Source organism: Panthera pardus, unplaced genomic scaffold, assembly GCF_024362965.1.
Source record: "Panthera pardus isolate Hobbes unplaced genomic scaffold, ASM2436296v1 HiC_scaffold_25, whole genome shotgun sequence".
Taxonomy (NCBI): domain Eukaryota; kingdom Metazoa; phylum Chordata; class Mammalia; order Carnivora; family Felidae; genus Panthera; species Panthera pardus.
In genome coordinates this window covers 27,266,906-27,333,835 of record NW_026526821.1, presented here as the reverse complement: position 1 = coordinate 27,333,835, position 66,930 = coordinate 27,266,906, and the positions used below count along the sequence as shown (strand labels likewise).

The 66,930-nt window shown below is 39.6% G+C and overlaps 1 protein-coding gene and 1 pseudogene across 1 annotated transcript; one reads left to right on the top strand and one right to left on the bottom strand.

Annotated features, from left to right (window-relative positions):
* Positions 1–22,155: 22,155 nt before the first annotated feature.
* DEFB116 (defensin beta 116) lies at positions 22,156–27,273 on the bottom strand. Its single transcript, XM_019458890.2, is given in 3 exon segments — positions 22,156–22,389; positions 22,391–22,479; positions 27,207–27,273. Coding segments are annotated over 3 exon segments (306 nt in total). The 3' UTR covers positions 22,156–22,239.
* A 15,121-nt stretch (positions 27,274–42,394) lies between these two features.
* LOC109272604 (E3 ubiquitin-protein ligase RNF14-like) lies at positions 42,395–43,877 on the top strand (annotated as a pseudogene).
* Positions 43,878–66,930: the final 23,053 nt, after the last annotated feature.

Below are 66,930 nucleotides of genomic sequence, written 5' to 3'. Positions count from 1 at the left end.
GTTGGCTTTTCCTTGATAGCTAATGCGTGTGGACACCCTGTCTTATGTCTAGTGACCATTTAGATACCCAATTTTGTGAAGTGCCTGCTTATTCTTTTTCACGCTACGTGGTAAGCAAGCAAGGTAAACTATAATCTCAGTTCCTCTGTACCCTCTACATCTACTGAGCACAATCCCAGAATTTTATTTGCTTTCTTGGCTGGAGCCTTTTTATCAAGGTCCACGGCTCCCACCTAACTTCCCTCCTCCGATCATGAATCTTCATAGAATGAAAGACAGACACGGGAGGCTGGAATGCAATTTTATCGTGAAAATATTTGACAGGAAGTTTTCCAGAAGGGGAAATCGTTGAGGGTCTTCAGTAAAAAGGCATACTTGTGGTGATTAATCTTGGCCACTCAATTTCCTTCGCTATAACGTTAGTAAGGATGGTCGAATCTGAGTTAATGCAGCACCTTCTGTTGTTACGACAGAAGTGAACTTCCGTTTCATCTTTTCCGCATCGATCTCTGCATACTCCATAGCCTTGGTGACATTTAGAGGTTTCTTCTATCTTCGATCTTTTGAATGCTTTTTTCATGCTTCCTGGGAAAGATACGGCTATGGTCAGTCTCTATGCAGCCATGATGACAGAAGACATAGAATGCGAAGTGCACGGGAGCTGGGATCAAAGCCATCTAGATTCAAACCTGGGCTCTGTTATTTAACAAGATCTTGGTCTTTGGACAAGTGACTTCGGCTCTCTGTCCCTTCATTCCCATCTGAACAATGGAAATAATAATAATAAAGACTACTTCTTGAGGTTGCTGTGGTCATTAAATGAGTTAAGGCATGTCAAGTCCCTAGAATAGAGTCTGGCACTCGCTAAGAGTTACCTAAACGTCAGCCTTTGTTATAGTTATTGTTGTTGTTGTTGCTGCTATTGCTGTTATTATTAAAGGTATTTCCCTGAGAGTTTAAGACTACAGACTTTGCCTACGGGAGTACTTGTGGGGCAAGTTCCCATTTGCCTGAACAGAAATGTGCTTCTGATGCTTAGTTCCTTGGGCATAGCCAGATTCTGCTCTAAGGCAGGACACATGCATATTAGTGCACATGCTTATCAGTGCCTCATTGCTTTGAAATAATAAATATGTATTACAGCTGAAACCCCCTTTGCAGTGCCCACCTTCCCAGAAACAGGTACTGTGTATCCATGTGCACGTTGGCATGGATACATGTATACAACTCAATTTATTCACAGATCCACTATCACATACAAACTGAACACGGACACACCCATAGGCGTGTGTTCACAACCACGCATCAATGCACAGGCCAACAAACTAGTTACTCAGATATATACACATGGGTATACGAGCCTTCCGTCTGAAAATACTTTAATGGTACAGTTCCCTTCATATAGCTCGTATTCTGTAAGCATTACTCATTAGAAGCAGTTGGGTTTCTTAAAAAAAAAAAGTCCCTTGGAAAGAAAATAATGACTATCAAACACTTAAAACTACTTGTGCTGAGAATTTTTGTATGTTACTTCAATGAAAACTTACAACAAACTGTCATTATTTCCATTGTTCACATAAGAAATCTGAAGCACCAAGAGAGACTGTTCCTGCTAAGGCCCCCCAGATTGAAAAACGAGAGAGCCAAGGTTTAATTTCTGGTCTACGTGACTCAGGACTCTGGAGTGACATCAGGAAGACAATAGGCTAGGAAACTCCAGGCCCTCATTTCCCCCACAGAAACACCAACTAAGCGTCATGTGGACCAAAGTAGCTTTGTGGGAATTCTAGAAACCAGTTAAAAAGTTGCATCGACTGGGGGGCACCTGAGTGGCTCAGTCAGTTAAGCATCTGACTCTTGGTTTCAGCTCAGGTTATGATCTCATGGTTCATGGGTTCGAGTCTGGCTTCGGGCTCTGCACTGGTAGCTTGGATCCTACTTGGGATTCTCTTTCTCTCTCTCTTTCTCTGCCCCTTCCCTGTTCGCACTCTCTCTCTCAAAATAAAATAAATAAGTAAGCATTAAAAAAAGAAGAAGAAGAGGCTGCATTAACCAAGGGAACACCTGAGCAAGAAAAAGCCACATTCAGAATGGTAGGAACACTTGTGGCATTTTGCTCAGTCTTGCTCCACCCACTCCTCGGTGCAAGGTGGCATGGTCAGGAGGAAGCCACCCGATTCCCAGCTCCTCCCTCAGCATGGAAGGAAGGAAAAGAGTGGCATCTTCTTAGAATATTCCGGCTTGTGTGTGGGCTGCCTGAGGAACTCATATCTGCCTTGCTTGACTCAGAGCATTGATGGGAATGGTGGCACAGTTTGGGTATCAGGTTGGCGAGGGCTGAAAGCAGCGGAGAGCACCTTGACTTGTGAGAGTTTCGGGGGACTATAGTCCCATAGGAGCCTCATGACAAGAGATTATGGAAAGAGGAATGTAAGGCCTTGACAATAAACAGGTGTAAGTTTCTAAGAGAAATTAAGGCATTTAAAGCAACGTGTATATGGAAGAATCAGGGTTGGGGGAAGCACACCATAGGCCCAGGGAGGACATATGCCTGGAAGATGCCAGAGAGGACCTTAAGCTTTCACGAGATTAGTGACGTCTACCCCTGAATGGAGCCAGTGTGTAAAGACTGGGAGTGGGAGCTGTTTTTCCAAATGACCGGTTTTCAAAAAGAGATCACAAGGCATACAAAGAACAGGGAAACAAGACTAACTCAAAGAAACAAAATAAATCTCCAGAAACTTACCTCAAAGGAGCACAGGCCTGAGACTTGCCGATAGACTTTAAAACAGCTGTCTCAAATATACTGAAGGAGCTAAAGGAGAGCGCGGACAACCAAACAAGAGCAGGAAAATGATACATGAACAAAAGTAAAATATCAACCAGAGAAATTGTAAAGATGGAATTAAACAGAAAATCTGGAGCTGAAAAATACAACAACTGAAACGAAAGTTACTGTAGGGATTTAACAGCAGACACAGGAATTTCTACCACTCCCCCCCTTCAAGAAAAAAAAAGAAAGACACACATCAGTTTGAACAACTACTTGTGCACGAAAATACCTTCCCAAGAGCCAGTGGATTTCAGGTGAATGATTACAGAACCTCGGTGAAGCCCAGAAATAAGAAAAGGTACACTGAGTCACGCTGTCACCCCTCCCCCACGCTCAGGCAGCCCAGTTCGGAAAGAGACACTTTCCCTGTAGGAGAGGGAGTGTAACATGAGTGGCCAGTTAGCACAGGTTAAGGAAATAACAGACATCAGACTGGAATAAATGGAATAGAGACCACGAAAGACAGAAAAGATCAACAAAACCAAGCTGGCTTTTTGAAAAGATAAGCAAAAGGGACAACCCTTAGCTAGATTAACTAAGAAAAAAAAAAAGAGAGAAGAATCAAATAAATAAAATGTTAAAGAGAGAAATTATAACTCACACAACTGAAATACAAAGAATCGTAAGAGACCACTATCAACAATTATATGCCAACAAATTAGATAACCTACAAAAAGTTGTATAAATACCTATAAACATCCAACTTACTAAGACTGAATCACGAAGAAATAAAAAATTTGAACACACTAATAATAAGTAAGGAGATTGAATCTGTAATCAAAACCTCCCAACAAAGGAAAGCTCAGGATGATTTCACTGGCTAATTCTACCAGACATTTAAAGAAAATTTAACACCAATACTTCTCAAACTCTTCCAAAAAATCAAAGAGGAGAGAGAATGCTCCCAAATCCATTTTATGAGGCCAGCATTGTTCTGATACCAAAGATAGTTAAGGACATTGCAAATAAAGAAAACTACAGATCAATATCCCTGATGAATACAGATGCAAACATTCTGAACAAAATACTTACAAACCAAATTTAACAGCACAGTGAAAGGATCATACACCATGATCAAATGGGATCTATCCTTGGAATGCAAGGAAGCTTCAACATATGCAAATCAATAAATGAAATCCATCACATTAATAAAATGTAGGATAAAAATCATATGGTTATCTAAATAGATGCAGAATGAGTATTTGACAAAATTCAAAATACTTTCCTGATAAAATCTCTTGGGACATTGGGTATAGAAAGAATATAATATATGTCACCATAATAAAGTCCATATATGACAACCCCACAGCTAACATCATACTCAATAGTGAAAATTTGAAAGCTTTCCTGCTAAGATTTGAACAAGAAAAGGCTGTACACTACTCCTATTTATTATAGTACTAGATGTCCTAACCACAGTGGTTAGACAAGAAAAAGAAATAAAAGTCATCCGAATCAGAAAGGAAGAAGTAAAATCATCGTAATTTTGCTTCCCTTCCCTTACGTTCATGATATGATCTTACATATAGAAAACCTTAAAGATTCCACCCCAAAACTGTTACAACTGATAAAGGAATTCAGTAAAGTTGCAGAATACAAAATCAACATACAAAAATCAGTTGTATTTCTGTACACTGTTAACAAACCATCTGAGAAAGAGGGAACACTTCCAATCACAATAGCATCAAAAACAATAAAATACTTGGGAATAAATTTAACCAGTGACGTGAAAGATCTGAACACTGAAAATTATAAGACATTGGTTAAAGAAATTGAAGAAAACACAAATAAATGGAAAGATGTCCCATGTGCAAATTGAAAGAATTATTATTGTTAAAACGGCCATACCATCCAAAGCCATCAATGCGATCATTCCAATGACATTTTTCACAGAAATAGAAAAAGCAACCCTAAAATTTGCCTAGAATCGCAAAAGACCTGAATAACCAGAGCAGTCATGAGAAAGAAGAACCAAATGGGAGGCATCACAATTCCTGATTTCAAATTTTATTATAAAAGTACAGTAATCAAACAGGATGGGGCTGTCATCAAAATAGACACATCGACCAGTGGAATAGAACCCAGATCCCAGAGATAAGCCATGCATATAGGGTCAACTAATATTTGACAAGGGGGCCAAGAAGATTAAACGGAGAAAGGAGAGTCTCTTCAGTAAATGGTGCAGGCAAAACCGGATAAGTGCATGTGCACTGGGTCCCTGTATTATACCCATCACACGAATTAACCTGAAATGGATTAAAGACCTGAATGTAAGACCTGAAACGCTAAAACTCCTTGAAGAAAACATAGGGAAAAAGTGCCCTGACACTGGTTTTGGCAACAATTTTTTGGATGTGGCAACAACGGCGCAGGCCACAAAAGCAAAAATAAACGGGAGGGACTATATCAAACTACAAAACTCTCGCACTTAAAAAGAAACGATCAGCAAGGTAAAAAGGCAACCTACAGAATAGGAGGAAACATTTGCAAACTATTGACCTGATCACACATTAATACCTAAATATATAAAGAACTCATAATATAGAGAACAAACTGAGGGCTGCTGGAGGGGCTGTGGGTGAATGCGGATGAATGTAAAACAAGGGCTGAAATCATTATTGCCCTATATGCTAACTAACTTGGATGTAAATTAAAAAATAAATTTTAAAAAATCATAATAAAAAAATAAAGATTAATAAAAATTAATTAATTAACTAAATAAATAAACTCATACAAGTCACTAGCAAAACAACAAACAATCCAATTAGAAAATGGCAGGGGACCTGAACAGATATGTTTCCAGATAATACATATAAATGACCAACGGGTACATGAAAAGATGCTCAACGTCATTAATCATCCAGGGAAATTCAAATCAAAATCACCTCACCCCTGATAGAATGGTTATCACCAGAAGACAAGAGATAGAAATTGTTGGCAATGTGCGGAGAGAAGGGAACACTTGGGCGCTGTTGGTGGGAATGTAAACTTGTATAGCCACTGTAGAAAATGGAATCATTTCCTCAAAAAATTTAAAATGGAATTACCATGTTATCTGGCCATCCCACTTCCAAGTACATACCCAAAGGAAACGAAATCACTGTCTTGAAAACATATTGGCACCCATATATTTATTGCAGCATTATTCACAATAGCCGAAACATGGAAACAACCTAACTGTCCCATCAGTGAAGTAATGGATAAAGAGAATGGGACAAATGTATGTATAGACACAGACACAGACACACAAACACACACAATGGAATGCTATTCAGCCATAAAAAAGAAGGAGATCTTACCTTTTATGACAATATGGATGGACATAGAGGGCATTATGCTAAGGGAAATAATTCAGACAGAGAAAGACGAATACTGCCTATTCTCACTTATAAGTGGAATCTAAAAAAGCTGAACTGAAAGAAACAAAGGGTAGAATGGTGTCTTTCAGAGGCTGGGGGTGGAAGAAATGGGCAGTTGTTGGTGAAAGTGCACAAACTTCTAGTTGTACGATGGCATTCTGGGGACCTAGTGTCTAGCATGATGACTATAATTAACAATAATGTGGTGTATAATTAAAAGTTGTTAGTAGAATAGATCTTAAATGTTGTCATCCCATAAGAGGGAATTATGTGAGGAGATAGAGGTGCTAACTAACCTTTTTGTGGTGATCATTTTGCAGTATACGCATGTATCAAATCATCACATTGTACACTTATCCCTACACATGTCATACCTCAATAAAGCCGGGGGAAGAAAAGAATGAATGGGAAATTCCTTTTAAAAAAATGGATGAGTGTCTCAGTCAGTTAAGCGACTGACTCTTGATGTCCACTCAGGTCGTGATCTCACAGTTCGTGGGATTGAGCCCCGCGTTGGGCTTTGTGTTGACAGCACGGAGCCTGCTTGGGATTCTCTCTCTCCCTCTCTTTCTCTCTCTGCCCCTCCCCCACTTGCTCTTGTACTCTCTCTCTCTCTCTCTCAAAATAAATAAATAAACATTGAAAAAAAAAAAAGAAGGGATGAGATTGTGATACAGAAAAGGAAATAAAGATAAGAAGTATTCACTTCTATTCAGCATTGGGATGCTGGGTATATACAAACTAGCACAGAAATCTAGCGAAGGCACTCAGTTGCTACATTAGCCAACCTGTTGATCAAACAGAGGAAGGAGGTGAAAATTGCACCCTTCATCCATACTCCAGCATCAGGATACCCACCATGTGTTCTCCACCATAATCCTCACTCCCCTCATATGACAAGCTCTCTCTCCTGCCACCATCCCACTTACAGGAGGAGATCTGCAAGGGGCTTCCTGAGAGTGACACTTACATTTTCCTGGCTAACAACTCACCTGGAGTGTTTCCCTTCCCAACCACCTTATATGGAAGTTGCAACAGCCTATCCTCCCTTATCTGCAGTCACCAGAAAAATGGGTGGGAACATATATGCCATAAATGAGTATCAGGAAGGATACATTTTCCTCATTCTCCAATGCAGAGTGACTGAAGGCAGCCCAGGAGAATTCTGCCGACAGTGGCACCTCAAGAAATCTCCAAAAGTTTTGTTAAAGGGCCTTTGCTCCTCTTTGCTCCAAACCAGCTTCTCTCACTTCATATTGCCCTGAATGATCATGCATTTTTGATACACAAATAAAATTAATGTCACCTCTGAGTACTTTTTAAAATTTTTATTTATTTTGAGAGAGAGAAAGATAGTGTGCTTGAGTAGGGGAGGAGCAGAGTCAGAGGAAGAGAGAGAGAATCCCAAGCAGGCTCCGTGCTGCCAGTGCAGAGCCCAACTGGTGGCTCAATCTCACAAACTGTGAGATCATCACTTGAGCTGAAATCAAGAGTTGGACACTTAACCGACTGAGCCACCCAGGCGCCCCTTAATATCACCTTTGAATGCCTTTCCTCTTCTGATCAGGAGATAGAAATCTGCTTTCAAATCCCAGCATGGCTTCTAACAATGGTTTAATGCCTAAACTCTCTAAAACTAGTCTCTGTCTCAGAAATTGGGTTGGAAGTGTTTGTTTGCATCAGATATCAAGTGGGTATAAGAAAAGGAAGTTATAGGGGCATGAATACAGTATAATTGTCTTGGGGAAATTATTAAAATCCTCACTCTTAATCACCTCCTCCAGACATTCATTCAGTAAGGGCAGGGACCAGAGGAAGGATGCCTTGCAAGAGTGGCCCCCCAATTGTGATAAACCCCTACTTGATGTTAATTGTTCAACTTTTCCTAGTCTTGACCTTTTTACACTCACATTTAGATGTTGCCCAGACCGTTTACTCTCTATATACAATCTGTGTTTTAAGATCAGTTTAACAAGTCATAAATCAAGTAGCAACTACATCAACAACCAAAAACCTGCAATGTGCCCTTTCTAACAAGAGCTCCATCCAGAGCATACATATGCATATATGCACTTTGATTTTCTTATGGGAAGAGATTGTTCGAAAATAGTTCCTGGCAACCGTTGTGCACTATTGGTGGGATGCAAATTGGTGCAGCCACTGTGAAAAACAGTATGGAGCCTCCTTGGAAAGTTAAAAATAGAAATATCATATGATCCAGTAATTCCACTACTGGATATTTACCCAAAGAAAATGAAAATACTAAGTCAAAAAGATATGTGCACCCCTATGTTTATTGCAGCATTATTTACAATGGCCAAGATATGGAAGCAATGAAAGTGTCCATCAATAGATGAATGGATAAAGCAGATGTGATATATATGTATATACAGCCATAATGTATATATGTATATACAGCCATATATATATATATATATATATATATATATATATATATATATATATGGCTGTATATACTTGCCATTTGCAACAAATGGATGGACCTAGAGGGTATAATGCTAAGTGCAATAAGTCAGTCAGAGAAAGACAAATACCATACGATTTCACTCTTATGGGGAATTTAAGAAATAATCAAATGAACAAACAAGGGAAAAAAGGAGACTCTCAAGCAAAGAAAACCAGACTCTTAAATACTGAAAACAAACCGGTGGTTGCCAGAGGGGAGGTGGGGGTGGGTAAAATAGATAAAGGGGATTAAGAGTACACTTAATGTACTTGATGAGCACTAAGAAATGTGTAGGATTGTCGAATCATATTGTACACCTGAAACTGATATAACACTGTATGTTAATTATACTTAAATTTTAAAAAAAGATACTTCCTGGGAACGCATTCTTCAAGATGGATGTGTTCAATAACCATTAAGTTCATTAAGGAAGCAGAACTATTTATAATTCTTGAAGCATAAAATTTTACCTTCATTTTATTTGTAAACCCACTTGCAGTGACCATAACTACTCCAATGTTTTACTGAGCATGGGAACAAGTATCCCTCAAGGAAAAAGGTAAAATAGGTCAAGGAAGAGGGGGATAGGAAGAGGAAAGTAAGAAGAAAGGGGTGGTAAAAAGGAAAGAGTGATAGAACAGGAAAGGTAGAAGAGGGAGGAAAAGGGGAAAAGGCTAAAAACATGGTAATGGAGCTCAAACCCAAGAAAGAAGCAACAACTTTTGTTGTCTAAAGGGATAGTTAAAGATTCTGTTTTTGTTGTCTTTTGTTGTATTCTGGTGTATGTGTTTACTGTAAATGCCAAGATTTGAAGAGATCTGGAAACATTTGAGCCTTCTGATTTCATTTACCTTTGCTACCTTCTCTTACATTAGGGTTATTATGGTCAATGAGAATCACATTCAAGGAAGTCTTTGAAAAATTGGAAAAGGACATTGGATATTTAATCCAGAACCAACTGATTGCCATTTTAATAACAGCTTTGCTGTTATCAAATCAGATGTCTGATTCAAGTCCAGCCAGCCTCTACTCCAGCCCAGTACAAACTCTATCCATTTCAACCTCATTCAGTCTCCTTGAAACAAACACCTGACAAAATCTAGTTCCAAATCCCAGGCCTACCTCCATCTTATGCCAACCCAATCCCCAGTCTCAAGACAAACACAACACTAATCAAGTCACCCAACACCAATACCTAGTTCCAAATCCCAGGCCTACCTCCATCTTATGCCAACCCAATCCCCAGTCTTAAGACAAACACAACACTAATCAAGTCACCCAAGACCAATACCTAGCTTCAAACCACAACCAGCCCACATGGAGACTCCATCTACTTCAATTCTCAACTTCACTGCAAGATCCATTTAACTACAAATATACCCAGCCCAGCCTATCCTAAACCATCAGCCCAGCCTAATTTCATAAATACAAACACTCACTTCCAGCTAATTACTATTTATTTTTCTACCATTACCCCCAAACAAAAGGTCCCATCCTCTGTGTACAATTCACTTCCCAGTCTCCCAAGTAACCCCTTGATTGACCCTACATAACCTCAACTTGTACTCAATTTATCACACATAAGCCATGTCCCAAGCTGTCATCCCAGTGACATTGCTACCCTAACACTGCTGTATATCCAATACTCTCCCCCACTGCTCTACCCGGGAGCACCAGACCTTCAAATGAATTGTTGCAGTACAAAGCCAGTAAGATCCTGGCATGATAAAAACTTGAGGCTAACATCTCTGAGCTGCCTTATGCCAAGTCACCAAAATTGCAAAGCCGCATGCAGAACCCCAGAGCCTTTGAAAATAGCTTGAGTTACCTGAAGTCTTAAGAGCCAGGATCAGAAGGATGACAATGATCATTAAATAGGTCTTCATAACTGACAGATTCAGAGAGAATGAAGAGCCCACACAGGGGACAGAATAAATATCTTTCCAGCAGGGCAATGTCCCGCTTTATTAGTTTCAGAAGTAGGTCAGGGTTGTGGGCAGTGAACTAAGAAGGATGGGATATGCCTGAGGTCAGCCAGGCAGAAAAATAACATGTATTATATATCTCATCTGGGCACACTATGTGAGTGTAGGAGCTTGCCAGCTCCCACAGAAAGGTGGGCCTTCCTTCCCAGTAAGAAACAAACAGTTTGTATTTTGCATAAAACAAATTAGAATGAGTCCATCAGCTAAACAATGAAAAATTCTAGTAATTATAAGGAAAAAAAGAAACTTAAAAAATACATTTCTTTATACTCTTATCAGAAGCATTTCACATTTATCAGTAGTACTTAATGCGTATCCAGCACTATAGTAGCCATCAAAATAAAAGAAGGGGAAAAAAGATGGGAGTGGGAAATTGGTGGTAAGAAAAGTAGGAAAAGATGGAAGGTAAAAAACAAAAGTTAGGGAGCAATGTCAGTAAGATGTCAAACTAGGAGATCCTAGTGCTCATCCCTCAACAACAACAACAACAACATATAATAACTTTCCATTGATGCAGATAGCTCAGAGGGAGTGTCAGAGTACAATTAAGAAGCTACCAGTGGAGGGCGCCTGGGTGGCTCGGTCGGTTAAGTGTCCGACTTCGGCTCAGGTCATGATCTCACGGTCCGTGAGTTCGAGCCCCACATCGGGCTTTGTGCTGACCGCTCAGAGCCTGGAGCCTGTTTCAGATTCTGTGTCTCCCTCTCTCTCTGCCCCTCCCCTGTTCATGCTCTGTCTCTCTCTGTCTCAAAAATAAATAAATGTTAAAAAAAAAAAAAAAAAAAAAAAAAAAAAAGAAGCTACCAGTGGAGCACAAAACCCAAGGATACCTGCATAGAAGTGTAGGAAGCATTTTACCTGCATCACCCCATCCCCCAGCCTAGCAAATCTCAGCCTCAAAAGGACTCTCCTCAGCAATGACCTCCATATGCAGGGGAAAAGGAGAGAAGACCTCAGAACTCTTTGCCACCAAGGAATTAAGCAGCCCTCACTGCCACTGGAAACACCTGAAGCCACCGAAGCTTTTGCCGCTGAAGATTTTGCCCTTTAGTTTTCACCAGTGCTAACCCTAGCCAATAGAACTGCCTAGATCCCACATTGATATAAGAATACTATACCCAGCAAAACTATCCTCTAAAAGAGGTAGTCTTTCCCAGACAAAGAAGAACTGAGGAAGTTTGTCACCACTAGACCTACCGTATAAGAAATGCGTAAGGGAGTTCTTCAATTTGAAATAAAACACACTAAGCAGCATAAATATGAAAAGCATAAAATTTATTGGTAAAGTTAAATATATAGACAGATAAAAAATAATGTAGAACTTTAGAGGTGCATAAATTAATATAAACTGTAATATAAAAGTAAGAAGACAAACATCTGTTAATGGATACACAATATAAAAAGAAGCAAACTCTACAAGAACACAAAGTGTGCATAGAGGGGGATAAAATTACAGAGTTTTTATGAGACTAAAGTTGTTACTAACTTAAATGATCATGACTATAAGATATTTTATGCAGGTCTCAAACTAACCTCAAAAAAAAAAACCCTATAATAGATATAGAAAAGATAAAAAGAAAAGAATCAAAGCAAATAACTCTCAAAAAAAATCAGCAAATAACAAAGGAAGACAGCATGAGAGGAAGAGAAAGACAAACTGCAAAACAGAAAACAACACAATGGCATAGTAATTCCTTACCTATCAAGAATTACTTTAGGGGCGCCTGGGTGGCTTAGTCGGTTGAGCGTCCGACTTCAGCTCAGGTCACGATCTCACGGTTCGTGAGTTCGAGCCCCGCGTCAGGCTCTGGGCTGATGGCTCAGAGCCTGGAGCCTGCTTCCGATTCTGTGTCTCCCTCTCTCTCTGCCCCTCCCCCATTCATGCTCTGTCTCTCTCTGTCTCAAAAATAAATAAACATTAAAAAAAAAAAAGAATTACTTTAAACATAAATGGATTAACTTCTCAGCTCAAAGGCAAAGAGGCTAAATAGATAAAAATAAATAAATAAAAACAAAATTCAAGAGACATTAAATTTAAAGACACACCTATGTGAAAGTGAGGGCAAAAGGGTGAGGGAGGGGCTTATGCTGCAAGAGCAGCCATCAGGGAAGTAACTTTCTTCCTAGGACAGCCAGGCAAGTGGGTGCTAGAGTCTCAGAGTCTCAGTCTCTCTCCTGCTGTAAGCCTCTCAACTGGTGCTCTTAACCTACCGTGTTCATGGACACGGATACAGACCCTACTGTGCTTCAGACCCTGTATGCACCTTGGAAGGTACCTAAAGGATTCCCTTTCATGTTGGTGCATCTGCTCCATAGTCCTGAGATGTCACAGTCTCCTTTTTTTTTTTTTTTTTTTTTTTTTTTTTGCATCTTGCATTGCCAAGCAATTCGATTAGAGTGGCATGCCCCAGGACCCTTATTTGTGTCAAGAAAAACTTTTCTTGCTTTTCCCTTTGATCCCACGTCTCTCCTAGCCAGGGAGCACAGTGGGCAGTCAGCACTTGGCATCATGTTTGTGAGTGTTCTTCTTCTTCCTTTCTCCTCATTATTATGACTTTGCTTCCTCAGACCCCTTATTGTCATGCAAAGGGAATTTTTGAAATTAAATTAAAAGTGTACAATTTGCAAAAAGAGAGAAGAGTGGAGGGAGAGAAAGAGGAAAGAAGTAAAGCCACAGGGAAAAAGAGAATCTGTGCAATTGTTAAGCAAGAGAGAAAAGTGGCTACATCTAACAAAAAGATGTTAAGTCAAAAACTGTCACAAGAGACAAAGAAATCATTATATAATGATAAAGAAGTTGATTCATCAAGAGGACATAACAATTGTAAATGTATTTGCACCCAATATTAGAGCACCTAAATATATAAGGCAAATACTAACAGATCTGAAGGAAGAAATCGATGGCAATAAAATAATAGTTGGGGCTCCAAAACCGCATTTACGATAATGGATACAACATCCAGACAGAAAATCAATGGAGATATGGCTGAGTTGAACACTAACAAACATACACAGGTCTTTCTACCCGACAGTGGAAGAACAGACATCCCTAAGTGAACACCAAACAGTCACCAGGCAGATCACATATGTCACACGTGTCTTAATTTAAGAAAATCAGAATAATTCTGAGCACCTTTTCCAAACATAATCGATAAAATAAAAAATCAATAATAACATCAAGAAAAAAGAAAAATTCACTAGTAAGTGGAAACTAAGCAATACACTCTCAAACAAATGTTGGATCAAAGCGAAAATCAAAAGGGAATTTTAAAAGCATCTTGATATAAACAGGGGCCCCTGGGTGGCTCTGCTGGTTAAGTGTCCAACTCTTGGTTTTGGCTCAGGTCATGATCTCAGGGTCATGGGATCGAGCTCAGTGTCAGACTTGGCACTGAGTGTGGAACCTGCTTATGATTCTCTCTCTGTCCCTCTCTCTCTCTCTGCCCTTCTCCCTTGCTTGTGTTCTGTCTCTCTCTAAAAAAAAAAATAATAAAAATAAAATAAATCTTGATATAAACAAAACAAAATACAGCATATCAAAATTATAGGATTCAGCTAAGCAGTACTAAATGAGAAGTTTATAGTGATAAATGACTACATTAAAAAGGAAGAAAAATCTCAATAAACTATTTAACAATACAACTCCAATAACCAGGAAAAAAAAAAACTAAGCCCAAAGTTAGCAGAAGGGAAGAAATAATAAAGATTGGAGTAGGAATAATTCAAATAAGAATGGAAAAAAATGCAATCACAAATAATCAGCAAAACTAAGATTTGTTGTTTTTGAAAAAATAAACAAATCAAACCGTTAGCCAGTTTGTGGTGATCACCACAAACAAAATCACCAGTTGTGGTGATGTCAGTGGTGGTCAGGGCTCTCCTGTGAGCAAATAGCCAAAGATCTGTGAAGCAGATGGGGTCAAGGAAATCTGGAGAGGCATGTAAAAATGGGTCCTTTTAAATTGGTTCAGCTAAATGCTGAAAATAATGCAACCGAATCTAATATAGTAAGGAGTATGACTTAACACCTTGATTTTTACTCAGTTATCCGCTGGCTGAACTATGACACATCCTATTTTCCGTGTGCCTGCAACAATTTTATCTTTTGGAACAATCTCATTCTTGGATATCCTTTTATCATTTACAAAGTATATAAGATATCAATAACATATTCATGAAAGTTTAGCCCCTGGCAATTATGCATAGGATCGTATTCCCAAACTACTGTTTAGAATCTCTGTGAATGACCTTGACCTCTTTAATAATGCTTAAAGTGACAATACAATTTCAAGGCATATTAAAACACCATAGCGTTTAATGGTTTTTCTCAATGTGATTAAGCACGTAGCTTACAACTTATTCCGATGTTGTGGTGGTTAACAAGGTGCTCTTAACATCGATGGTACAATGCATCCAAAGTTCACAAGTGTTGGAATATGCAAGAAAATGTATCTGAGATTCAAGGAAATAGGTATATATGAGGCCTGAGCTAGATGTGTTACACACGTAATCATGTTTATTGACCACAGTTGTTAAGTTTGCGGGTCCTTCTTCACATATGTTATTACATTTATTATTATGAATGGTTCATTGATACCTTTGAGTCATTGTGGTTTTCCTTCTGCTTTGCAGGCGGTAGAGGCCAAAAACTAATTGGAATACTTATGAAGAAGACTACAGAAAATACTGAAAATTTGGCTAAGTAAACATGTGACAAAGGGAAAATTTCTAGCCAGAAGAGCCATAGGCTGCCCCAAACAACTCCATTATCTCCCAGGAAAATCGACCAGCCAGTCCCTGTGCATCCTCCCATCCAACAGGTAACTCCTTCATGAAATTGCAAATTAAGGTGATCTAACACATTCAGCAAAACACACTTACAAAGAGAAATGGGATGTCAGAAATCTGGAGTGAACCAGATAATGGGGGAAGATTTCTTTATCCTTGACTGGGATACCTAGAATCCCTTTCTTGGGTCATTGAAAATACATGGTTTGGGATGATTATTAATACCAGTTGCTACAACAGACAACCCCGAAAAACTCGTTGGTTGAAGAAAATAGACGTTAGTTTTTTGCTCACATCGTCCTCCATTCCTGGTCACCTGACTCTCCTGGACGACTCAGGATGGTGATTCCAAGTGGTGACTCCAGCATCTTGATTTTTCCCATTTTGTGGCTGTGCCAGCTTTAAGTACTTGGCTTCCAGTTGCACAATATGGAGGATGAGGAAAGCTGACTCACCAGAGATTTTAGGAGCAAGGCCTTAAAGTGGCATATTATATTTTTGTCCATATTCCATTAGCAGAGCCAGTTACGTGGCCCCCAGCTGACTAACTGTAAAGGAGGCTGGAATGTGTAGGAAAAAGAAATAGAATTTAAGATTACCTAGCCGCTCTTTGCCAGTCTACCAAATTCGTATTTCTGTCTTCCTCCCGTGTACAGAACATTCTCCTCCCCTGAGAGGACAAGCCAGCGCCTTCTCCAGTCACTGTCTCCAGCTCAAAACTCCAGGATCTCCAGGTAATCAATTTTCACGATTACTTCCTCCTAATCATGACCTATAAACCAAGAACAAGTTTTCTGCTCCTTCCCCTGATACACACACTAGATATAAAATAAAATAATGAAGCAGAGACAAGACACCTGCAACAAAGACTCCAATTCAAAAAAGAGAAGAAGACACACAGCAGTCACTGGTCCATGGCAATGCCATCAATGTAAAAATAGGGACATTTTATTTGTGAGGCATAAGTTTTCTGGGAAAAAAAAAATCTTTGTTGTCATTGTTCTCTATGGATTCTGGTTTCACTTTAGAAGGTTTCACCTTGTCCGTTGTTCTTCCTGGCCAAATCTGAAGTCAGGGAGCATACCCCCCTTTGTGGGGATGCAGCCTTTAAAATCTGCCTTCTGCTCAAAGATGGGGACCATAAGTTATTCTAAATCTGGGAAAGTCAAAGAATTTTCAGTAAAGTCTTATGGTTTTCTTGGCAATGCAGTTCTAAACAGGAGTATGAAGAGAGAAATTATGTAAGTTACTTCCAGGATGTGACCATTAAAGCCCTACATGTTCTTGTCTTAATTTACCTCTCAGCAAACCTACAAGCCGTGTCTTCAGATATGATTCCACTAGAAATCATTAAAAGATCCTAAGTAGGGGCGCCTGGGTGGCTCAGTCAGTTGAGTTTCTGAGTTCGGCTCAGGTCATGATCTCGCAGTTTGTGAGTTCAAGCCCCGCGTGAGACTCACTGCTGTCAGTGCAGAGTCCACTTTGGATCTTCTGTCTCCCTCTCTCTCTGCCCCTCCCTCACCCACACTCTCTCCTCAAAAACAAATAAACATTAAAAAAAAGTCCTAAGTGAGTGGAAAAATGATCCATGATCGTGAATATTAAGACATAGTTTTGTAAAGATGTAACTTCTTCCCAAATTGGTTTGTTAATTTGATGCAAGGTCAGTCAAAATCCCAACAGATTCAGTGCAAGGCCAACCAAAATCCCAACATAGTTTTATGAAATTGAAAAAAAAAATTAATAGAAAACTATGTAGAGGTAAAAGGTCAAGATTGCCAAGAAACTTCTGAAGGAAAATAAATAGGATGGCGACTTAATTTACCGTATATTAGAACTATTTGTATGACTATAGTTGTTAACATAGAGAAATATCGATGCAGGCATAAACATAATGACCAATGGTACACAATAGGGAGCCCAGAAACAGACCATGCATACAGGGAATTTTGATATATGATGGACATAAGTGGAAAATCAGGGGGAAAATAGGACTAGCCAGTTAGTGCAGCTTTAAATTTGGTTGTACCTCTCAGGAAAGTGTAATTATACTCCTCCCTCTCACAAACATAAGAGAAATGTACTCCATATTAAAAATTGAATATCAAAAGTAAATTTTTAAAGACTTCATAGGCAGTGAAAGCAAGGCTCAAAATTGTTCATTTCTTTCACTTACCCACGTATATGTACTGAATGCCAACTGTATTCCAGACCCTCTGGGAATGGCTGGAGCTTCAAAGATAAACAAGGCAAGCTAAAATATTCAGGAGATATAGGTTAATATCTTTCTGGCCTTGTTTTAAGAAAGAATTTCTTTTAGAAAAACACAGGAAATGCTACTGTTAAATAAAAGACTGACAAAGTGACACAGAGTGGTCCTATCCATTGAGGGGACCCTGATCGGATGCCCAACTACTTTGTCAGTTACTGATCTATAGCTTGGCTGTATCAGGCCAAAACTAAAATTGTCCATCTGATTTTATAACTCTACTAGAAAAAAAAATGTATCATTAGTATAAAAACCATTTAATTTATGTAATTTTGTTTCATAGTCAGTATCACTCTGCTTTTCTTGCAAAAAAATTACAAAACCACAAATACAAATTCCACACGTTTCGTACGTCTATCGTGTATCTTTACTGTGATGAAACAGAGCATAGTATAAAGTTCTAAAGTTAAAAACATGTCACAGGTAGACATAAAATGAAAAGATTTCCGTGATTTCATTTAACTCATAAAGAATAAAGAAATCAGTAAGATGTTAAGACCGGTTCAGAGAAACAGTGATGAATATAATCCATCAAATGAACTCTGAAATAAATTTGCAAATGTACAGAAATTGTAAACCTATTTAATATACTGAAGAGCAATAAACTCTAACATTCAGGGCTGTTTCCCACCAGAAAGAAGTCAGGGGCATCCAACTGCATCTGTCCCTTTGCATTGCTATGGATAGGAATAGTTTGTAATGACTCTCAAAAGAATTTTGGCAATGATACAGTTCTCTGTTAATTAACCACTACCCATACAAAGTTTCTAAATAGCTTAGTCAGTGGAAAATTAATTTAATTGTGGACACCCCTAATAGAATTATAATCCCAAGGGATCTACTAGATTATGTCCAGCATTCCACTGAAAGAACACCCAGTAATCTCTTTTACTTATTTCCAAATTTTGGATCATTTTCCTTCACAATTTTTTGATAGAATGGTGACTTTCTAAACATGATTTTATTTCAAAATAATTTACAATGCATATGTAATACTCCAAAATGCTTTTGCTTGGGGGGTGGTGTTTTCAGTGTGTGTGTGTGTGTGTGTGTGTGTGTGTGTGTGTTTGAAAGAAATAAAGCCTTAGTTCCGTTGTGTTATGGTTAACATTCTGGACTCTGAAAGAAATAAAGCCTTTGATCTATAAAATAGGGATTACCTTACATGTTAAAACAGAGTTGTTTGTTACATGTATTCAATATTAGCATGTATTCAATGCCTCCTTCTACACTCACTTTTGTTGTTTAAAATATAATAATTCCTCAACCCCTTTGCCCTTCGTAATCCTAAACATACTCTGAGGAGAAGTTCTCGTTTTTGATCTATTATGTTCTGGACAGCAGGAGAGTTAATTTCCATAACACAGAGTGAATCTGCTCAAAAGTCTTTGGAGTATTTAATCTAAATGGAATAACATCTATTTACCATCATTTCTAGGTGGTATTCATTTAAACATTAAAAAATTACATGGCAAGATTGTTTTGAAGGCTTAATTTTATATTGAGGCAGTTTCATAGAGTATCTGGAGTTGTTGTGTAGAAAATCTGAGGCATATAGAGGCTGGCAATAGGATGGTTTTGAGTACAAATTATTATTAGTATTTATTATTATTATTATTTTGTCAAAGGCATTTGTTCTATGTGTATCTGAAAAAGCTTACAGGGTTTTTTTCCCTTTGAAGTTCATCAGTGATGTTTTCAAACTCTTGTAGATATATCTGTAAAGGAGAGAATTTAGAATTTTTATTTCCTTTTGTAAACTTCTTCTCACCATAAATATCATGACTACTTTCTGGCCAAAATGGGAGATTTCCAGATTTTTCTCTTAGATATTTTGGAACATCCTAGCATAAGAATGAAGCAGGAAAACAATACTAGTTTGGAGATAATCTCCGGTCACCAATTCCACATTATACTAAGTTATGCTATAGTCATGCTATATTTAAAGTTATGCTTATTTAAAATAAGCTAAACAGAGATTAGAGATGAGGCTTTCTTTTTAACCATTTGACTGAGAACCCCACTGAATAGAGTCTCACCTAAAAAACAGTAGACCCGAGTTTTCTCAGTTATTGGTGGTAAGGGTTAACAGACCAGCAAAGCTACGTGGTTGAACTCAGATTATAGTCCCTACCTGAAATACAAAGCATTTCTGAACTCAGGCATGGAGCCATGGAATCTCCAGGCCACAGAGGGGAGATACAGAGGAGGATCTGAGAGTTAAGACTGTGTGTAAATTCAGTCCTCATCCTACACTCCACCTCCACCCTTCCTCAGATCTTACAAACGACACCAACTTGTTGGGCAAGAATGACCATACTCAAAAGTTTAAAATAAATGTCTGCCATTTATTAGATTTGTTTTTTTAGGAAGGAAGAAGAATATCCATCAGGCAGAGTCTGGGAATCACTCTCTACCCTCTTTAACCCATCAAAATCACAGGCTTTCTTTTATAACTTAATATACCTAAAAAATCCTTGTAAGACTTGTGTCGATGAGCAGTGGAGAAAGTGAAACCGGAGAAGGAACAATGAGAGAAGCTGATGGTGGACCTTATGAAATAGCAAACATCAAAGACACTATTTGATAAGGGTGCTAATAACGATCAAAATACAGACAAATACACATTTGAACAAAGGAAATTACTTGTTGAGAAAAGCAAAGGTGGATGGCATTGAAGATCCCTAAAAGAGTAAAAAAAAAAAAAAAATGTACATTCAAGGGACTAAAACATGAAGGATTTCTTGATTAGTTAAGATTTTTCACTTTAAGGAAATAGTGAACCCTCTCCTTTTGGTTATGCAAAAGCTGACTTCATCATTAAATGGAGATCAGTTTGAGTTGGAACCAAAAGCACATGTTAATGGTTTGGACATGGTGACTTGAGATGAATTGGTGGATCTAGAACGATTCCCAAGTTTCTGAGTTGAGCAATGGGATGACTGGTAGGTGTCGATTACTCAAAAGGGAAGACCAGAGAAAAGCCAGGCAAACAGGGTGGAAATTCAGTTTAGGACACTTGAATCTGAGAGAGCTGAGAAATCCATGATAACCTAGCAAATACATAATTCAATATGGGGGTCTGGGCCTCAGAGATGTCGTCTGGGTTGAACATGTAAATATAGAACTTGCCCAAGATCACACAGCTTCTGAGCAGTGATGGGGAACAGAGAACAAACCCTTCTGACTCCATATGCATGTTTCTTTCTTGAAGACATGGAGAAACCAAGGAAATGGGAATCTGCTTTAAGCCTAGAATTCCACAACCATTTTCCCTTTACAAAAACTTCTGAAGTAGAAAGTCTGAAATATTACTCCTGTGCTGAACCTGGGACCAATATATTCTTTTAAATATTAAAAGTTGTGTCCAATCATGCTACTTATTCCAGAAAATTTCTGCCTCCCTTCTTGAAACCTGGCTTCTGTCAAGCCCCTATCCCCTGTCTGACAAACACGTCTGAATGTCAGTGGATCTCAAAGACATAAACATCATTAAGATTTCCCACCAGACTTCTAAGTTCCATGAAAATTAAAATCCGGCTGTATAAATTGGTCATTTAGTGAGTGCATGGCCTTTGGTCCATCTGGGCTGAAATTGTCATTTGTCTAATAATGGGAAACATTATGAAGATTATTAAATTATTATTAAAATAATCCAGACTCAAACTTCTAGAAGTTTCGATCCAAAGAGGGGAGAGATGAAGCATTAGCCATGGAAAAGGAGTCTACATAACACAATGATAATTCCATAGTATGTCCAACTATTAGTTGTGACTAAGTTTGGAGTGGAAAGTTAATATCCCTACATTCTCAGGAATGAAAGGAATCTTAAAGGTTATCAAGTACAGTATCCAGCTTCTGTTTCAATTCCCTTTCTCTCACCATGACCACAACCACCTCTGTCTCACACCCAGAAATGGTCCTCCAGACTCGAAACCAGAAGAATGCTCAGGATCAACCCTGCTTGGTCCACTTTCCAACGCCTCTACCTCTCAGGAAATGTTGCCCGACTTTGTCCAACGGATTCCTATACTCAGTCCTCGTCATCCATCTGTCTGGTTCTGGTTCTTCCTGAGGACACCACATCATACCAAACAGGCCAGGATGGTCGTCTGAATATCAAAAACAACCATCTTGCCCTCGTCGTAATCTTACGACGTTTTGCTCAGAGGACTCAGTGATCTCCCCTACATATTCACTGGATAATCCAGACTCAATACAGTCGTCACCTTCCCCCTGCTGCCTAAGAATGAATCACAGCCCTCTTGGTGGTACCAAAGCAGAGCCGAAATGTGATTTCCTCCCATCCTTGGCAGCCTCAACATTTACCGAGCTACTCCAGGATCCTATTTGCTTTCTTGGCCAGTGTCCTTTCCAGTACTCTGTTGCTCCCCAGCTTCTGCCTAACCTTCCCCTGTCCAATGATGACGGCTCACAGACGAAAGACACACACGTGAGAAGGAATGCGTTTTTATGGAGAGGGTGTTCCAGAATGAGGGAAGAATTACTCCGGGGGGTGGTGGTATGGTTGGTGATGTTCAAATTTTAGAGTAGCTTGAAATGTTTGTAACTGACAGGTTGGAGTCGGAGTCATAATCCTTCACATTGTTAGAACGGGCTACCTTCACAGATAGTTTCAGGCAGCACTTTTGATCACTTGGGCAGGTTAAGTATTGAATTTCATTTTTTTCTGCAGGTGTTTCTGCACATGCCGTGGTACAGCTGGCATGGAATCCAAGGCTCTTGGCTGTTGCCATAGTAGGATCTGAACAGGTCACCTGGGGAAAACATAGTCATGTTTAGTGTCCTTGCAGCAGTGATAACAGGAGTGGGGAAGCATGATTTCGAGAGAACAAGCCCTGAGAGTATTAACAGGATCCGGAATCAAAACCACCTTGGTTCAAATGCAGGTTCCGTCATTATAACTCGTCATCCTTTAGCCAGATACTTTGGTTGGCTAGCCCACCGTTGCATTGTTTTCACAATGGGTGTAACAACGTTTGTGATGTTAGATTAGCATATGTAGCGTGCTCAGAAAAGTAGCTGGCACCTAGTAAGAAGTAATTAAATATTAGACACTGTTGCTGATATGAAAGGCTTTTCCTGAGGGTCCAGGGTTTCAGGGGCACCCACTGGACGTGTTCTCAAGTGTCCGTACAGAGGTACGCTTCTCACACAGAGCTCCGTCAGGGGCAGCCGGGCTCCACGCTGAGGCAGGGCATGCACATTCCAGCCCCTGCGTGCCTTTGTCCTTTGAAGCATTTGAGCAAACACGTACCACACACGTTTCTCTTTGTACCTTGGCCCCACAGAAACAGATGCTGCGTGTACCTGGGGAGCACACGCTGGAGCACACGCACAGGCACAAGTGCACACGTCGGCATTCACACATATATTGAGCATATACACATGTGCTCACTGTACAAACCTCTGCCACGCGCTTTCCACAAATGGCTAAAGCCCCTCACTGACCACTGATAGCTATATATCAGTCATCCAAATACGTGCACGTGTACATGGGCTCCTTGGCTGGAAATACCCCAGTGACAAAGTTCCTGACACTCAGCTTTCTATAAATGCTAGTCATCAATAGATTTAGTTACTTATTGCAACTTTCAAAGGCAAAGGAGCCATTAGAAAGAAAACAGCCACCTGGGTGGCTCAGTCAGTTGAGCGGCCGATTTCGGCTCAGGTCCTGATCTCACGGTCCGTGGGTTCAAGCCTCACGTCGGGCTCTGTGCTGTCAGCTCGGAGCCTGGAGCCTGCTCCGGATTCTGTGTCTCCGTCTCTCTCTGACCCTCCCCCGTTCATGCTCTGTCTCTCTCTGTCTCAAAAATAAATAAACGTTAGAAAGAAAACAGTACTAACAGTCATATCATACGTCCAGCTTCAACCATGTGTCAGGCATTTGACAAATGATATCTCATTGAACCTTCATAAAAGCTTATTGTTACTGCTATTCTTTAGATGAAGACATGGAAGCTCAAAGAGAAATCTTGTTCTGTCCACATTTCTACAGCGTTGCACTTGACCCGGCCTGGAATTCAATTCTTCTCTATTTGATACTAAGCCCATGCTCTTTCCTCTCTGTGTGACATTGCCTCCCTACATGAGAGGTTTTCTAGGGCAGGGTGGCGTCTTCCTGCGTGATGTCTTTAGGCATAAGGACTTCTTCAGCTATCAATAGATAGTCCAGACTCCATAGCTTCACATTCAAGAACCTTTTCAACCACCCACCCATCCCCTCATTTCACATCCATTTATCAGCACTCACTCTGTGCCAGGCCACGTACTCCGTGCTAAGCACACAGAGGTCTCCAGTGCCCACCCACATTAATAAAAATGGGACAAGCAAATTTGACATTGTTTTCTGTCTGGCAAAAAGAACATTCTGTTAATTTTGTATCAACAGAAAGCAAGATGTCCCAAGTCTAGGTGAAGTCAGATAATGTGAGAGGAAAGAAAGTATAAAGTACTCTGTCTTAATGGCAGACATCCCATAGCATCTGGGCACTGATATACATATGGACTTCCCCAGAAATTGGCACTCCAGCCCATGGAAGGCACGCAATTGCTGCGGCATCAGCCAGCCTGCTGGTTAACCAGAACAAGGAGGTAAAAAATGGCGTCCCGTCATCCATGTTCCAACATCAGGGTACCGCTGCATTTCCTACTTTAATCCTTGCCTTCATCACGGAACCCCTCCCTCTCTTGGCATCATCCTACTTACAAAAGGAGGAGGTCTGCAGGGCCCCGCTAGAGTGATACTCACACTCTTCTGGCTAATATTTGAACTGGTGGACTTTTATTTTCTCCCAAATCCAGTGGATGGGAGCCAGGGCACCCAAGGTCACCTCCATCACCAGAAGATGGATAGGAACACAGATAGCAGGAATGAGGATCAGGCAAGCTGCCTTTCCCTCACTCTCCACATGGGAAGCAGGTCAAGGCAGACCCAGGAGGATTCTGCTTACAGTGGCTAAACAAAGAAACAAAGGTTTTGTTATAGATATTTCTAGTTTCTCAATCCTGCAGCTATGCTAACCCTATATAGTTCCCTGCCATTTCAAATTGTAATATCCACGTTCATTGAATGTCACCTTTGATCATCCTTCCATCTCCAAATTGAAGTTAAAGATCTGCTTTTAAATATCAGCTTTGCCTCTGACCCTCTGTACTCTGTACCCAGTCTCCCCATGTCAGAAATGGGAATGAGAGAGTTTGCACCAGATCAGGAAATCTCAACTGTGTTTCTGAAGGAGGAGGTTAATAAGATGGGTCATACTTTATAATAACTTGGGGAGTTGTTAAGTATACTCACATCAAGTCTCTAGAGATTCTGACTTGACAGGTCTGAGAAGAGGCCAGAGGAGGGGTGCTGTGCATGAGTTTCCCAGAAAATACCGGCTCCTGCCTGAGAGCCACAACCCTGCCTGACCTTCTCACATCCACCCATAGACATGGCCCGGCTCATTCACCGACTTTGGACATATGCCCAGCTTGAATCAAAAAACAAAACATATGCTCTAGACTCTAACAGTTCCATACACAGCCAAAAGCAATGTTATACATGATTTCTTTGCCACCTGTGCACCCCAAACATGATCCTTCCCCACCCAACTTGTAAGGTTCTTTATATATATATATATATATATATATATATATATATAATATATAATATATAAATGTATATAAAATATATAAATATTTAAATATATATAAATATATAAATTTTTAATATATAAAATTTTAGTTTTATAGATTAATTTTAATTATAAAATTTAATTATAAAATTATATATTAAATTTAATTATAAAATTTTAATCTATAAAAATTTATATATATTTATAAATTTATATATTTTATATATTTAATAAATATATAATATATAAAATATAGAATATATATTTATATATTAGGCATAAGTCATTTATATGTATTCATTAATTCATTCAATAAACCTACTCTGTGCAAAGCACTCACCTCAATACTAGGAATACATAAGTTGCAAAGACAGAGTCTCGGCTTTCAAACACATTAATTTCCTAAGTATATGTTTTGGGGTGACGAAAGGAAAAAAATGACTTTGGTTACCCCAGAAAAGTTTGTCCGGAACAGTTCCTGCCCATGAACTGCCAAGTGAGAGTATCAAATAGTTATTAGGGAGGCAACACTATGTACAACTTGTGAAGCATGGAGTACTTGTCTTCCTTTGTTGTTATCTGCAAACTTACCTGTGGTTTTTACCACTGTTCTAACATGGGAACTGAACTTTACGGAACATGAGGACAAGTGTCTCTCAGGTGAAGAGGATGAAACAGAGTGAGAAATAAGGGGTAGGAGAAAGTGAAGTAGGGAGAGGGTGGGAAGGGGAAAGAGAAATAAGAGAGGGAGGAGAAAACAGTAATTCTGAATTGAGTCCCAAGAAAAGAGACAACCTTGGCTCTCTGTGGGACTGGGATGAGATTATTGCCATGTCTTTCTGTACATGTCAAAGTTTAAGGAGAGCCACTTAAGGACATTCCAGCCTCCCAGTTTCATTTTTCCTCACTACCTACAGTTATATTTATTGCTTTGCAGTGCTCCCCCCACCCCCAATCACACCCAAGAAACTTTTTTAAGAATTTGAAAATAGTTACCAGATATTTTTCACGCAGCATTCACTCTCCCCATTTCAACAGCCACGGCTCTGCTCTGATGAATGCAACTGTCTTACTCAAGCTTAATCACCCCCCCAAACTCAGGCTAAGCCAACCCCTGCCCGGACACACCCCACATATGCCCAGCTTGAATAACACACCTACTTGAACCAACAGCTAATTCCAACTTGTAGCTCTGTCTCTTCTCTAACCACCTAAGGCTCAGTTGTAAAATTCAACACAAACAGGATACTAACCAAGCCACCCAACCCAATTCACAGCATTAATCCAAAACACAACCCCACCACCAGCTTCACCCTAACTTTCAGTCCTACCCAACTCCGCCCTTAGCTCCATTCGGCAAAAATAGCCTTCCCTCTCCAGACTACACCAGAGCATCAATCCAGACCAATCCTATAAACAGAATTGCTTACCCCCTCCTCATGCCCACTCATTTTTCTAATATTACTCTCTCTCTAAGGTCATATACCATCCCCAGCACAACTCATTCTCCCAAACTACCATTGATTCATCTGATAGCTCCCCAACTTGGATCCAATCTCGCACACCAAACACATGAATCAATCTATCCTCCCAGTAACAGCACTACCTAAAATGCCTCATGCTTCGATACTCCACTAGCCCAGGAGAGAAGAAGCAACAACCTCTTAAATTTGTCTTGGCAGAGCGGAACCCGGGGAGATCTTGACATGAGATGGACCTTGGGAGTAACGTTCCCAACGTGTCTGAGACCAGAAAGGCTTTACGTAGTGCCTGTGATATGTGAGTGGGAGTCATCTCAGAGGTCATCAAGATAACAATACCACACGCAAGACCCCAGAACCTTTGAGAGAGGCCTGAGTTACCTGGAGTCTTAGGAACCAGGATCAGGAGGATGGAAATGGTCATTAAATAGGGCTTCATGACTGACATGTCCTGAGAGAATGGAGGGCTCAGGTGCAGAGGACGGAACAGAGATTACTGCAGCAGAGCGATGCCCTGCCTTTATTAGTTTTGGAAATGGGCCAGGGTTGTGTGCAGCGAACTAAGAAGGATGAGACATACCTGGGGTCAGCCAGGCAGAAGGATCACATGCATCACATGTCTCAGCTGGGCACTCTGTGAAAGTGTGGGAGATGTGTCAGCGGCACCCATGTTGAGGTGGGCCTTCCTTCCCAGAAAGAAACAAAGCCAAATTAGAGGCAGTTGGCATTTTGTGTGAGACAAATTTGAATGAATGAATGAATGAATGAATGGCTCAAGCAAGCAAGCAGTGAGAAAGTAATACATAATTATAAGAAATAAGGAATCCTTCCTTAAACATTTGTCTTTATCCTCCTGAGAGTAGAGTGTCTCCCTCTCTCCGAAATACTTACTGTATGTCCGGCATCATGGACTAAAAAAAGAGAAGGAGAAGGGGAAGGGGGCTGGGGGGAAGGCACCGATGAAAGAAAAGATGGGGAAGAAAAACTGAAGGGGAAAGTATAACTGGGGGAAGGGAGGAAAAGACATCAGGCAAAAATAATGGCAATTCATATTTACCATGAACCTACCATGTGTCAGTTTCTGTACTGAATACCGTGGTCTAGATATGAACACTTATGACTACACTGTGAGGTTAGGTAATATTTTCTACATCACGGATGAGGACAAGAAAGTTTGAAGAGGCGATGTAACATGTCTAAGCCACCCATCTTATGAGACATAGAGCCTAGATTAGAAATGATAGCTGTCTGAAAGTAATGTGCCTTTGGGGTGTTTCATTCTTCCAGTGAGTGGAAAGACAGAAATGAGAGATAAGGCAAAAACATAATCAACTGCTAAAAATCAGAGAGTAATTCACTATTCAAGACAATAAGTTTAGTCTGAGGAATTCAGTGCTCATCTCCTGAGAAATGAGAATGAAAGAATTTTTTAGAAGAAGCCACACTGACTCCAGTGAATCATGTGGAAGATGGATGGGTGGGATCCAGTCTTTTGAATGGAAATCTGGAAATGAGTGAAAAGGCTCTTTTCAAAAGTCTAGAATAGTATTGCCACATCTTGCCACAACAAGGCAAATGGAACAGGACTAGTCCTCCCAAAGGTAAATGGAGTTATACTAGCCCTCCCACTAAAGCAACTGTAATACTTGAAAAAACAGGGAAAGAGTAACTATTTCAGTTACTGAATTCAAGACAGAGCAGAAATGAAAAGGCAACCTACCATGGGAGAAAATGTTGCAAGCCACATATCTGATAAAGGGTTAATATCCAAAATATATAAGGAACTCATACAAGTCAATAAAAAAATAATAATAATAATCCAGTTAAAAAGTGGGTAAATAACCTGAGTAGACATTTTTCCAAAGAAGATGTTCAAATGGCCAACCGTCACATGAACAGGTGCTCAACATCACTAATCATCAGGGAAATGCAAATCAAAGCCATGAGATATCACCTCACACCTGCTAGAATCACTATTATCAAAAAGACAAGAGGTAACAAGTGCTAGTGACGACGTGGGGAAAAGAGAACCTTTGTGCACCGTTGGTGGGAATGTAAATCGGTACAGCCATTACGGAAAACAAACGATTCAGCAATTCCACCTCTAGATATACACCTGAAAGAAATGAAATCACTACGTCAAAGAGCTAACTGCACTTCCTTCCATGTTCATTGCAGCATTATTTACAGTATCCATGAAACAACCTAAGTGTTCATCAACAGATAAATGAAAAAAGGAACACTCAAAGAAAAGCCTATGCCTGGCCAAAGGATTGGGGAAAGGGCAGCCTAACAACAGAAACCGTCTTGGCAATACTCCGCCTACTCCAGCCTAACACCAATGGGAAAATCTCACTCTTCCTTTCCCCATGGTTTCACAAGGCTTTCACCCCCTACCCATGGTGTTCACCCCCTCTCTATAGAAGCAGTGTTCAGACTTCCTCACCAGGTGATGTTGGTGGGGACGTATGGGGAGGTAATCTTTCATCTCCTGAATGGCAGAAGCAGGAGTGGCTGTGATTCCCTTGTGGAGTAGCGTCCACTAAGCTCAGGGGGCAGCTGAGCTTCTATCTCCATCCACCATCAACAGAGACTGAGTAACGTAGTGTAAGTCAGGACTAGTGTAAGTACTTTCACATTTGCCCCACCCTGCTTTGCCAGGATAGTAGCAGCAGGATCCAAAGGGGAGGGTAAATATATACGAGTGCCCAGCCTTCAAGCTAGATCTCAGCAGAGGATTTCCTGCTAAGAAGAAGAAAGAGGAGAAGGCGGAGGAGGAAGAGGAGGAGGAGGAGGAGGAGGAGGAGAATAACTCAGAGTCTCAGAATATTATATCCAAAACTTTCAGAACATAGTTTTTTAAAACTCATTCTTGCCAAGAAACAGGAAGATAACAACATGAATGGCAGAATAAAACAGTCAGTAGACACCAATACCAAGATGAATCAGATGTTGGGATTTTCTGATAAGAATTTTAAAGCATCCATCATACAATATTTCAAGAAGCAATTAATAATCGTTTTGAAACAAATAAAAAGTAGGAAATTTGGCACACACACAAAAATAGAAACTATAAGAAAACATCTGGATAGGGCGCCTGGTGGCTCAGTCCATGAAGCGTCCGACTTCGGCTCAGGTCATGATCTCGTAGTTCGTGAGTTCGAGCCCCAAGTTGAGCTCTGTGCTGACAGCTCAGAGCCTGGACCCTGCTTTGGATTCTGTGTCTCCCTCTCTCTCTGCCCCTCCCCTGCTCATGCTCTCTCTCTCTCTCTCAAAAATAAATTTTAAAACATTAAAAAAGAAAAGAAAAAACCTGGATATTAGACAAGAAAAATATAATTACTGAAGTTTTAAGAATTTACTGGAAGCATTCAATGGTAGAGTGGAGATGACAAATGACATAATTGGTGAACTTAGGGAAAGGTCAATAGAATTTACCCAATCTGAGCAACAGAGGGAAATAGATTGAAAAAAAAAAATGAACAAAGTCTCGAGCACCTGTGGGACAATAACTAAAATCCATATCATCTAAGTCCCAGATGAGAGGAGAGAGAGAATGAGACTGAGAAATGTATGTGAAGAAATAATGGCTGAAATACTCCCAAATTTGGGAAAAAGTATAAACCTACAGATTTAAGAAGCCAAGAAAATCCCCAATAGGATAAACCTAACGGAATCAATGCCTAGTCACATTACAATCAAACTTCTGAAAACTGAATACTAAAAAAAAATTTCTTTTAAACAGCTAAAGATTAACTTCCTTTGGTAGACCATAGATTTGAATAATAAATGATTTTTCATCTGAAACTGTGGAGGCCAGAAGCAGGTGATATAACATTTCTCATGTACTGAAAGAAACGCAATGTCAACCATGTATTCTGTATCGGACAAAAATATTCTTCAGGAGTGGAGAGGAAATAAAGGCATTCTCAGACACAGGGAAACTAAGAGAACTTGTAGACAGCAAGCCAACCCTGAAAGAGTAGCTAAACAGAAGGGAAATGATAAGAGAAGAAGGCTTGAAAGTTGAGAAAGGAAAAAAAGAACACTAAAATGGGTAAACATAGAGGTAAATATAATAGACCACTCTAATTCTCATTAGTTTCTTATCATATTTGATGGTTGTAACAAAAATTATGATGTCATTTGACATAGTGCTCAATGCATATAGAGAAAATAATTAAGACAATTATATTTTTTTAAGGTGAGAAGACTAAAGAAACTTAAATGGAAGTAAGATTACTGCACTTCACTTGAAATGGTAAGATGTTTATGCCAGCAGTTTGTGATAAGTTATATATGTATATATACATATGAAATATGAAATACATTCATGAAATTCATATACATATGAACATGAAATATACATGTGAAATATGTATATTTCTATCACTGTGAAAACTGTATGAAGCAATATGCTAAAAAAAGAAAAAAACACTAGGGGCGCCTGGGTGGCTCAGTTGGTTGAGCGTCCAACTTCGGCTCGGGTCATATCTCGCGGTCTGTGAGTTCGAGCCCCGCATCGGGCTCTGTGCTGACAGCCTGGAGCCTGCTTTGGATTCTGTGTCTCCCTCTCTCTCTGCCCCTCATGCTTATGCTCTGTCTCTCTCTCTCTCTCTCTCTCTGTCAAAAATAAATAAACATTAAAAATTTTTTTAAAGAAAAAACACTATAAGCAAAACTAGATCAATCCTAAACATCGTTGAAATAACACACAGGTAGTTTAGAAAAGAGAAAGCGTGGAAACAAACAGAAAACAAATAACAAAAACTGGAACACTTAAGCCCCAATATATCAATAATTACCATAAATGTAAAAGGTCTAGACTGACACTAGTAAAAAGGGTGGAGTCAAGAATGCTGAAATTTCACCTCTCCATAAAAGCAATGAGAACACAGGCAAAATGGTCAGAATCAACTTTGTTAGAACTCTGAAAATTAACTGAAGGCTTGTTAACTGCCTCAGAGCACTTATTTAAGAAAAAAGGCGGACACAGTGAGGCAGTGAGTTTTCTAGCATTTTCCTTTACCCCAGTATCATCTCCCACTCCCAAACTCAGAGTCTTGAAAGTGATAGCCTGCATTCTTAGTTCTGGAAAGAACAGAACCGACCTTATTCACAAAGAACTGTCATTATTTGATGTGTCTGGTGGCTCCCTGGAAAACTGGTTTGAAAGACTTGACTTTATTTCACTTGACTCAGAACTGACTGCTAAAGACCCTACTAGGGGCCATTTGTCAAAAAAAAAAAAATTACAGGCATATATTTTAGTCAGAGCTGCCTGAGGAGATAAATAACAGTTGAGGGAAAAAATAGATTAATCAAACAGCTTCGGAGGAAAGGCTGGAGAGTGAGATGTCCATATGGGCTTTGAAAAACTCTGACGCATTCACGCATGCAAAGTAACAAGGAAGTATGACTCATACATGGGAAAAAACAATCAATAACAAGTGTTCTAGGGGAAGCCCATACATTGAATCTTGTAGACAAAGGCTTTAAATAAGCTATTTTATCTAAATAAGTCCAAACAAGGAAAGACACCATGTCTAAAGAACTAAAGAAGACAAAAATAAATAAAGAAGACAGAAGACACCCATGTCTATGTACTACCCAAAGTGATCTACAGATACAATGCAATCTTTATCCAAGTTCCAGCAATTAAAAAAAAAAAAAAAAGAAATATGCATTCTAAATTTCATATGGAATCTTAAGAAACCCTGAACCACCAAAAATAATCTCAAAAAAGAGCAAAGTTGGAAGCCTCATACTTTCTGATTTTAGAACTTGCTACAGAGCTACAGAGCTACAAAGCAGTGCATTACTAACATCACAGACTTATAGACCAATTGAACAGAATAGAAAGCCCAGAAAGGTATCCTCATGTGTATGCTTGGGTAATTTTTGACAAGGGTGTCAAGACTGTTCAATGGCGGAAAGAATCGTTTTCTCAATAAATGGTGTGGGGAAAACTGGATATCGATATGCAAAACAGAAAAATTAAGTTAGCCCTACCTTTTACATATGCAAAAATTCAAAACTGATGAAATACCTAAGTATAGGAACTAGAACTACGAAATTCTTGGAAGAAAACAGGGAGAAAGCTTCGTGACATTGGAATGTGCGATGATTGTTTTTGGATATGACAGCAAAAGCACAGATAACAATAGAAAAGTAGGTATGTTGGACTTGATCAAAATGCAAAACTTTTGTGCATCGAATTATTATTAAAAATTGAAAAGCTAACCCATGAGGTGAGAGAAAATATTTGCAAATCATGTTATCTGGTAAAGATATTAAAAAGGCATAGAGTAGTAATATCCGGATTATCTATAGAACTCCTACAACTCAACAGATCCCTGATTTAAAAATGGGCAAAGAGTGGGGCACCTGGCTGGCTTAGTTGGTTGAGCATCCGACTTCGGCTCAGGCCATGATCTCTCGGTTTGTGAGTTCGAGCCCTCTGTTGGGCTCTGTGCTGACAGCTCAGAGCCTGGAGCCTGCTTCAGATTCTGTGTCTCCCCGTCTCTCGGCCCCTCCCATGCTCATGCTCTGTCTCTCTTTGTCTCTCAATAATAAATAATCGTTAAAAAAAGTTTTAAATAAAAAAATAAAAATAAAAATGCACAGAGAACTTGAATGGACATTTTTCCAAAGAAGATATACAAATGACCAAGAGCACATGAAAAGAGGCTCAAAATCACAAATCAGTAGGGAGATACAAATCAAACCCACAGTAAGCTATCACTTCATACTCATTAGGGTGGTTTTATTTTTATTACTTTTTTTTTTCAACTTTTGAAACAAAAGCGTTTACTCTCAAATGGTGGCCCTGTCTGTGTAGAGACACGCCTGTCCACATAACAGAAGTTGGATGGTGTGCGACTACATTCACTCTGAAAGCTCTGTGATGACACGTGGCGATGGTGATGACCTCATTGTGATGAAACGATGAAATGATGCCTTTTTTTCCCAGCGGCCCGTCTCTGAGCTGAGTAGTTCAAATCTGATAGCGAGCGAGTTCTCAGATCTGTACTTAGTGTCTTCAAAGATGGGCAATCTGAATTGTTGCCCTGGTGATATGTTCATGAAGATCTTCTTAATGCTGTCTGCTGTGAACTGGATAGTTAACTCTCCCTCAAACAATTTTTTCTCATCGTTTAAGATTTCCTCTCTTCAACTGGCCATACAGAGTTAGAAATATGTTTTCTAGTTTTGTTTCATTCCTCAATTTCTATTTTTGGTTGTTCTACCAAGCTAGCTGCCTTGATTTTTTTTTCCCTCTCCATTTAGAAAAATGGACTACATCCTATTGTATCTTGCAGCCCTTACTTGCCACCACTAGGTATTCCTAGGGGAAAACATACAACCATGTCTATTTTTTTAAACGTAATTTATCGTCACGTTGGCTAACATACAGGGTATACAGTGTGCTCTTGGTTTTGGGGGTAGATTCCGTGATTCGTTGCTTATATACAACACCCAGTGCTCATCGCAACAAGTGCCCTCCTCAATGCCCATCACCCATTTTCCCCTCTCCCCCACCCCCTCAGGATTTCATTTTTAAAAAATGAAAATAACAAATATTGGCAACGATAAGACTGGAACTTTATACACTGCTGACGGGAATGTAAAATGGTGCAGTCCTATGGAAAACAATATGGTGACTCCTCAGAAAGTTAAGCATAGCATTACCATATGATCCAGCAATTCCAATATACTTAAAAAAAAAAAAAAAGCAAGCATGGATCCAAACAGATGTTTGTACACTCATGTTCGTAGCAGTATTATTCACAACAGCCAAAAGGTGGGATAAACAAAATGTTATGTATACATACAATGGCATATTATTCAGTCTTAAAGAAGGATAGAAATTCTGACACATGCTACAACATGAATGAATCTTGAAGATATTATGGTAAGTGACTTAAGCCAGTCCCAAGAGGACAAATATTGTATGCTCCCACTTACATACTAGAGTAGTCAAACTCATAGAGACAAAAAGTAAAGTGATTACTTTTACTTTCAGGGGGTGGGGGGGGGTGGGGAGAAGGGGAGAGTGGGGAGGGGAGTTCGTGTTTAATGGGTACAGAGTTTGTCTACTGCTAATGCTATTCGAGTCAGGTGTAACTTTTTGACCTAGCTGTTCAGTGGCCAGATCCAAAATGAGAAGTGAACGTGACTGCCTTGCCGTTAGTAGAAGATACTCATCCTCCGGCTGCCATAGCTAATATTTCTATTCCCAGTGCTGACTTAATACAGTTCACTAATAAACCCATATGAGAGACACATGGGGAAATATAAAAGTGTATTATGCAATAGTCACTCCTCACGAGATTTTAGAGGCTATGTTGTCACAAACATAAAATCAGCCAACCAGCCGCACTCATAGCTGTAAATGCGAGCTCTACATTAGCCACCGGTCTTAAAGTGAATACCTCTACTGACAGTAAATATGTGTGTGAGGCCTGCATACTGTTTGGATGAAGAAAGTCTTTCTAATATCGGCGGGAACTAAAATATCACATGGAAACGGATTGCTAGTTTATTAGAGTCATTGCAGTTGCCCCAACAATTTATGGAATTCCTTGTAGAACTTATACTAGACGAGACGAGCTATCTGAAGGAAATGAATTTGCACAAAAATGTCTACTAAGGTTTGGACTGGGGAAATTGATGTTTTGTTACTTCTGTCCAGGGACTCCTATTCACAGATTCAGACATGTGCAACTCCCCCAGATTGGAAAACTGGAAATCAAGGAGAGCTAAGAAAAGCACCATAGGAATATGGGGATTACCCCATGAGATTATTCCCATACCCCAATTCCACGCATACATAGCTTTTCATGCCTTCTAACCAGCAATATCATTCAAACAAAATGAATACACTGAAAGCCTTGGAATTATACCACCCCTGTATAAGGACCAAATCAGTAAGTAATACAAACATGTGCCGTTTGTCAGAACATTGCATGCAACAGCTAAGTTACATCAAGGAAGCCCACTGAGGCCCACATTACCTAGGACCTGGTGATAGCTGAATATTGTAGAAGTTCTGCCATCAGAAGGTAATAAATACTGTTCAGTAATGGTATATATGGTTTCTAGAACGCCAGGAGTGTTGCCATTGGTTAAAGCAGATGCTCAAATAATGAGCAAAACCTTACTGAATTTATCATCCCAATCTTTGGAATTCCTAAACATCTAGAATCCAGAAGATGAAGTCACTCTACTTCTATGGTAAATCAGAGGATCTGTAAGAACTTACAAACACCAATAACTTATCACGCTCCTTCTCAGCCCCAGTTTTCCAGAGAAGTAGAATACATGAACCTTACCCTAAAGAATTCTTTGGCAAAATTATATCAAACCGCTAGTTTATGGTGATCAACAGCCTTACCTGTTTCTGTGAAAATTAAGGCCAACTCCCATTTGCAAGTATGGTATTTCTCCCTTTGAGTTAAGGTTTGGAAGTTCGATGAATTTAGAGGTTAAGGATAACCCCTCACCTGATAAAATGGAAAGAAAACACTTCAGATAGAAAGGATTTGCTTGTTTCCCTAGGCTCATTCCGCCATCGTGTGGCCAGATGTATACACAGTCCCTTAAAAATGAGTTTATCCTGTTTATAACCTAGCAATCTTTAGTCTCCATATTTAAGGCCTCTAGGAGAACCAAATGAACTGTATTTCTTAGTATTACTGCTGCTAATATGAATCAACTTTACTTGAACATAGTGGCCTTTACCATTCTGGAAAATATTTACAGAGGGGCCAAAAGGACCAGGATCGAACTCAAAGAGCCATTAAGTACTAGTTTAGAAAGAATCAGAACCAGGACTGGAATTACAAACTCTTATCCTATAGAAATACTCATCAACAACTTAATACGTTGGGGCAATTGTGGAAACATATCATTCAAAGGTAAACAGGATGGAATCATAGTCGACCACAGGAGTAGCAGTAGGAACAAAACTAGAATGAAATTGAGGCAGAATTTGGAATTGGACAGCTTGAAATGAAGTTCTGTGGCCACAAAATATGGCTAAAGAACCGCCCCAAGCCCTCAGCTGTAAACCCAAACAACTAGCTGTTCAACAATCACAGGATACACTTGTTGGTGCTGAACTACGGGATTGTACCTGCTTATGGAAACAACTGGTATTGGGCATGGAGCCGTCTATGGAAAGATTACAGGATAATGTAAAAAGGTTGGTCGTACCATAGATACGAGAGCGGAAAGTTGGGATTTGCAGACTGAAACTACTGAGCTAAACCAGTGTAACTAATTAGACTAAAGGAGGGAAGTTTTCTCCTACACTGATGTGGAAGAAGTGTGTTCGATGGATGCCTGTCGTTCAAGGACGTGGGGACACAGAAGACAGGCGCTATAATTCAAATGTTACTGTTGATACTGAAAATGTTAGAAATGGCAGATTGGACATATTTGTCCCCAGGATTTAGAACAAACAGCCCATTTTCTTACACTAATATTTTTATAGGTACCCTCCCATGAGCACCTCATAATCAAATTTTAATGATCAGTAATATAAAATATTGTGTCATTTTGGAAGGATCACTTGGGAAGATGAGACTATTTCTGTGGGCAGTGATTTAACTTGTAAGAATAATTGATGGATATTGACCGGAAATATATTGGCCCATGCAAGAAAGATGTCTACAGAAAGCTTTAGACAACTGAGCCCCACATGTTGATGGTACATTAGGTATCAGTTGGGTTAAGCTAAAAGGAGAGCTGACGAATAATTCTCACACTGTAGAGCATTTAGAAAACCAAGCTACTAAAACTAATCAACAGTTTGATAGAGCAGAATTCTTTGTTTTTTTAATTTTTAATGTTTATTTATTTTTGCAAGAGAGAGCAGGGGAGGGGAATTGAGACAGGGAGACACAGAATCCAAAGCAGACTCCAGGCTCTGAGCTGTCAGGCATCCCCGATAAAGGAGAATTCTTATGCATAGATAATCAAGAATCTGCTTTAAGGGGGCGCCTGGGCGGCTCAGTCGGTTGAGCGGCCCACTCTTGATTTCATCTCAGGTCATGATCTCAGAGTTCGTGAGTTTGAACCCTGCATCGGGCACTGTGCTCACAGCGCAGAGCCTGCTTCAGATCCTGTCTCCCTCACTCTGCCCCTCCCCTGCTTGCTGTCATTCTCTCTCTCAAAAATAAATAAATGCTAAAAAATAAATAAAAATAAAAATTATTTTTAAAAAAATTTTAAAAAGACAGGGCGCCTTGGTGGCTCAGTCGGTTAAGCAGCTGACTTCAGCTCAGGGCATGATCTCGCGGTTCGTGACTTGAAGCCCCACATGGGGCTCACTGCCGTCAGCAGAGTCTGCCTCGGATCCTCTGTCTCTCTCTCTCTCCTTGCCCCACCCCCCCTAAAATAAATAGATATTTAAAAAATTTTTTTAAATTAAAAAAAGAATCTACCTTAACTGTACATTGTTAAAATGATAATTTCAAAGGCTATTTACCTAAAACCAGTATTCTTTTAATTTTTAAAAATCATCCTATCATAATATTAATTATGGCTTTAGTATGTATACTTCTTTGGGCTTGTTGGATATATAGAATATTAATTAACAGTTTAAAGAGAAATCAACACTACAGTGCAAATTGTATGGAGAATCTGCTACTACAAAACAGTATCAAAAGGAGAAAAGAGGGGCACCTGGGGCGCTCAGTCGGTTAAGCGTCTGACTTCAGCTCAGGTCATGATCTCGCGGTCCGCGAGTTCGAGCCCCGCGTCGGGCTCTGGGCTGATGGCTCAGAGCCTGGAGCCTGCTTCCGATTCTGTGTCTCCCTCTCTCTCTGACCCTCCCCCGTTCATGCTCTGTCTCTCTCTGTCTCAAAAATAAATAAACGTTTAAAAAAAATTAAAAAAAAAAAAAAGAAGGAATGATTGTAGGGAAACTGAGTTTAATAGACCCTTACTGGGGTATGTTGAAACATGGGACTAATCTTATGTGCTACATACACTGTCAGGAGCAAACCCAAGAGGTAATATAAAGAATCATAAAGAATAGAACATCAAAGCAAGACTGGTTAGGAATTATAAAAAACAGGATGTGATGGTAAACTCAGTGTAAATACCAATGCAAATTGGATATCTGCTGTTTACTAAAAGCAAACCATGGTTTAGCTTAGGTATTTTTATTATTCTATTTAGCCTTCTATTAGATTGTCCCCAAGAAATCATTATTTTCTTAGCTGTGCCACTAAAATTTAAAATATACATGCTTGAGTTATCAAAATATAGTATAAATTAGGAAGTTTACCATTTCTTAGAGAATGTAAGAGCTTTACAATTTAACCCATATATCCCCTCCCAAATTATACCTTGTTTTGGTCATGTTTTTACGGTTTAAAACCATGTGGTATAAGTGGGGCCTGGGGGCTCAGTTGGCTAAGTGTCTGACTTCGGCTCAGGTCATGATCTCACAGTTCATGGGTTTGAGCCCCGCGTTGGGCTCTGTGCTGACAGCTTAGAGCCTGGAGCCTGCTTCAGATTCTGTGTCTCCCTCCCTCTCTGCCCCTCTCCTGCTCACATCTCTCTGTCTCTCAAAAACAAACATTGAAAAAATGTTTTTTTAAAAAAAAAACTAGATGGTTTTAATATTACTGTTTTATATACCTACCGTTCATTCAGATTTGCTCACAACTTTTTCAATGAACTATCTTACCAAAGTGTGTATACTACATTCAGTGAAATACACAAATAAAAAATGTACAACACAGGAATTACCCCAAGGTGAACACACTGTGTAAACCCCACTTAGGTCAAGAAATATGATATTATTTCCAACTCAGAAGCCCTGATTTTGTTCCTACCCTGTCACTGTCCACACAGCTCTCACCAAAGTTAATCACACTCCTGAATTTAATTCTGTCATAGATTCACTAATTGGATTTGCCTGCTTTTGAACTTTATATAAATGGAATCCTACATAACTAGGCTTTTGTGTCTGGTTCATCATTATGTTTGTGAGAGTCACATGGCGATAGGCCTTGGATATTTTCCAGTTCGGAGTCATTTATGAATACTACTACTATGAATACTATGATTTAAAAAAAAATTTTTTTAATGTTTACTTATTTTTGAGACAGAGAGAGACAAAGCATGAGCGGGGGGAGGGTCAGAGAGAGAGGGAGACACAGAATCTGAAACAGGCTCCAGGCTCTGAGCTGTCAGCGCAGAGCCGGACACGGGCCTCGAACTCACGGATGGCAAGATCGTGACCCGAGCTGAAGTCAGACGCCCAACCGACTGAGCCGCCCAGGCGCCCCTGAATACTACTGCTCTTGCTCACATCTTTTTATGCACATATATAGGCATTTCTGTTGGAGAAATTGATAGGTCATAGATAAACATGTGATGACCTTTTCTACCTACAGTCAAACAGTTCCCAAAGTGGTTGTACCATTTTAAAACATCCCACCAATATTTGATATTGTCAGTCTTTATTAATTTTAGCCATTCTGGTGTTCATGTGTAATGGTAGCTCATTGTGGTTTTAATTTGTACTTTTTCAATAACCAGTATGATTGAGAGCCTTTTCTTATGATCATTGGTCATTTGGGTGTTCTACTTTGTGAAATGTCTATTCAAGACTTTGACCTTCTTTTCTCTTGCAGTATGGTCTGAATTTTTCTTAATGATTTGTAAGAAATTTTTATGGAGCTTGGATACAATATCTTTGTTGGTTATATGTTTTAAAAATAGCTTCCATGACTTTTCTTTTCTCTATCTTATTGACATCTTTTTGTTCAACAAGTGTTCCTAATTTTAATGAGGTCAAATCTGTCTCTTTTCCTTTATGGTTAGTATATTCTATGTCCTGTTTAAAAATCTTTACTTATGCTTAAAAAAAAAAATCTTTACTTATGCTAAGATCATAAACATATTCTCTTATGTTCCTTCTAGAAAGTTAGTAAGAAGGTTTTACATTCTTTTTTTTTTTTTTTTTTTTTTATTTATTTATTTTTGGGACAGAGAGAGACAGAGCATGAACGGGGGAGGGGCAGAGAGAGAGAGAGGGAGACACAGAATCAGAAACAGGCTCCAGGCTCCGAGCCATCAGCCCAGAGCCTGACGCGGGGCTCGAACTCACAGACCGCGAGATCGTGACCTGGCTGAAGTCGGACGCTTAACCGACTGCGCCACCCAGGCGCCCCAGAAGGTTTTACATTCTTATTGAGATCTATAATCCATATGGAATTGATTTAGGTGGATGGTGTGAGATTTTTTTCAATATGGATATCCAATTGATAACATGCCATTTATTGAAAACATTATCCTTTCTCCCTTACTCTGCTGTGACATTTTTCTCAGAACTCCACTAGTCATGGATGACTAGGTCTATTTCTGGACTCTATTTTGTTTACTTAGTTCATTTATCTTTGCCTCAATGTCACACTTTCCTAATTACTATAGCTTTATGATAAATCTTAAAATATCAGAATTTAAATCCTACGACGTTGTTCTTCAAGATTATCTTGATTATTCTTTGCCCATTTGTGTCTGCAAATCTTTGAATCAGCTTGTCAATGCACATAAAGAGAAAACACATGGGATTTTGATTGTGATCACACTGAATCTACAGATCAATTTGGAGAATACTGACATCATATAGGAGGTGAGGTACTCCATCTGTTTTACTCTTCTTGAATTGATCTCAATTTATTTGTTTCCCACATAGAAATCTTGACTTTCTTTGGATTTGTTCCTGGTTACTTGATGTTTTTTTTATTCCGTTGTAAATGTGTCTTTTCTTTTACCTTTATCCTCTTTTTTTGGCAGAATTTTATGTGCGGGCACATTGATTTAAATAACTTTTCTCAGAAAGGGAGAAAATACCTTGAGTAGTCCTAATGACTTTTTCCCCAGCTTTATTGAGATACAATTGATGTACAACATTGTGTAAGTCTGAGGTGTATAAGACGATGATTTGATACTCTTATATATTGCAGAATGATTACCACTGTAGCATTAGCTAATGCCTCCATCCTGTCACATAGTTACCCTTTTTCTGTGGGGTGACATTTAAGATCTACTCCCCTAGTAACTTTCACCTCACGTATACGATACTGTATCGTTAACTTTAGTCACCATGTTGTACATTAGATGTCCGGAACTTATTCATCTCATGACTGGGAGTTTATACCTTTGGACCACCGTCTCTCCATTTCCCCTCACCTGCCCTCAGAACCCTGGTAACTACCATTCTACCCTTGGTTTCTACTGTATACTCTTCCTTCACTTGCCGATTGTGGTTGATCTTGTAGCAAGAAAAGTTATTAAGCTTTCCTGTTAATTCTACTAATTTACCTGTAGATACTTCTTCATTTTCTGCAAAGGCATGGAGATAAGAATGGGCGCCTACCTCCCAGGACTGTTGTGAGGATAATAAGGATAATGATGACGATTGCTAACAATAAATGAACACCTACTGTTTTTCAAGAGTTCTCCTCCTTCCAAAAGAACCACTTTCAAAAGTGGAATGAAACACGGGCTGTAGTGTCATATTGTCCTCGGCTTCTCGGATGTAAATGTAGTCAGAAAACCTAGAAGCTCAGGAGGATGAATTGCTGGCCCTGGTGAGTATTTATGACGGAGATGAATTTGCAAAAAAAACACAAAAAAACAAAAAAAAACAAGAATCCCTCCAAGGTGGAGACACCAGGATCTATTTAGACTTTTCACAAAATCTGAAGGCATTTTTGAGCGCTATTTGCTTCTGCAAACACTTAGACAACCTGCTGTAAGAACACCATGACAGCGTGGTCCTGTTTGCCTGGACGGAATTTCTTTCTTTCTTCTTTTCTTTTTTTTTTAATGTTTGTTTATTTTTGAGAGAGAGACAGAGACAGAGACAGAGGGCGAGCGGGGGGAGGGCAGAGAGAGGGAGACACAGAATCCGAGGCAGGCTCCAGGCTCCAAACTGTCCACACAGAGGACGTGGGGCTCAAACTCACGAATCATGAGATCGTGACCCGAGCGGAAAGCCGAGCCTTCACCCACTGAGCCCCCCAGGCACCCTGCCCAGATGCAATTTCTTAAGGAAGAGACCCTAGCTGAATATTGTCTCTCCTTTTGACCTCAAGATGGGTTCTCAGAAAAAAGTGCAGAGGATGGCTCAAGCCTCTTTGGAGGACCTGCCAGACCTGATATAAACAAGAGGAAGTTGTGGGTGAGAGCCCCACACAGGATGTGGAATCACGGTTGAGTCTGAGCCAGGAAATCTTGGACTTGGATCAAGCTCAGCAGATAAAATGCTTGTTCCTGTGCAATATCTGTTTGTGTGAGAAGGTGGGTGGTGAATGAGTGAATGCATGTACTTTTGGAAGTGCAGGCATGCGTACTTCAAAGGCTGTCCGAAGGACTACTTTGAAATCCAGATCAGAGATGGCCAAGTTCAATGCCTCAACTGCCCAGGACCCAGGTGCCCTTTGGTGGCCACTCTGGGTCAGGTCAAAGAACTAGTGGAAGCAGAGTTATTTTCCCGTTATGATCGCCCTCCCCTCCAGCCACCGCGGACTCGACGGCAGATGTGATGTCATGTTGCCAGCTACCTGAAATGTGGGAGCCTGGCTGCACAATGGACATCTTCCCTGGCTGCAACTTTGCTTTCTGTACCTTGTTCAGGCTGACGCTTCCATATGGGATCTCTCAACATAAGGTGACTGCAGAAAAATTAAGTTTTATGAAATGAGTACTTGCAAGCAGGCGAGGCCAGTAAAAGACTTTTGGAACAGAGGTGTGGTAAGAAGGCACTGGGAGAGATGGAAAGTAAGAAGTGACGAGAAAAGAATTTAAAAACCTGCCCGTGTTGTGAGACTCCCGTGGAGAAATTAGATGGATATAACAAGATGGCGTGGATGCAATATTTCTGTTGGATTGAGTTCTTTCTCTAGAGCAGGCCCTTATGAACACTTCACTGATCCTGATTCCCCATGTCTTAACTGGTTGTAACAGTTAACACAGGCCGTGGATGTTAATGGAGATATTTGGGAAGATGAGATTGAAGACTAGTTACCTCCTACTGCACAAGAGGGGAAAGTGGAATAGTTTAGCTTAGTTTTATTAAATACGCAAAGTAACTTCGTAGAAGTTTTAGGGGGCCATTCATTCACTCTTCCTATGTAAAAGATATGGAAGAACAAGGTTTATATTTTCATATGGTATTACTTAGGCACGTTCGTACATTTTTCAATGAGCATAATTGGGAAAATTATAAGCCGTAAGTCTCAGCAAATGAAAACTGGATATCAAACATAAATAGTACAATGTGTCCCAAACTTTGAATAGTTAAAAATTAAATTTTTATTGGGTGAAGGGGAGTGGGAGATACAGGCTTCCAGTGAATTAATAAGTCATGGCAATAAAAGGTACAGCATAAAGAATACAGTCAATGTAATAGTGTTGTATGGGGACAGACGCACTTGTGCTGAGCACGGCATAACGTCTAAACTTGTCAAATCGCTATGTTGTGCACCTGAAACTAACGTAACACTGTGTGTCAACTACATTCAAATAAAAATAAATAAATAAAAATTAAATATTTGTTTTCTTCCCCAAGCGTTAGGTAATGAGATGGGGTCATGAGTTAGACATATAGACCTGCTTGCCTCTGAGAAGCATCCCTCTAATATATTTTATGTGAGCCCCTTTGGTACTACTTAAAATGGAGGTGGGGAAGAAGCCTTATTCAAATTGTGCTGAGAACCTCATCTCATTTATTCCATGTTACGTCCCTTCCAACCTAGATTTCTGCTAAATTAGTTCTCTTTGGAGGGAGCCCTTTATTCTATAACTGACTGGATGGCCTAGCTTCATTTTGATCTACTGCTTTTCAGAATAGAAATTTATAGATAATTTTAAAAAATATTTTAATATCCATAAAGACTGTGAGTCACTTCTTTATTTCTTAGTGGTGCATGGTCCCTGGTTTTGAGTCAAGTCTAGAATTTAATGAGAGTGGCTCAGAAGAAGTTCAACCCCATTCATCTTTCCTGGGAAGTAAAGCCTAGATTCAGAACAATTTGTCCCTTTGCTGTCTTTTGTTCTATATTCTCTCCCTTTAACCTCACCCTACCTTCTGTTGGTAAGGACAATTTTAATATTATTTCCAGCAGCATAGAGTTCCATTACCTCTGCTAGAATAGGACAAAACCTATTATATTCTCGAGCTAAACTTTTTTTTATCTGCTTTTTTATCCTGTCTGCATCACTGTAGTTCCAATCTTAACTTTCTGAATTCTTTTTAAAGTTGCTTTTTAATGAACTATAGGAATTTGGCTTCCTACTTTTTTTTACAATAGCAGTGTCTTTTTTTGGAGGGGGGGGGGTAATTTGGGCCCAGTACTTAGATCTCTATTGAGGGTTTTGTTTGCTTTTTGAAAAATTGCCTTTCCTTATGGTTTGATGAGCGCCTTGGTAGCAAAATAAAGATTTTTTTGAGAATGAGAAGAATTCAGCTACATCCATGAACATGTTCTTTTTTCCTATCCCATCCCTGAAAATTGGGGAATCATTTTTTAACCATTTTATGTATGTATATGCAAAGAATCAGCAAGAACTGTGTCTAGATTGTTAGCAAGGATGCTTAATCTTAAAAATAAAAACAATTTCTAAAAATTGTCATTAAAAAAAGACAGAACAGATGTAAGCTTTGCTCTATGGAAGCCACCAAACATCTCCATCTTTTTTCCCTGCTAGCAGAGAGGAGCTGAAGGAGGAGGGTCCTGGAAGCAGAGGGCAGACCTCTGTCTTGTTGAGGCTGGGTAGAGAATGCAGTGAGATTGTGACACCAAAGCAGGGAAGCACGGTCAACTTTCGTGAGTCCTTCCCGGGGTTGACCAGCAGGCCAGCTGCTGAGCAAGCTGCAGTTCAGGGTTATTTGGAGATCTATCAGAACTTAGAAGCACAGAACCCCTAGCACTGAGGTATTCATAATCCATCCTTGGGTAAAGCCAAAGAGAAACATTATTCCTTCCCTTTCCTGTACTTCACTTTTGCTTAAGCAAGCTCACTTTCCCCATTAAAAGAGAATCGCAGAAACTACGATAAAGAGGTGATGTTGCCTATTCACTTTGCATTTACCCAATTTATTAGTTTGGGCACTGAGTATCTCTGTGTCCCTAGCAGCAGATGCAAGGCCAGATCTAGCCCAAGGGTTAGCAAATACAAATTAGTAAGTAGTGAGAAGGTTGGATTGTGGGGGACTTTGAACACCAGATTAATGAATTTGGATTTTAGGCATAGCCTACAAAGTCCCAACATCAAGGGGAAAAATGTAGTCCAGTGGAAAGAGCATGGGCTTTGGAGCCATATAGAGTGTGGAATGTGAGCCTTGGTCCTGCTGTTTAACAAGGGCCATAAAACAAAGGGCCCTTTGAGAGCAGTTGGATGTATTTTCTTATTCTTAACCAACTCAAACCAAAGCAACATTTATACAGTAACAGCCAAACAAAATAGAAGACTGCATCAACAATTTATAAAAATTGACAAATGGTTTGGGTATTACTAGAATGGTTAAGTGGGAAGACTGTGCTTCCACGTGGTCATTGGTAACATGGAAAAATGCTTTTGATTTTCATGAGCTGACCTTATATCCAGCAAACCTGTTGAACTCTCTTCTGAATTCTCTTAGTTTGTTCTTTGATTGATTCTGTTGGTTTCTCCGGGTAAGGGGTTGTCTCATCTGCAAGTAATGACGATTATATCTCCACCTTTTCCGTCCTTGCACCTATTTCTTATTTTTCCTAATAGCGTGGGCCATGTTCTCCCTTGTTACAGTAAACATTTGCACTATTTCCTTCCAGTTCTAAATGGAATGTATCCAAAATTCCTTGTTTAAATATAACATTCTCCCCAAGAGTTTGACCTTTAGTCTTTAGCACGTTTAGTGAGTTCTTTTCTTCTAGTTTTTTTAATTTATAAAATACTTTCTCTGGATCATTTAAGGTAATCCTATAATCCTTTTCTGTTTATTAACAGAATTACATGGTTAGGTTTTCTGATATTATATCATCCTCACAATTTTAGATCTACCCTAATTAATCATAGTATATTTTTAACATATTCTTAAGTTTGATTATCTACACATTTCATTTGGAATTCAAGCACATACATACAAAGGAAATATGGCCTATTGTTTTTCTGTTCTTTTTTTTTTTTTTTTTAAATTTTTTTTTTAATTTTTTTTGGGACAGAGAGAGACAGAGCATGAACGGGGGAGGGGCAGAGAGAGAGGGAGACACAGAATTGGAAACAGGCTCCAGGCTCCGAGCCATCAGCCCAGAGCCTGACGCGGGGCTCGAACTCACGGACCGCGAGATCGTGACCTGGCTGAAGTCGGACGCTTAACCGACTGCGCCACCCAGGCGCCCCTGTTTTTCTGTTCTTTATCGTTGTCTGTGTTTGAAATCAAGATAATACCTCCTAAAATCATCTGGGCAGCTCTTACATTTCCTCTATTTTCCGGAACATCTTGTGTAAGACAGGAATTAATTGCTCCCTTAAAGTTTGCAAGATCTGAGATGACCATCTAACTCAACCATAATTAATGAATGTAAAAAGGACACATTTGAGAATAAAGGAAAGCATTATTAATAATTATGCTAGGGCGAAAGAGTGTGAACAAGGATGGTTTTAAGCAAAACAAACTAGAACTCAGTGTTAATACTTTATGAGCATGAGACTTAGTGGGAGGAGAGCCTTCTGAGCACCATGCCAATGTCTTCATGCTTGGTTGATCTATTCAGGTTTATATTTCTTCCATTACTACTCTTGATAGATTGCTTTTCTTTGAAGTATTTTTAAAATTTATTATGCATTTTTGTTCATCCTAGAGCAAAGTGTTCTGGAAAGCTGGCCTGCCCAAACCATCGTATGTGATTTTTATATCCCTTCAACCTCTTTCAATCTAGCACGGTCCCCATTTTGTCACACACTGACTTGTTGAAGGCACTGGGCCCATTGTTCTTACGGTGACCCCTCCTCTGTTTTGTCTGGTATTCTTCAGCCTGTTCACCAATATATCACATCAATATGAGGTTGGTTCTAATGGTTTTATTGAATCAAAGTAATATTTTTTGCAAAAATGCCTCAGAGGTGAAGCTATGTTCTTGATATTGCAACACATCAGGGATCACTTAATATCTGCCTGTCACTCACTATTCAGATTCACAACTGGATTAAAGTGATGAGTGTCTGATCTTTTTATCGGACAGTGCTGGTTTCCCCCTTTTATATTGCAATTAATCCATATGTGCTACTTTTCCTATACAAATGTGTCATCCCATGTCAATCATACACCTAATGGATTTAACACAAATTGTAGTCCTTGCCTGAGTCAATAAATTCCTTAGGATTTTCAGGATACAACTCAGTAAAATAGAACTTTCCCTCATCAACTAGAGCTATTTGATTACTAGAAATACAGCTCCTACTGGAGAGGCAGGATGACTACGTAATGCATTCAAATTAGTTACTGGTGTTCAAAGTAAGAAGTTTGCTTTGTGGCTGCCCTAAAGGGTGACACATGAGTCTTTCTGGTTATCCATCCTCTGAGTATCATTAGGCAATTATGTCTTTTCATTGACTCAGTGTATTCAATCCATCATATTTGGCATGACGTTTGACGCCCAGATTATCATCACTTTAGGAAGCAGACATTTCTTCCAGCAGGATCCTGTGTCCTTTTACATGCCTCATACTTTTTAAAATATTGAAATAAAACTATAAATATTTATTAGTGTCTTAAATAAGTTCAAATAACAGGTATGATAACTAGTGCAATTTCAAAATAGTGATGAGCATAAATGATATCTCAGCATATATACAACATCTTTAATATATGATTATTTTTCTTTCTTTTGGTGGTAAAGTCAGAGGAATAACTAATACTAGTGAATTTATTGTCCACATTCATAAATCAAGGAAATGCTTAAATTTCAATTAGAGCTTTTTTGACAATAAAGACATTATTTCTCCATTCACGTATATATAGCCCTCAACTTATGAACATGTACTAGTGGGAAAAGCTTTGGCCTTGCAGTGAAAACAAATGGTTTGGCAATCTAGGGCTGCCTCAGTCTCTATCCCAGCTTCATTGAGATATAACGGACATATAGCATTGTATTCGTTTAAGGAGTAAAACGTAATGATTTGATATATGTATATATTGCAAAATAATTACCACAATAAGTTTAGTTAACATCCATCACCTCACAGACACAATGTTTTTTCTTGTGATGAGAACTTTTAAGATTCACTCTCTTAGCAACTTTCAAGTGTACAATACTCTGTTGTTAACTATAGTCACTCTGCTCTACGTTAGGTCCCCAGAACTTATTCATCTTATAACTGGAAGTTTGAACCTTTTGACCACCTTTACCCATTTTCCCCACCTGCACCCTCCACTCCTGGCAACCACCAATCTGTTCCCTGTTTCTGTAAGTCCAGTTTAGATTCTACATATGAATGAGATCATACAGTACTTATCTTTGTCTGACTTAGTTCACTTAGCATGATGCCTTCAAGATCTATCCATGTTGTTGCAAATGGCAGGACTTCCTCCTTTTTATGGCAGAATAATATTCCAAATATATACTGGAATATTATTATATGTAGTATAACATAATATTATATATATGTATAATATATATATATAGATAGATCACATTTGTTCATCATTGATGGACACTTAGATGGTTTCCAAGTCTTAACTATTGTAAATAATGCTATAATGACCTGTTATTTTTTAAAACTTCCATGATTTCAGCACAAGAAAATATCCTTTGCTCACCTTGTATGTTCCCAGCACTAGTTAAAGATTCAGCTGTTTCTCTAAAACGCCTAGATTCCTTTTAGTAAAGAGCTGACTTCGAGGCTAACATCTGGGCATTAGGCTCACTGCCAATAGGATGCTATTGTTTCTAGAAATTTCAGTTGATAAAACTAAAAGAGTTAGATTTTTTTTTTAAGGAAAAGAATTTTTTTGAAGTAAACTCTACCCCCAAAGTGGGGGTCTAACTCACCTGCCCCATGATCCCAAGATCAAGAGTCACATGCTCTACCAACTAAGCCAGCCAGGTACCCCTAGAAGAGTTGTATTTTAAATGCCTATGAGGTTTTTGGATATTTTTTGGTAGCCACTTAAATATGGATCTCTAGAGCCCTCCAAAAAGCCATATCATTCAATAAGAAAAGGAAATAAAGTAGCCCCTAATTCATGCCTACAACATAATCAGAAGAGAGACTCAGATGTTATTAATCCATTGAAATGTGTTGAGATTTTCCCAGTATGTCATGATATTTTATAAATGTTCTGTCTATACTTGAAAATAATATTGTTAGGATGTGGTGTTCTACATGTGTATATTAGCTCTATCTTATTAAGTAGTACTTATTAACTTGATTGTTTATAGTATCAATTACTGAGAAAGGGGGTTTTTAAATCTCTCACTTTAATTGTAGATTCATCAACTTCCATATTTCTGATTATTTTTATATACATATATCCCTATGGTGTATTATTAGATACAAGAATATGTTCGAAAACATATTTTGCTATGCAGTGATCCTTTGTACCTCAGCAATGCTTTTTCCCTCGAAATCTATTTTTTCTAACACCAATTGAGCTAAAAAAGCTTTCTTCGGCTTAGTATTCACTTGGAAATCTTTGTGTCTTCTTTTCCTTTCAATCTTTCTTTACCTTTTCATATCAAATACGCATCTCCTAATTTATACACAAATTTAATTCTATCTTGTTTGCTTTCGGTTCCCCCAAAGAGTATTGTTGTGTTTTATAAGTGAATGATTGCTTGTATTTGCCATGTATTTTATAAATATCATACTTTTTGTCCTTCTGGAATCTCAGACCTTCTGCCTGAAGCATGTCCTTTAGAATGCCCTTTCATGAGACCTTATTACAGCAAATTCTTCCCATTTTTGCTTGTCTAAAAATGTCTACAGTACATCTTCATTCTTAAATACCAACTTCACTACATACAGATATCTGTGTGATGGCTATTGTAGTTTCAACATTGCCTGTGACCTACTAAATGCCCTTCAGAAGTTCACTTTCCTCTCTGGGGCCCAGTTTGACTGTGTTTCATCTTCTTCACAAGAAGATGACAGTAATGTTGGTCATTACTGTCATACTGAAGCCTGGCATGAAAAAAAAAAATCCAACCAAGTAAATCTGAGGATCTAATTGCTTTTATTAAGCAATTTATGAATCAAGCAATCCCATCTAGCAAACAGAAGGGAGCTCTGAGGAGTTGTACAAAATGGAAGGCTTTTATAGGAAAGAATGTAGGGCAAGGAAGTTATTAGCAAAAGAAAAGAAAGGATTGTCGTAGGCTATCCCTTTCTGTGGGGAGTGGGGGAGAACTAGGGGTCTTATCATGCAGATTACCTCATCTTCCTTTGTGTTGGTGGTGTGTGTGTGTTTACGTGGAGGGGTGAGGGTGGTTTAGGGATGGAGAGGGCCTTGTGACAGATGACCTCACTGGTGCTGACAAAAAAATTCCTGACTGACTAGTTAAGACTACATTTCTGTGGCAGGCTGAAACTGCCATTATGTTAGTATGATAGTAATGGTGGCCATTCAAAAATAACCATTGAGCAATGGCCATTTCTAATAAGCAGAGAGTTGAGGAGGGGCTAGGAAAGAAGAGAAAGGAAAGGAGAGGGTGGGAGAATGGTTATGTTGACTCTGAATAGTGGAAGGCTGTGAGAAACTTCCCCCAAGGTGCTCTTCTGGAAATGCTTCAAGAGGCGCCTCCTCTGAACCTACCAGCCCTGTTTCTTCTTCTACCCAACCTCCAAATTCTTATGCTTGAACCAGTCAGTGCCTGTGAAGTTCCCACCCAAATAATTTAGGAAATTATGGGGAAAAGCCACTAGACACTTTTCATTCTGAGGAGGTAATTGAATTCCATTCCAGCAGACCCAGATTCACCCCAGTTACATGGATCCACTTAGGATAAGGCCAATCAAGACCCAGGTTCAACCCAAGTGCAAACGAATCCTCGGTTCTGATCACTCACACCATCACTCAGACTAAGCCAAAGGTCAGACTCAATCCTAAATCCAACTTCCAACCCCACTCCACCCTGGGTCTACTCAGATTTAGCCTTAAGCTAACCACAACCTAACTGTACCACCAATAGCCCCAACATAGCCCATTACCCTGCTTAATTCCCACACGTAGGTTCATCTGGCCTTAAATTTCATCCTCTATCCAGACCATCCAAATCATTAACTTCCCTACTACAACTCTCCACTTAAGAGTAGTCCTGAACCATCTTCCCAATATCTCCCCCACTGTTCACCCCAATCCATCTGTCCATGTCCAGTGCAGTCCCTCAGAGATCCCTGTCTCTTCCCAACTTGGACTCAGTCTCTTTACCCTAGCCCTTCATCTAAGTGCATGGTGTATCAGTCTTGTATCAGTCAGAGCCCTATCACTTGTTTTTACGGAAGGAATTTAATACTGAAACATACCATGACTGTTAATATTAACTAATTTAATATTAACTTTAATATAAAGAATCACGAACGAGGCATTTAAGAACTGAAAAATTAGGACACAAAGCTATCACAGAGATAGGAACTTCGGGAATCAGCCACTATGGCTGGGGCAACAAGAAAAGAGATGGAAAGTATTAAAACTTAGGAACTTGGAGGAAGGGGCCCATCGAGCTGAAACCCAGACTTCTGAGCAAAGAGCTCTGCTCAGCTAGAGCTGCTTTCTCCGTGAGGCACAATGAAGCTGGCTCTGTAAATACTCGAATATTGCAGATTGGACCCAGCTACGGCTAAGGAAATGCACTGCCGATGCCAGAGTGAAGAAAGAGCAAGGCTGGGCAGTGCTGGTGGCGAGGACGGGAAACCCTTAGGAAGCAAACAGGGTGTGGGCGCTTTCCTCCCCGAGCCTCGCAGTGTCTCTCTAGCACCCCCTATTGGCAGAGCCTAACGAAGCGACTGCAAAGAAAGACTGCGTTGTGCAGGGCGCTGGCCTCAGCGTTACAAAAAGGGCCACGGTCGGTTGGATTTGGAGCTGAGACAACAGGTAACAGCATAATAAGTGGCCCACGTATCAGTGCCAGCCTGGACTTAAGACCCCTGCCTGAGCCTCCTACCATTCGAGCACTGCAGCCCCAGTCTCTTAAATCTACCTTGGCAGAAAAGGGCCGGAAAGAGATATTGACAAGAAATGAACATGGGGGCAAATTCACCAAGATGCCTGAAACCAGTGTTAAAGAGAAAACCACAGGCCCCAAAATGGAATCTCTTCTGCTAAGCCACGTCACCAAACCAGGGCTCAATACCTAACCTAATGGCAGTTTCAGCCTCCCCCAGAAATGCAGTCTTAACTAGTCAGTCTGGAATTTTTTTTGTCAGCACCAATGAGGTCATCTGTCACAGGGCCCTCTCCATCCCTAACCCGCCACCCCTACCCCATTCAAAGTTTTATCTGCATGATAAAACCCCTTGTTCTCCCCCACTCCCCACAAAAAGGGATATAGCCTACAACAGTCCTCTCTTTTCTTTTGCTAATAACTTCCTTGCCCTACACTCTTTCCTATAAAAACCTTCTGTTTTGTACAACTCCTCAGAGCTCCCTTCTATTTGCTAGATGGGATGTCATACATTGCTTAATAAAACCAATTAGATCCTCAGATTTACTTGGCTGGCTTTTGTTTTTTCATGCCAGGCTACAGTTGTTGGCTATCCTCATGTAAGATCGGTATCCTAAAACAAGGCCAGGACCACAGCACCCCTGAGAGTCCCCCATTATCTGAGTTCTGTGGACCAGAGATCAGGATACGAAGCTCCGTGGCTGCAGGGTTCCAGAAGTGGGTGGCTAGTTCATGAAGGATGGAAAATTGTTTTTGCGGCAGGGCTGAGCTCTGACAATGTTAGCCAAAGCTGGGTAGTTTTTAGTCAGCCATGTAGACAGGAGTGAACTTGCCTGAAGTTGACCTAGCGGGCTGACAACATTTAACACATGTCCCGGCTAGACAGAGTGAGTTAGTGGATACTGGCCAGCACCCGTAACAAAAGTGGGCCTTCCCTCCTAGTAAGACAAACGGGCAAATTCCAACCACTGGCCCTTGTGTGCGAGACACATTGGATTTGTTTTTTTAAGAAAAGGAAACTTTAAAATAATTAACTATCCGTGTCCTCTTGGCTCCCATGGGCACGAAGAAGGCGGAGAGGTGGGAATAAAAACAGAGGGAACAAAGGAAGCAAGGGAAAGAGGAAACTGAGAAGGTCAGTCAGTATTTATCAAGCAACTAGTTTGTGTCAGGCTCTGTTCTAAACAACAATTGGTGCAATAGTTACAGATAGAGATAAGGAAATGGAAGTTCAAACCCGGTTGTTAACTTTCCCAAGGACATCAGCGGCTGAGAACCGGGAGGAGAACGCAGAATTATCTGAAGTCTTAAACAAAGTCCATTTTCCTTTTTTTTTTTTTTTAATTTTTTTTTTTAACGTTTATTTATTTTTGAGACAGAGAGAGACAGAGCATGAATGGGGGAGGGTCAGAGAGAGAGGGAGACACAGAATCCGAAACAGGCTCCAGGCTCTGAGCTGGCAGCCCAGAGCCCGACGCGGGGCTCGAACTCACGGACTGTGAGATCATGACCTGAGCCGAAGCCAGACGCTTAACTGACTGAGCCACCCAGGCGCCCCAACAAAGTCTATTTTCTTCACAGACACTGGGTGGCATGGAAGCCAGTAGAAGAGATATTTATCAAATGATATTGTTGAATCGATATTTTCTTAACAGCCACTATTAATTTAAACATAGCCAGTTTTGGGTTTAGATGAGAAACCTGGGGGGTTGTTTTCCTCATTTGTTTTATCTCTTGAGAGGAGTTGGAAGATCCAGTGATCCCCTGGGGCGTTTTATCTGTAAGGGAAGATAAAATATGACAAATATAATAAATAGGACAACCAATTGGAATCACAGACCTCACGGAAGTTACAGCTAATTTCTTAGGGCATAACGATAAAGCCTGGGTGGTTTACAAAACTGCTTTGTTAGCATTAATCTTCATCAGAATGGTTTTATCAAATTGGATCTTGTCTCCTTCCCTAGCAGACTGCATGGGAGGAGGGAACATTTTCTTCTTATCTTGTTGAAATTTATTTCACCAACAGTGAGTAGGAGTTAGAGTTTGAGGACAGGTGCTGGAATCTCAATGAGTAATAAGAGGGGGAAGGAGAAGCCAGTTCAAAACTTCCAGACAGACGAAGAGAGTTTTTAACAAATAAGATATGGAGCATGTAATGTTTTACACATAAAATTCTCCTCTTTATTGCCATTAAGTGACACTTCAGATTTGAGGTTTCAGAAGATGCCTTAGCCCCTTTTTCCAGGAGATCTTTATCTAGAATGCACTACCCCTTTTTTTTCTTTTTTCTTTTCTCTTGTCTTTGTTTGTTTGTTTGTTTCTTCCTAGTAAATTCTACCCCAAACATGGGGCTGGAACTCACAACCCTAAGATCAAGAGTCGCATGCTGTCCTGACTGAGCTAGCCAGGCACCTCTAGAATGCACTACCCTTTAATATTGTCCACGTGAGAACATTTCCTGTGTGTGAGTTAGGGCTGCAAATTATGCAACATTCCATAATTATCACTGCTAAATATAAATGGTTTCTTCCCGCACCATTATTATACTGTACTTAAAAAAATGCTTAAATTAAATTTAATTATTTTAATAGGCTCTTTGCCCAATGTGGGGCTTGAATTCACAACCCCTAGATCAAGAGTCATGTGCTCAATGGACTGAGACAGCCAGGGGCCCTTATATGTACATTTTAAAGTCAAGAAAACACAAGCTGAAGGATTTTTTTAATTCCTTTTTTTTCATATCCAAATACTCAGAAAACTTCTTTTTAAAAAAAAAAATGTTTATTTATTTTTGAGAGACAGAATGTGAGCGGGTGAGGGACAGAGAGAGAGGGAGACACAGAATCTGAAGCAGGTTCCAGGCTCGAAGCTGTCAGCACAGAGCCCCACGCGGGGCTCGAACCCACAAACCGTGAGATCATGACCTGAGCTGAAGTCAGACACTTAACCAACTGAGCCACCCAGACGCCCCAGAAACCTTCTATATATATACTTTTCTTTTACCAGACCTCCTGCCTCAGGGCCCCTTCACATTTCTTTCTCCTTAACTTCCCCTTTTATTCACTCAGACCTTTCTGAAACTTCTTAATTGTCCCTTAATCAGATGATAACGTCACTTTTATATATGAATTTTTACAAGAGATCAGTTAATGTCAAGCCTGCATCCTCCTTCCAAGTCACCCATTTTAGTTAAGGATTTATAAACTGGGACTTCACAGCCAGCCACCTTTCATCTGCAAGACTGATACTTCCTCAGTCCAGCCAACAAACTATTATTTAATAAATCATTGCATGCATTTGAAAAGAAAATAGAGTCTAATCTTTGAGAATCAATTTCTTCTCTTAGACTCCTTCCAGTTCTTGGACAGCATAGGTCTTTTTTTTTTTAAGTTTATGATTTTTGAGGGGGGACACAGAGAGAGGGGAACAGAGGATCCCAAGTGTGCTCCCCACTGACAGCAGAAAGCCCAGTGCAGAGCTCAAACTCATACAGCGAGATCGTGACTTAGGCTGAATTTGGGTGCTAACAGACTGAGCCTCCCAGGTGTCCCAGGACAGCAGAGGTCCTGACTACCCACAGTTTTTTCAGAGTGTCCATTAGACTTATACCTGGTCAACATCCAGAGGTGTCCAGAAAGGCCTCCAACTATAGAATATCTCTCACTGTGGTGCCCCAGCTAGAATCGCCATCGGGACTTTACTCCCCTAGTTGCCAGGAGAGTTGGCTGCTGACAGCCCACAGCTGAGCCTCTCTGGACTTGCCCTCTACTTGAAGAAGCTGCCATACCAAAGCAACGTTATATGTCAATTATACCAGAGAGAGGGGGGGGAAGAGAGAGAGAGAGAGAGAGAGAGAACTGTTCTAATAAAGAGATTTGGTCCAGTTTAAAAAAAAAAAATTATCTGGACCACTCTTCATGTGTTTGAAAATCTCTTTAAATATTTACAGAAAGCCTTCAAATGTAGATATGAACTATTTTCTTTGCCTGAACCCCGTAAACGTAAAACCACTTTTATAATACCGTTAAGCAATTTGGAAAGACTCTAAATAGAACATACTAATCAAGCCTAGCTAGAGCTAAAATGTCCTTTCTCTGTGTGCATCAGGCCATAGACTACATAAGCAAGGTGAAAGAGTACATTTTTGGTGCAAATAAGCCGTTACCTATGAACACCAAAGCTGGTCTGCATATAAAAAATGCCCATCAGTCTCTGAAGGTCTAAATTTGAGTCCCAGTTTTGGACAAGGGCAATATCTTGAGCAGCATCATAGGAAGTTGGTCAGTTGAACATAGAAGCATAGGTGCATGGAAGGGCGTGTGCCGTGTAGCAAGTTGCTTTTTGAACTGGGAGGGTCTTCTGAGTACCAGGTGGTGCTACAACCAAGAGGATAGCCAAGGAATCCAAGAGCCCTCAAGATAAACCTGTAATTTGAAAAGGAAAGAAAAAGCAAATCATAGCTGCGTGAGATCAGGAAAAGACCTGCCTGTGTGAATAACTCGAGCCGCGATAGTTCGTAATGACCACTGTAGATGTTAAAACAAGGATCATTAGAAATTTTAGCTACTCCAGAAGCTAGGGGACCCTTATTTTTACAGTTATCGAAGTCATAAAATACCCTAAATGCATAATGAGAGTCAGCGCTCTTTTGGGATATGCGAAAACACATTTGATGAAGGGAGAAAGGTCTGCCGCCTGCCTGTACGAAATGCATAGAAAACCAAAAATATTGGCTAATTCATTTTGAGAACAGACTACCTACTTTGAGTGCAACTTTCTTATCTCTGATCTACCAGTCTTTCTCCTCTACTTAACTCCAATTTCTTTGTGCACTAGTTTCTATATATCTTGATACGTACTTACGGGTATATAAACAGTATGTGTTTAAGTAAACAATGATTAAATGGCAATGTAAGCTTTAATGTTGAAAACATAAAATATCTTTTTAAAATTTATTTATTTATTTTTAAAATTTGTTTTAAGTTTACTTATTTTTGAGAGACAGGGACAGAGCGTGAGCAAGTGAGGGGCAGAGAAAGAGGGAGACACAGAATCCAAAGCAGGCTCCAGGCTCTGAGCTGTCAGTACAGAGCCCGACACGGGGCTCGAACTCAGGAACGGCAAGGTCATGACCTGAGCTGAAGTCAGATGCTTAACAGACTGAGCCACACAGGCGCCGCTAGTGTTTATTTATTTTTGAGAAAGAGAGACACAGCGTGAGTGAGGGAGGGGCAGAGTGAGAGGGAGACACAGAATCTGAACTGGCTCCAGGCTCCGAGCAGGCTGATGGCTCAGAGCCGGATGTGGGGCTCAAACTCATGAACCACCAGATCATGACCTGAGCTGAAGTCGGACACTTAAGCTACTGAGCCACCCAGGCACCCTGAAAACAAAATAGCTTATCAAGCATATTTTAATACAATATGTATAATACTTGGAATGGCAGAACAACTTAACTTGGGCAGGTAGAAGAAAAAAATAATTTATATCAATGGGAATACATAAGGTTTAAAAATTAAAACTATGTGGTAACTATAGACTTCATTTTCTGTCCCTCTAAAGTTTCATTTTTTAGAGTTATCAAGATGAACAAAGATTTCTATTCTATTGGCCATAATGTTAAATTGTTCTAAAGATCCTAGTTCAATGACGTGGTTCAGGAAATACATGTAAGTTCACTTGAAAGAACAATGAAGTCATAGTTTATAGTAACAACTTGACAGAGAAACAAAGACATAAGTGGTGAAACTGTCACTCCACATAAATGAAACATATCTGAAATTTACAAGGAACACAGCATAAATGTTCTATGTTTAAGTATCAATTATTTAATTGAAGACCTAGGTTTACAGTTCATCTCCTTAAATATTATTATAATTAATAAAAACTGATCTACAAAGAATAAGGAATTTAGTTATTTAACTATTTTATAAAATAATAAATAAACTAAAAGCCTTGGATTAAAAAACAATTTAATGTTTGTGTTTTTATTTCCTGAGGCAAATTCAGAAACAGTATATTTAACCCAGAATTATTTAACCCAAACTTCAAAAGCAAAAATAAAAATGTTTCCCTTGTTTGGGAGAACTAGTGAGAACAGAGAACTGTAAAAATCTCTCTCTCAACCAAGTAATGTGAAAAACTTCACAGAAGGTTTCATAATGTCTTTTTATGGTTACTCATTATTAACCTAAAGTCAATTTGCATATCTTTTGTTCTTGATATTATACCGAGTAGGAACACTCAGATCATTAAACTAACATTAGATTTTCTCTTTTTTCACCCCAAATCATTATTTATTGGAAGTATTTATATTAGAATACAGGAACACTATTTAAATAATGTTTAAGAACTCTGTGATTTTGCAGGGTCTTTATACATTTTTATTTATATATATTTTTAAATTTTATTCCTGAAAGAGCATAATATTCTTTTTGGACCAAAAGAGTTTACAATTTAGTACCTTAATTTTTTTCATTTGCAAAGAACCTTTTCAAGTAAAAAAAACCCTCATGAGATTAAGTCCTCTGAAGACAGGACAGACTTCTTTAACTTCTTTAACATATTCTGCACGTTACAAAGTTTAATTGATGGTTCAACCCCTCAAGTGCTTGGCTCTTTCTCCTAGGCTGAAGATTTTTTCTTGAAATTCTGGCAGATTTAAGGCATTAAGAATTTGGGGGTGATTTTTAATCCCCCCCCCCCGGGGCATTAATAAAACCTTTACACCCTTTCCAATAACCTCCGTATATAGCCTCCGCCTCACCTGTTCCATGTAGTGATACCTTTTCAAGGAAACTTTTTTTTCTCAGTCATATCATTCTACAACATTCAAAGATGCGTGGCCTCTGCAACCATACGGTATTTGGTGGCATCACAGAGCGTCGTAAAGACAGACAGAGACTCTGGGATCACAGAACCCTCTTGGATCTTCCACTCCCGGCCTCTCAGTGCACATGGTCTCACCCTTAAGAAAAAGTCTCGCAAACTACAGAAGAAACTACAAATTCTTGGTCAAGCTGGACTTTTGTGGAGCAACCCTTATTTTTCAAGGAAAAGAAGAAAACTAAGTCTCTCTTCAGAAAACACGCTTACCGAGTGGCTTTGAGCCTCCTGTGAGTCAAAGCTTGCCCACCAGGGGGCAGCAGTTCCCTGATACTGACGACAAGGAATGTTCCAAATTCAGGTTTTTGTTTCTGGGATCACCGGTACTCCAGTCCTTGTTCACAAGCAGTAGAGAAGCATTGTCACAAAATAAGTAAGCCTATTTGCCTGGAAGCAGATAAAATTCTACACTAATCAACACTCAAAATCCATTGCAGGAGGACAGAAACAAGGTTTCCTCCTCTGAGATCATTGCTGATGGCTTCTCAAATAAATCCCATGAATATACCTATATATACCTATATCCCATGAATATACCTATATTCTATGAACATACATGGGGCAAAAGCCATAAGTCCACAATTGGCAACAAATACAACGTCTGTTTTTTTTAATTTCCCAATGCCTATACGTTCTTGGGGAAATGGTTGTTTAGAAGTGTTTTTAAGACTCAAGCAGAAATAAATCTTTACCTTTCCTTTGGCAGCTCATAGTCTCAGCTTCGAATTCTCTGCTGGGGTTAGCCAATCTAACACCTGGCATTGTTATTAATTCAAATGATTAAAGTCTCTCAAAATTTTGTTGAAATAAGAAACAGCAAATCATTTTATTTCCTCTACTCATGTGGAAAATAAGGAAATGCCAGTAATCTCTTTCCTCTCTAACAAAGAAAAATCCCATAGCATCTATGTCATTAATAAAACAGAGTTGTCATTTTAGGGATTATGAAGGAAGCTTTCAAAAATTAATGACGTCAAAACAGAAGGACATAGGAATCTGCGGGAAGGGTACCCACTGGCCAAAGTTGTGACAATTTGAACATCAGAGAAGGATATAGAGGCTTCGTGTACTAATCAAGTTGAAATAAGTCCACTAGAACCTGTTTCCACTGATTAAAACTTACAACTCTGGACAAAATGCAAGAAGCTGCTACCTGAGGAAAGAGTTAAAAATAGGCCGATTGGAGATGGGAATTAAAATCTAAGGGATGACACACGAGGGTGATTTGCTCAAGGATTTTTTCTTCTTTTATCTCTCAGCTTTGACCTAAAGGGAGCCTCAGTGCAGAAATGGACAGCAGGTGCCAGAAGCAAAACCTTTGGGGGAAGCTAACTTCCTGATCAGAGAAGCTGGAAGAAAATGGGTCCCCTGTGAACCAAAGAATGTGTGTGTATGGATCGGAGATCTCCACGGTTTTGTCTTTTTCCCTCCCTGCCCAGCTCCAAGGACAGGCCCAGTTGTGGACCTACAGGGCATCCATGGTAACAAAGGTGCAAAATTCTGATTTTAAAAACTCAACTTTCTGTGCAAACAAACAAACAAAAGACATGGAAAGGGATATTTTATGGTCCAATATGTATAAAAGAGATCTCCATTATATTTTCCCCTCACTGTTTTGCCCCCAAGGTGATCTAAGTGGCATATAACTGTGTGCCGGGAGCCGATCCATCCAGCCTTCCTGATGGCACAGCCCGGGTGGTTGGCAGAAGGGCAACGCACAGCGACCCTCCGAATGGGAAGCTACTGATATCCCTCCTGTGACTCATCATGGCCATCCCCAAGGTCCAACTGGCATTGATGACTCAAAATAAACCCATGGGGGCAAACTCGGGGGTATTTTCTGGGGATGACCCCCAGTACAAAAAAGAAACCTTATATCCAGCCGGTGCCACCCCCGCCTGCCTGTCCCCTACCTAAAGGAAGGATAGCCCCATATATTTCCTAGCCAAGGAGGCGGACAAATGGGTTCGAAGTCCCCACTCCGGCAACAAAGGAATGTATCCATGGATACAAGTTACTCCAACCCTTAGGCCCACTTGGCCCCCAGGAGGCATTCTGGATGATAATTGGACCTGGTGGGTTAAGGTACAGAATGGTTCATTAGCTCCTAGGTATACATTGTCTCTCTGGGAGCGCATAAGGCGTGGGTTCCCAGGGCCCGCTTGGCTCCCTTCCGGCACCCCAGACCAAAGCGAATACTTTTGTTCCTTGTACCGCAAATGGTTCAAAGGGACAATTAAGAAGTCATGTCCCTGTAAACGTTCCACTTGAGGTGTTGAGAGCTAGATGACCTTTCATGAAAATAGCAAAGCAAATGCTTTATAAGCTATAAGTAAACGTAGGTACATAATGGAAGTAGTATGAAGAAATTAATCAATAAGCAAAAGGCAGGAGGGAAGGTGACAAAGAAATAACCATGAGGTTCCTTAATGGGTGATTACACAAAGGAACATTTTTAGAATTAGGTAAAGCTGAGAAACATAGATGACGCACGCTACAAGGAAATTGCTAACAAATATAATGCCGCGTTTGCCACAATAAAGCGGCCAGTCTAACACGCTGCTGTCGTCTGTATCCATTTGTTATCGTTGCCGACGCCGCCGTTCATCTTTCGGGAACCCCTGGACCTGCTGGGGCTGGACTCCAGCAACTGTGCGGTAGTATAGATAGCTAAAACTCCAACAAACACCTATCTTTCTAGCCAGAAGACTCAAGAAGGACCTTGGGATCCAGATAACGTAAAGGGAAGTAGCGTAGAGGAGAGTTGGACAAGAGGGTAACCAACTACTATGTATGAATTGGCATAAGTGCTAGGCTTTACCCGCAAGCTGCACATGCGTGTTAAAGGCCCAACGCAGAATGACACGTGCTTTTGTGTTGACTTACAGTATTAAAAAAAAAAAAAAAACACCCAGTTCCCAGATTAACCCATGAAAGGTGCATGGGCCAGACAGATGCAAAACAGGACAGCAAAGTCTTTGAAAATGGATCCGAAGCCACTACCCACAGAAAGTAAGGCAGAACGAGCAACCTGAATCTGAAGTTGATTGCTTGTCAAAAACAAAAGAAGATCAACATGCTCCGGGGACTTTTAATAGAACTCAGAATCTCACAGCATAATATTCAAATGCCTGAAATATGATCCAAAATTACCCGTGTCCAAAGAGCTGGGGAAATGTGACCTATTCTCAAGGGAAAGGACAATCAACAGATGGCAATCCTAAATTACCTAGATATTAAAATTCTCAGGTAAATACTTCAAAGTAGATATTATAACCATGCCTCATGAATTAAAGGTAAACAGTTTTGAAATAAATGGAAAGACAAAAGTTCTCGCAGAGAAATGAAACCTGTTTAAAAAAATGGAAAGTTTGGAAATGAAAAACAATGGTGTTGCCAATATTTTTGATTTTAGTGACTGTACTAGGTGTATAGAGGTATCCTGTTACGGTTTTAATTTGCATTTCCCTAATGACTGATGACGCTCAACATCTTTTCACATGCTTATTTGCCACCCTTACAACTTTGGTAAAGTGTCTGAATCTTGTTTATTTTTTGTGATGTTTTAATTTTTAAAGTTTATTTATTTATTTTGAGAGAGAGAGAGCAAGCAGGGGAGGCATAGAGAGAGAGGGAGAGAGAGAATCCCAAGCAGACTCCATGCTGTCAGCCTGATGTGGGGCTCGAACCCATGAACCGTGAGATCATGACCTGAGCTGACACCAAGAGTCAGACGCTTAAGAGACTGAGCCACCCAGTCTCTTGTTTATTTTTTAAATTGAATTTTTCATTGTTGAACTTATGTATTCTGGATACAGGTCCTTTGTCAGATATGTGATTTGCAAATATTTCTTCATCTGTGGCTTGTTTTTTTATTCTCATAGACTGAGAGATATTGTTTTAGGGTGGTGAAACTATTCTGTATGACACTGTAACAGTGGATGTGACCCATTATCCAAACCTATAAAATTTTTCAGGACATAGTGTGTAAATAAGAGTATGCAAACTTTAAAAAATCATTTTGGGAAATGCTGTCTTTCTCTGATTGACTTATTTCACTTAGCATAATACTACAACAAAATATTACTCAGCCATCAAAAAGAAAGAAATCTTGCCATTTGCCACGATGTGGATGGAGCTAGAATGTGTTGTGCTAAGTGAAATAAGTCAATCAGAGAAAGAAATATACCATATGATTTCACTCATATGTGGCATTTAAGAAACAAAACAGATGAACGTATGGGAAGCGAGGGGGGAGAAAAAAGAGAGGGAAACAAACCACAAGAGACTTTTTTTTTTTAATGTTTACTTATTTTTGAGACAGAGACAGAGCATGAACAGGGGAGGGGCGGAGAGAGAGGGAGACACAGAATCTGAAGCAGGCTCCGGGCTCTGAGCTATCAGCACAGAGCCCGATGTGGGGCTCGAACTCATGAACTGTGAGATCGTGACCTGAGGCAAAGTCGGAGGCTCAACCAACTGAGCCACCCAGGTGCCCCTTTATAGATCTTATATACTAACCCTTTATCCAATATGTCATTTGCAAATATCTTTTCCCATTCCACCAGTTGCCTTTTAGTTTTGTTGATTGTTTCCTTTGCAGTGCAGAAGCTTTTTATCTTGATGAGGTCCCAATAGTTCATTTTTGCTTAATTCCCTTGCCTTTGGAGACGTGTTCAGCAAGAAATTTCTGTAGCTGAGGTCAAAGAGGTTGTTGCCTGCTTTCTCCTCTAGGGTTTTGATGGTTTCCTGTCACACATTTAGGTCTTTCATCCATTTTGAGTTTATTTTTGAAGAAACACTGATTTTGACCATCACCCATGGTCTGAGTATCTTTGTGGGAGCCCAAGAATCTAGGACAGAAATCCCAGAACCCCAGTGAAGCAAAACTATTAGAATGGATACAGTGAAAAGGGTGAGAAGAATGGTTTCAAATTACCTGCATCACCCCTCTCCCAAGACTGCACAGCTCAGTGCCCAAAAGAGATCACCTCAGCCTGCGGTTTCTCCCATGAGGAAAGTGAGAGCATAGTGAGTGCCTGGCTTCTCCCATTGTGCAGGACACTACCCGAGAGGCCCACTTCTTTCTTGCCCCACCCAGAACTCTGAGCATGACTGGTTAGTCTGGTGGCAACGAGGAGCAAAAAAAGGGGGGCTCTGGGGGCTCACAGCAACTGGGGTGTGAATCCAGCAAAGAGCCATGGATTCTACTAACAACCTAATGGGCTCTACCAAGAGGTCTGCCCATGAAGCTCATGTGACACATCACTTGCACTCCACATACCCCTTCCCTGCTGTAACCAGCATCACATGTATTCCCCCATAGATGGCATGCACAAGCACACTCAGGTGGCTGACTCAACTCTGCTGGATTGGGTGAAGGCACATAACCCGGAATACTTTAAGGAACTGTACTAGGGGGAATAAATGGGAGGTACTTAGCACTTGGCTTGGCTTTGAGAGATTCAGAGAAGGCACATAGTCCTAAAACTTTTAAGACCTCTAAAAGTTGCAAGATAAAAAGAATTCCTCACTCAAACCTTGCAGGCTAGGAGAGACTGGGATGATATATTCAAAATGTTAGAAGAAAAAACTCTGCCAACCAAGAATGCTCTACCTAGCAAAATAGTCCTTCAGAAATGAAAAAGAGATCAAGACTTTCCCAAACAAACAAAAGCTAAGGCAGTTCATCACCATTAGACCTTTCTTACAAGAAATGCTGAAAGGAATTTTTCAAACTAGAATGAAAGCTAATTAGTAACATGAAAACATGAAAATATGCAACACACTGATAAAGATAATATTCTTAATCAAATTAAGAATACTCTAATACTGAATATGGTGGTGTGTTGATCACTTAACTCTCATATAAAGTATTAAATTAGCTATAGCTACAGTAATTTGTTAATGAAGACAAAATATAAAAAAGCATAAATTGTAACATCGAAAACAAAAAATGAGGATGTAGTAAAAGGGTATGGTTTTTGTATCTATCAAAATTAAGTTTTTTTCAGCTTAAAATAGACTGTTATTTCTATAAGATGTTTTATGTAAGCCTAATGGTAACCGTGAAGCAAAAACCTACAGTAGATGCATGAAAGACATAGGGAAGGGAGTCAAAGTATACCACTAAAGAAAATGATCAATCCACAAAGACAGCAAAAGATGAAAAAAGGAACAAGAGAACTACAAAATAGCTAGAAAGTAATAAGATAGTGCTGTTAAATCCTTATCTATCAATAATTACTTTAAATGTAAATGGATTAAATTCTCCAAACCAAAGCCATAGAGTGGCTGATTTAACGAAGGAGGTGAAAGATCTCAATCTGAAAATTATAAGACACTGATGAAAGAAATTGAAGAAGACACAAGTAAATCAAAGGATATCCCATGATATTGGATTAAAATAATTAATATTGTTAAGATATCCATACTACCTAAAGCCATGTATGGAATGAATGCAATTCCTATCAAAATTCCAATGGCAGTTTTTTCAAAGGTACAAAAACAATTCTAAAATCCATATGGCACCACAAAAGACCCCAAACCACCAAACCAATCCTCAGAAAGAAGAATAAGCCTAGAGGCATCACATTTCCTGAATTCAAACTAATAATTAAAATAGTATGATACAGACACATAGACCAATGGAACAGAATTAAGAGCCCAGAAACAAACCCACATATATACAGTCAACTAATAGTTGACAGAGAGCCAGGAATAGTCAGTGGTGAAAAGACAGACTCTTCAATAAATTGTGCTGGGAAATTGGACATTCACATCCAAAAGAATGGAACTAGACCCCTGTCTTACACCATTCACAAAAAATAACCTGAAATGGATTAAGACTTAAATGTAAAATCTGAAAACATAAAACTCGTAGAAGAAAACAGGGAAAAGCTCTTTGACATTGGTGTTGGCAATGATTTTTTTGGAATTGACACCAAAGGTACAGGCAATAAAAATAAAAATAAATAAGTGAAACTACATCAAACTAAACAGTTTCTGAACAGCACAGAGGACATTCTCTTTGCAAAAGCATG